Below are 72,089 nucleotides of genomic sequence, written 5' to 3'. Positions count from 1 at the left end.
TTTTACTAGCTTGATAATAATACTGACAACAGAAATAATAAATATTATTCAATACAGACTTTGCCAAAAATGTTAAAAATGTGTAATCTAAGGAAATGGCTAAAAAAGAATCATGATCAAGTGGCCAGATTTATTCATCAGGATTTATTCTCAGTACCACAAATACATACCTCAAAATATCCTTAAGAATTCAAAATGTTACTAAAACTAGAGCCTTCTCACAGATAAAACTATTGTTCATAAATCACCTGAATACAACACTGATAGACAAAATTTTAAGAATAAAATTTTTAATAGATATTGTCAAATCATACATGTGTAAGCTTCAAACTAAATGGTATAAAAAGTTGTTCTCATCTAAATCTGACAACCATCAGCCTTCTGGTAATAGAAGAATCAAATAAGGTAGTATCAGAACTAAACGAGGCAGGAGAAATTCAAAAGTCAAGGGGAAAAAAGAGTTATTTAACCATAGAAAGAAAAGAATATTCAAATTATTTAGTCACTTTAAATTTGTTTATGAAAAATAGCAATCTCCTGATGTTTAAATCTAGTCACTTTATCATGTCTTTTAAAATATTCATTTAAGTGCTAAATTTTTGTATCCCTTAGTGATAGGAATCCCATTAGATATATAATTTCTACCATTATGTGCAGTCTACATTGATTAAAATCTATCATTGCCTTTGCTGTCATTATTGTAATTGAGTTAGCAAAAGAAAGTTCATAGACATTAAGAGACCCTTAAAGAGATTCAAAGGAATGAAGCTCCCATTGAAATCTACAAACCACTCTCTCTTCTCAATTATCCCAGTTTGCCTGAGGTTCCTCCTGGCTGCTTTGTTCTTGAAGGTGAGGAGATGACAAGAGTCTTTAATCCCCTGAGCCAATCAAGTCTCTAAGTTTTACTCCTTACCTTTGAAGGAAAAACTAACCTAACTTGCTTGGAGAGAGGGGTTAGGATATTGTCCCTACCACAAAATCTTTTAAAATATAAAGCCATAGCAGGAGAAATTTAAAAACTGCTGGAATAGAACTATATATCACCCTTGTCATCTTGTTTGCTACCACAGTTGTTTGAAATATTTTTTCAAGACTACAAAAGATAATATAAGGCAACACCGTCATTCAATTACAAAAGCATCAATCATTTTATTCTCAAGCATTATTTAGTTTGCTGAATACTAAATATAAATTGTTCCTTCTCTTAGGATCATTTCTTTCTGAGCTTTATAGAATGGAAAAGATAGGAAAATGATAATAGTTTAAAATGCTTTAAATTTTACAAAGAAATTTACAGGTATTTACTCAATTGATCCTCATAACAAACCTGTGAAGTAGTTATTATTGTTCCCTTTTTACAGAGAAGGAGCTGAGGAACAGTGAAATTAAGTGACTTATTCAAGATCAAACAGTTAGTAATTGATAGAGACAAGATCTGAACCCAGTAAAAAAAACAAAACAAAATTCAAGCAACAAAAAAAGATTTGAACCCAGGTTTTGACTAAGCTTAATGGTACAATCAATAAAACTACTAAGTTCTTAATTTATAAGAGTACTATTTCTTTATAAGATTTGATTACCTGTAAAATATCATAGATTAATGGGGGAAAGTTTTTCATTTTCTTTTTATTCCTTTAAAAATATTACTCTTATTTTAATAATTCCTAAAGGACATTATTGGAAAATTCCATTTCTCCTTGCAATATCAAAGAGAAGCAAAAGTCTGGGTATTATATTCACTGAATTCTATGCCAAGTTTGACTACTGATTTGCTGAGCACCAATAGAGAAAAAAATCATTGACCTGCACTATTTAATCTCTCTAGACCTCCAGTTTGCCCATCTAAAATTCCATTCTCTTCCATCCTACAGGTATGTTATGAGGTTAATATGATAATACCTAGAATCAAATGTAAGGAAATTTGCCTCAGTAAAAATAATTCCATGTCTAGATGCAAGCATTTTCACTAGCTTATCTGTACCATATCAATGGAGGATATTCTAACCCTGAGAAAATTTCCTAGGTTCATTCTACAATGCATTCTACAATGCAAAGTGAGTTATTTCAATATAATTTTCCATCAGATGATTTAAATATTATCTGAAGGCATCTGTGCTCAGTTAACTTTTTTTCTATAGAAATTGCTATCATGCACCTGAAATGTTGGTAACATGTAAAACATATTCTGTGATGAGAATTAGAGAAGCAGTGAAAAGCCTTAACATGAGAGAAATCTATTTCATTATCTTAACACTTTTTAATTTCATCTCAATTAGTTGAAGTTCTAGTGATTATTTAAATTCGTTACTTTTTGGAAAGTAAAAGATTTTCTTAGATTTATCTGCATGAAGAATTTTTCCAAAAGAATCCTCCAAAATGCTAATAGGAAAAATCATAGCAAAGCTATCCTGAGATTTTGCCTCAGACTTCTAAGATTGGTAAAGATAACAAAAGACAAATATGCTAAATGTAGGCAGAGATATGAACTGATAGACATAGTAATATGCTGTTTGGGAAGCTGAACATTGGACCAACCATTTCAAGAAATAATTTGGAATTATACTAAAATTCATTCAGTTGTATATTCCCTTTAAGCCATCAATGTCGCTCCTGAGCATCTATTCCAAGGACATCAACAACAGAGGGAAAAATGCTTATTCCAAATTTTTTCCCTTCAATATTAAGGAGAAGTAGAGGCTGATCCCACTGAGGAGAGTCAAATTTCTCTGATTTGCTTATTTCCTTTATTTTTTTTTAATCCTTACCTTCAGCTAGAATCAATACTGTGTTTTGGTTCCAACCCAGAAGATTGGTAAGGGGGTTAAGTGACTTGCCCAGGGTCATATAGCTAGGAAATATCTGAGGCCAGATTTGAACCTAGGATCTCCTATCCCTAGGCTTGACTCTCTCAATCCACTAAGTGACCTAGCTGTCCCCTGCTCATTTCCATTAAAGGCTTCCTTCATTATACAGTTCTCTGTCTTTAGCATAGGTTTAAGGCAGAAACACATTACTAAAAATATACCCTCTCCATTTACCAATGATCTTTTTAGTAATGAAATCTAGCCATTTTTTTCTAGTTCTTATCTGCTTTGATCCCTCACATTCTAGATGTATTGTTTAGTTGTTTTTCAGTTGTGTCCAACTCTTTGTGACACCTTTTGGAGTTTTCTTAGCAAAAATACTGGAGTGGTTTGCCATTTCCCTCTCCAATTTATTTTACAGATGAAGAAACTGAGGCAAACAGGATTAAGTGAGTTGCCCAAGGACATACATCTAGTAAGTGTCTGAAGCTACATTTGAACTGACATTTATTTGGCTCTAGGCTTGGCATGCTATACACTGTGCCACCTAACTGACCATTTCCTACATTGTACTTAATAAATGTTTCTTGATTTAAATGGCCTTTTGTCAACATCAATCCTTTCCTTCTCCTAGATGTTATCTTTTCCTGTAACTGCTGTGACACTTTCTGACCTTTACTCAATCATCATCCCTCTTCCACCCATCAGCCTGGGTAATACTCAACTTTCAATACTACGCCATCTTTTCTTGAAAAGACTACACAAGTCATCCTACAGTGGAGGGAGAGATGGCAGTCAACTTTTTGTTCACAGATGATTGTGCATCTAAGGTTGTCTCTGACCCTGAGATTCAATAGAGTATGGATCAATTTTCTATCATGTGTGTTAATCTTGAACTGATAATTAATGCCAAGAAAACAAATGTTCTCCACTAGCCACCACCACACCATCCATATATGGAACCATCCGTTACATCAAATAGAGAAATTTTGAGTGCCATGGAGATAAGTTTACTTACCTTGGCAATATACTGGTCAGGAATATATACACAAATGATGAGATTGACACACAGACTGCCAGAGCTAGTTCAGCTTTTGGGAGACTCTAAAGAACCAACTAAAAGAACTATTAGGTTGCCTATCAAACTGCAGGTCTACAGAGCCATTGTGTTCACCTCATTGCATGCATATGAAATCTGGACAGTTTGCCAGTGCTGTACCACAAAACTGCATCATTTCTATTTGAATTGTCTTAGGACAATTCTGAAGATCATATGGCAAGATAAAAAGACAAGAAACTAAGATTCTTTCTTGAACTGAACTGCCAAGCACTTAAATAAATTGTACTGCGGAGAGAACACTCCCATTAACTGACCACATTCAAAAGCCAAATGTATATATGCCTAAAACACTCTTTTACAGAGAATTTCCACAAGGAAAGTGCTCACAAGGAAAGGGTTTCAGAAGAAGTAATTCAAGGATAATCTAAAGATTTCTCTAAAGAACTTTAGAGTAGTCCAAGACATAGGAAACATTAGCACAGGATCACCAAACTCAATATTTCCAAATCAAAGATGATGATGTGCTCTATGAGCAAAGTAGAATTAGAGCAGCTCAAAAGAAATTGAAATGTGCAAATTTAAAGACATATTCACAACTGGACACACTGTTCATTGTCCCAGAATAGTTGTGCCATTTTGGTCCTCTTCAAGTATGAAGAATAGCTACTAACCAACCAATCTTTATATCATATTTCCCAGTGAAGGTTAAAGGATAAATTGCTGGACCTCAAGTCACAAAAACTTATGTTCCAAATCCTGTCTCTAAAATTTGCTCTCTTTGTACCCTTAAGTTAGGTTAACCTCACTTGTTTTAGATCTACAAAATGGTAATAGTAATAATTGTAGTACTTACCATCTAAGGTTATTATGAGATACAAATGAGATTATGGGTGTAAAGTGCTTCAAAAAACCTTAAAATGCTATGCAAATGTCAGTTATTATCATTACTGATTTCCTCATTATCTGGGTTCATTTTTTATTTCTATGCAGATAATTTCTGAATAGAGTTCTTATCTCTCCCCAGAATACCCATGATGTGTGTCAACTGTCTGATAGACTTTTCAAACAGAATATCTTATCAGCATCTGAAATTCCTTACATTCACATTAAAAAACAAACAAACCTTTATTTGTCATACCCTCCTCCCCATTCTTCTGGTCTCCAAATTTTCTTATTCTATTGAGGGTACTACCAGTCTCCCTGCCACTCAAGTACAGAACCTCAGTCACATTTGACTCTCCTTTCTCTTATTTTCCTAACAAACAATTTTTAAGTCATATTGATACAACCACAGCATATCTTGAATCTTTCTTTATGTCTCTATACATACATATGTCCACCAATCCACTATAAGTCCTTAATATTCCTCAACTGAACTATTATAAATGGCCTCACTGTAGGTCTCCCAGGTCTCAGTTTCTTTAAAAATTTTGCTCCACATGGTAGTCAAAATAATCTTTCAAAAGCACAGGTATTTGCATGACAATTCCTTGCCCAAAACTCTATCGTGTTCTTGTTGATTTTAGAATAAAAAATGAATTCCTCAGTTTTATATTTTAAGGTTTTCTATAACCTAACAACAACAATTAGCATTTATAAATTACTTTACATTTTGAATATCATCTCATTTGACACTCACTACAACCCCAGAAGGTAGGTGCTTTTATCATCCTCATTTTAAAGTTCAGGAACCTGAGGCAGACAGAGGTTAAATACCATGCCCAGAGTCACAAAGCTAATAAGTGTCTGAAGCTGGATTTGAACTCAGGTCTTCCTGACTTTAGATCTAGTGATCTACAAGTTCCTTTTGTCACTTCATCATCTAGCTATCTCCAATCTGTCATTCCAGTCTTATTTCATATTATTCTCCTTCACATGTACTATATTCAGTCAAAAAGGCCTTGGCCCAGATATCTGTATAGCATTTCTTCTATGTGTTTGTGTGTATGTGTGTGTGTGTGTATATATATATATGTGTGTGTGTGTGTATGTATGTATATATTTACATTTGTATATATAAATACATAGAGAAAATATATATTCATTCAGAAAGCACTATATATATTATGTATGTATATATGTGTGTATGTGATATATATAAAACCCATATAACTAATTCACTAGAATATATTTCCTCTTCTACTCCACCTCTCTGAATTCTTGTCTTCCTTGAAAACTTATAGCAGAAGTCATTTCCCTCTTAAAGCCTTGTCTCATTCTTTGGACCATAAATTTAGAGCGATAAAGAACCTTAGAGGCCATCTTCTACAGTCCCCCATCATTTTACAGATGAGGAAACTGAGGTCTAGAAGGAAGAAGTAATATGTCAAAGATCTCAGGCAATTTAAGAGGGAAAATGAGAATTCTTACTCAGTTCCAGCGACTCCAACTTCAGTGTCTTTTTCCCTAAGCTGTGTTAATTTAATGATGCCTTCTTGCCAACTTTGCTGATACTGTCTTTATGTCTACTTGCCCCCTGTTTCTATCTCCTATAAATTCCCTTCAAAAATCCACATCAGCAAATTCTGTTTTGTCTATTCAAATAGTCTCTGCACATAAACATCTCTCCCCTCCTTCCCAAAGGAATCATTTCTGTTGTGGTTTGGTCGAAGATGCTGGAACAATGGGAGTCTTTCCTGAGAGCATACACAGCATTTTCTTTCTGTTGCCAGCCCGTGAGGAAAGGGCTGGGGAGATGATATTTGAGATAATGACATTTGAGATGATGACAAATGAGATGATATTTGTAGAAAGGAGAGATGGCATGTAGTGAAAGGTCTCTACTCCATGACTGAGAGCAGGTGCAGGTATTCCGATATTTCTGGTCCTCTTACTCTGTGAAGAAGATAAGTTGATTTCCCCCAAATAATTTTAAGTCATGAGATTCAATCTGTCCTCTGGATTCCTTTGCAATCTGCTTTCCCAAAATCCAGGTACTATTGATCTATTCCTGTCCATTATCTCAGTATGTCAAACTTTAGTTGAATCAAGAGAAGAATATTCTGACACAATTTGTCTTTTTCTTGCTTTATTGTTTAGGAAACACACTGAATTGAATTTACAATAAACTGTAATTTATTCTCAACTCTAACCCCTAACTATGTGAGAGACTTTGACCAAATCATTACTCTTTTCTGGACAGCAGTTATCTGTAAAATGAAGCAGCTGGGTGATGATTCCTGAAACTTCTTACATCTATAAATCTGAGTCCAAGTTCCTATTTTCCCGTGATATTGTGATCTTCAGTTGTTTTGCTTTGGGCAGTGAAGAGAATTCGGTGATTTCTCTAGAACCTTGCCATATATAATAACTATATCTATGAAAACTCAAAGAGCACAAACCTTAAGCAAGCAAATACAAACCAATGAAATCTCCAAAGTCAAGGACGCATTCCTGTTCCTACTTTCCTATTGCAATTCTGTACCACTCACATGTATCAAATCATACAACACATACTCACTAATGTTATCAGTCTTATAGGGAACACTGGTGGATGAGGTTACAAATTCACTCTAATGGTCATCTTTAGTATCTATGTAAACACACACACATTAAAAACAATTCTTAGATTTTGCGCTAATGAGCCCTAAAAGTGGTGCTCTCTCAGGAGAGGGGGTGTACAGAGAAGACTAATATCTCTGGTGAGAGGACTTGCTGAAACCTTTTCAGGGTTGCTCATTGACCTTTGGAGTCCAGTTGGCACCAGCTCTCACCAAAGAAGCTATATTACATGCAGTAATGGTACTTTGGAAATTATCTCAATACAAGCTAAACTAGGTTAAGGGTAACAAACAGGACTCAAACCCATTAGAGGGGTAGTAGAGGTGTCTACCCCAATCATGTGAAGACTTCTCTTGGCAAAAAGAACAATTGAGAACAACTTGCTCCAATGACTATGAAGGCAGAGGAAGGTGGTGCTGTGGAGTGCTTAGAGCTTGGTTAAACATCCAAGAAGCTAAGGTCATCCACTGCATCCTGAACCATCACCAGTCAACCTGCCTTTGGTTTTGCCACTGTACTTCAATGGCTCTGGAAGAGACAAAGGCCCATGATTTTGTGTAACTCAGATTCACTTCAATTCAATATATTCTGGAATCAAAAGAGATCACCGTGATATTATTTTGGTCTTCTTCAAGTAGAAAGGACAGCCACCATCAAGTGGGTTACGATTATTGTGCTTTGTCAAGTGGTTCCATTTTCTTTAATAATTGAAGAAAAAGATGACTCTCTAAGTTATAGGTAATTTTGGAATTTGGCAAAGATAAAGGGCAAATTTTACAATCATAGTAGGTTTAGGCTGCCACCTTTTCCATTGAACAGTTGACCACATCTTGTATTGTCTAGGTTTCTTAACTTAATGAATATGTAAACCAATCTATATTTTTTAATATAATATAGTTTATAAAAAATTATCATATAGGCCACTGTAGATCTTGAAAAAAGACATTTTTTGAAAGTGTGGTTCAATAACAGGTTAAAGAAGTACATGATTGTGTGAGATGATTGTTTTCAAACATCATATTCTGTGTGTGCATATGTAAATGTGTGCTTTTCATTAAAGTTAATAGTAAAGTTAATAGTAAAAACACCACAACCCCTCCCCCCAAAAAACCCCTTTAATCTTTCTTGATTTAGCAGTCCCCCAAACATAGGCTTAACCCACAGGATGATATGGTATCATGAAAAGAGTACTAAATTTAAGAGTCAGAGGACTTGAGTTTCATTTCTTTCTCAGATACTTATGGAGCTCACTCTGGGCTTCAACTTCCTTATATATGAGATGGTATATTGCAGGTTAGGGAGGAAACTAGAGAAATGTTTGGGCTAATTCTGTGATCCTGATATTCTGATTTATTTGGAGCCAAGTTGTGATCATTGTTTTTTAAACACTCGCTTATTTCCCTTTGAACAAATACTATACCAATACCAGTACTCCAGAGGATTCGGAAATTGAGAGGCATCATGGCACAGTAATAGGAGAGCAGACCATGGAGTAAAGAAGAACTGAGTTCAAGTCCAGTGTCTGATACCTCATATTTGCTTAATCTCACAGGACCTCAGTCAACTTTTTAATTTTTAAATTGAAGAAGAATTGCTCGAATGCTGTGGGAGAGGAAGTTTCCACAATGAAAGTTCCTTATGTCAATGAATTCCTGGTACTTTTTTTTTCTTTGGCTTCCCTCAAAATGAAGCAAAATAAAACTTAGGGCAGAATATTTTCCAATCAAGCTATATTTCAAAGAATGGAATAAGGTTTAATCTGGAGAACTATAGGATTTTAAGGGAAAGTGTACTCCAATGAAGAAGGAGGGAGAATTGAATTGTTAATTTATAAGCTGTTAATTTTTTTACCAATTCTCTGTGGTGTCAAATAAATGCTTCCCAGTATCTGCTGTATATTTGTCACCTAAGTGTTTCTTAGGGAACTGGAAACCTGATTACCCACTTTTGTAGGAAACTAAAAATGAGTTGTATTTAAAGATTCCACAGACTTCTGTCTGGATTGGGGTACATCTTTGAGGCCCTCTGTCAGAACTTAACCAGTTTCAAGTGAGATCAGAGCTTTGAGGGCCTTATATTATGAATTATATGTGTTAATTTTGGGTCTAGGTGGCACAGTGGATAGATATCAGGACCTAGTCAGGAAGCTCCATCTTCCTGAATTCAAATAAAGCTTCAGACACTTACTGACTGTGCATCTCTGTGCAACTCACTTTACCCTATTTGCCTCAGTTTCCTCATCTATAATATGATCTAAGGATGGAAATGGCAAACCCCTCCAGTGTCTTTGCCAACAAAATCACAAATGAAGAATAGGACACAACTGAAAAATGACTAAATAATGGGGATATTGACACCTGTCAAGGGTATATAATATCACAAAACATTCTAGTTATTCATGATCAACGAATTTCCTACATGAAAATAAGACCTCAATGCTTCATTTTTTAAAATATTAGTAACAACTCTTCAAAGTATATAGGGTCCTAATCCAGGGAAGAAAGCAGGAAAGATGTATCCTTCAGGCACTTTTCATACATGATATAGACCTTGCTCTTATGTGGATTTCACAAATGGATCTGAATTTCCATGACACCCAATTTACACAGGAACGAAATCCATCATGTCATCCTTCATAGGTTTTTCAACTTTAACCCATATAAATTCATGGATAGTTCATATTTAAAGGTAGTTTAGAAGTTATCTAGATTAATGCCTTCATTTTTACTGATGAGGCACCTGAGGATGAGGAAGGTAAATTGACTTGCCCCAAATCACACAACTATAAGAAGCAAAACAGGGATTCATATGCAGGTCTCATGATTACAAGATGTAAGTAAAGCAAAAATAAAGAAACAATTCAGTAAAATTCCATGTTTATTTCCATATAATTACTCCTATAATCAACAGATCAATTATCCTTTTTCTTAATATAATTTGGTAGTCATTTTCCACTGTGTTCTAGATGATAATTTTTAAAAGAAATTAAGTATTATTTTCATCAGAATAATTTTTACACCCTCTGCACTACTTCCATTATATTCTCTTGGCTTTCTCTACCCTCTTTGCAAGTTCTTGAGAAACTGAAGAATAATAAGTGGTAATGTGATCATGAATGCCTTCTATTTTTTCAATTGTTACCTTATCTCAAGGTTACAAAACTAATCAGTGTATATTTTATCAAATGGAAATATTCATATACCATTGATTTGCTTTAAATTTTAGAACTTAGCAGTCTTTTACTTTGAACATGAAAGCTTTAAAAATGTGGATTAATAATGGAATCAGTAGCAGTGTTTATACATAAAAGCAAATGGTAGTATAACTAAAGAGGAACTATAGAATGCAACAACATCATGGATTACTCATCAATAAATTATTTTCAACAAAGTTATATGAAGCATAGACTATTTTCAAGGCTTTGTGTTAAGAGCTTGGGATTTAAAATAAAAAATCAAGCACTTGCTGCCTTGAAACAGGTCACATTCTTCTGAAGAGAAGAAATATATAAAGGTAAATAGGTACAATTTATACATTAATACAAAGTAATTTTTTAAAAAGGAAAGAAACGCAATCAGGGAAATCAAGAAAGACCTCTTATGAGAAGTGGCATCTCAGTTGTTCTTTGATGGGAAGTAAAGATTTTTAAAGGAATTTTTTTAAATGAATATAGATAGCCTCAATTTATTCTCTTGAGAGTTGTCTGTTCATGTCCTCAGACCATTTATGATTGGAGAATTCTCTTTTTCTTCTAATATTGAATTAGTTCCTTTTGTGTCTCAGAAATAAGGCTGTGATCAGAGAATTTTGCTACACCTTTCTTCCACTTAATTATTTCCTTTTAATCTGAGTTTTTTTTTTTTACTGGTTTGTGCAAAATCTTTTTTTAAATTTTATGTAATCAAAATTATCTAATTTACCATCTGTGATTCTCTGTATTCCCTGCAAAGGTGAGGTAGGGAGTGCATATTAGACATAGGAGGTTGGCATGCACTTTTATAAGGACTCAGAGGTAGGAGATAGAATGTTAAGAAAGGTTTAAAATAAATATGCCAGTTTGACTTAAAAGAACTGTGCAAAGTGGAGCAATAGGAAATGAGTGAAAAGATAGGCAGAAGCCATCTTGTCTGTTAGAGGAAGGTTTTACTTTAAAGGTTAGAGTAAATGTTTTACATTCTACCCTATGGAAAATAGGGACTTCCTGACAGTTTTTGAGTAGGAGAGACCTTTAGGTTTTCGGACTATCAGTCAAGGCTGTATTTGATGCATGCCAATTTGATAGTAATTTGGAGGATGAATTGGAGGGGTGCAACAAAAGATGAAAAGACAAATTAAGAGGTTATTTCATGCTGGAGGTGATGAGTCTCAATTAGAGTAGAGGTCCTATGAGTTGACTGAAAGAGAAAGACGTAAGATATGTTAGAGGGACAGGATTGTCAGGGCTTGGAAAATGATTGTATAAGTCACACATTTCTTTAAGGTTCTTTTCAAAAGTACCAGTTAATGATGAAAAAGGTTTTTGCGTAAAGGGAGACATTGCTATTAATTGTCAAAGGATATGGGAAATTGTCAGTTTGGGAAGGAAAAGAATTTATACAGTAGATTTGAGGACTTGTATTTCTTTGTTAATAAGGTAGAGCATTGTATTACTTATGTAGGAAAATGTTTAAGGTTATAAAGAGGCAGGGAAAGACATTTTACTTATTATAAATTTGAGACATATGAGTGTAAATAAAGGCAGTATAAAGGGCACCAGACTCATGTATTAGAGATCTCTGAGGCACAGTCTCCCCTAATTTGCATATACATTTTTATGCAAGTGAAAATAAGAAGATGAGAAATCATATAAATATTTGCAGATTGAGGTATGATCTAAGAAGGACTATTGACTTGAAAGGAAAAAATTAGGGAGTTGTAACTTTCTAAGTGAAAGGTGAGCTACTGAGAATCAAGAAACTTTCATATAAGCCATTTCATTATAAGAAATTTAATAGCACAAGAGAAGAAAGCAACAGCAAGGGGAAGGAACCTGGTCTTAGAAGTGAAGAAACAGCAGAGGATCTGTAAAGATATTTTCTTGAGATTTGTGTCAGTTAGAGGGAGTCAGATGAAAGACTTCTTCATTTGAGTGATTCCTGATTGGTCATAGAGAATCGATGCCATTGGCCCAAACTTCCGCTATCAAGATGTGCTGCTCTCTACTGCTACTCTACTCTCTACTTCCTCTACTAGGAGGAAAAGCAAAGTGGATATTGCTATGGTACTTTGGTAAATCAACTTAACTGAAATTGTGCTATTTTGAGTTCTGGTCTAAATGGAAAGCACAGTATGCAGGTAAATAGTGCCTAGGTAGAGAGATAGTCCATTTTATGGCTTTACCATGCTGACTTAAACAGAACTTCTATTAACATTGAGAGGGAACACTTTCAAAACATCCTTTTATGGGTGTTAGTTACAGAGTTAATTACAACTATGCAGATAAAGCACCTCTCCAATTCCACCAAGTTGGGAGTCACCACTCTAGTATGATCATTGACAGTGTTGCAAAAGTGGTCACATGCCCACAAACTGTTTTTTGGTACCATTTATTTCAATGGCAAAATGGAAAAAAACTCAGACATAGTCCTTAAATATAATAATGATGAATTTAAAAAATTAAAATAATAATAATAAACCTAATGGTTTAGAGGGACTTATTCTAATATCTCAAAACACTTTTGTTTATTTTCTCTCTTTATTGTCACAAAAGCCTCTAGGGGCAATTATTAGCATATATTAAATTCCATAGTCTTACCATAAGGATACAGTGAATTCAGACCTAATACAACCAGGGTGGAGGGTATTAATAACTGGTATTAGTTGAATCTCTAGCACCTAGCACACATATGCAATATCCATATAATATGATATACCATATATGAATATATAAATATAGCATATTTATGAGGGCATATAATAATATATTTAAAATATCATGGTTACAATAAAGGTGAATAATATCTCCAATGGGACAGAAAAGTAGAAATTCAAAATTAGCTATCATTCTATTTTAAATGATTAAATTGATTAGTTTAAGTAAAAGACTCAATTTTGATTACCTGGATTAAAAATGAAGATTTCATTTTGTAACACATGTAAATTTCAAACACAATTCAGTCAAGTCAAATCTACTGACATTATTAATTATTGAATGGGATTAATGATTTTAAGGAATGAAAAAAGATAAATTAAAGTAGATAGTGATATATGCTAAAATTCAATAAGTCTCTAGTGTTAGATGCTGTCGCTACTATTAACATCTTAACACCTAATACTTTGTGAAAGCTTAAATGGAACAACAGGATAGCACTCCAGTCTTCTTTTTAATGTGCATTTGTACTGCTCTATCAGATAACTTGAAAAGTAGTATACAACACCAAACAATGGGTTTTGTTTTTCTTCATATCCCTAATAGCATTTTGAGATGCTCAGTAAATCACAGTGGCTCCCTATTACCTCCCAAATTAAAAAAAAAATCCTCCATTTGGTTTTTAAAGACCTTAGTAACTTGACTACTTGTTACTTTTCCAGTAGGACTTTTTTTTTCTTCTGAAAGAACATTTTGTCTCTCCTCACAAGGCATTTTCGCTGGCTGTCCTCTATACCTTTAATTCTTGCCCTCATCACATTCTCCTGGCTCCCTCAGGTCCTAGATAAAAGATTAAATTTCTTTCTTTGTAACTTCTGTATATTGTTTTTTGGTTCTTTTCTTCTACTTTCAAAAAAGAAGTGTAATTCTTCTTTCCCTAGAGCCTTTCAAGTACTTGAAAGTAGCCAATATAAGCCCTCTGATATTTTCTAGTTAAACATCTTGAGTTCCTTCAAGTTATCATCACATTAAATGGATTCAAAGTCATGCACAATTCTGGTTGCCCTCCTCTGATCATTCTCCAGATTTTAATAAAAATATTAATAATAATAATAATAGCTAGTCTATAGAGAATTTTAAGATTTGCAAAACACTTTACAAATATCATCTCATTTGATATTCACAATGACCCTGAGAGGCAGATGTTATTATTTACCTATTTATAAATGAAGAAACTGAGGCAGTCAGTTAAAACAAATTGTCCTAGTTCATGTAGTCAGTAAAAGCCTGAGGCTATATTTCAACTCAGTTCATTCAGACTCCAGGTCCAGTGCTCTATCCTTTGGACTGCCTAACTACCTAATTAATTTATTCTTATTTAACTTGGATGCCCAGAACTGGGTATATAATTCATGATGTAGTCAGAAGTAGTCCTCTCTTCAAGTGCTCCCCTTATCCTGCATCTAAAATAAACCCACAAAAGAATAATGGTGAAATATTTATAGAATGCAAAACTAATTGAACTTCCTATAACTCATATCAAATATCTAAGATCACAGAAGAGAGAAAGCTAGCAGATATTTTTTTAAATATATCTATTTTATACATCCTTGATCTTTTGCATTGATCAGCATGGAGTTGTGGATTAAATATTATATGAGTCAAGAAGGAGTATCAAACCCTTCCTCTTGTATTTACCACTCTAGTAGCCATAGCCAAGTCACTTAAACTCTATGGAATTTATTATTTTTTGTTTAAGGTGAAAATAATAATATCTGTGCTAAAATGACTTAATGCAAAATCTCATGGGATTGATAAATGTAAAGTACTATTATAAACACTATCTTAATAATGACAACAAAAATCAGTGAATAACTAAGGAAAAACACTTTTGATCTAGTGTTCTATAGCTTTAGATTTTTGTTGAAACTATTCTTTACCAACAAATTTATTTTCTTAAGGCCCTGGGATTAGAAAGTAGAACTACTATGGGTAACTTTTTACTTTGCTTAGGTTTCTGGTGATTTTTTTTTCAATACACTAGAGTTTCCAGTCTTTCATTCCTGTGACAGAGCATTTCCCCTTAAGGGGGCAAAGGATAAAACTCCAGTTAATTAGGGTCAAAACAGCTCAGAAGAATCTTCTCGATAAGCTCTGATATGTAAATGAAGTAGTCCTTAAAAATGGAAAGAGGAGAAAGAGCCAATATGCCAAGTTTGAAGGAAACAGTGTCATGACCTGTTGGGCCAAAGAAAGCAAGACATTTTGAACCATCATGAATAAAATGCTGCTTTGGTCAGCTAGAGTGGGGATGCAAAGTTAATATCATGTTATTCAAGTTAGAATTCCTATGAGAATAGAAAGTTGATTTTTAAAATTGAAAATTTCATGCCATTTAAAAGTCTCAGTTAATGAAGATTCTTGAAGAAAAACTCAAATATGAAGAAGACACTAGGGTCTTTGACCCAAAGAATTATTTCCTGATGAGAATGGTTTCTCTTTACCCCATCTTGTCCTGGCATTTCAGCCTCACTGAAATAACTATAATTAAAATACTAGGTAGAACAAGTAATCATAACTAATTAACTATTTTTTAAGCTAAGGGAGTCAAGGGAAGGGGATTTGGAAAATCTAATCTTAACCCACAAAGTCAGTGTACTAAACCCCACTAATAATTTTCTATATTAATCTAATTACTTCCTTAATAACTATTCAAGATTAAGGGAGGGCTTGTATGAACAGGACCAAGACCAAAGTAAGTCTCACAAAACTGAAGTCCTCTTTGGGTCTGGCAAAAGTTCCAGAAAGTAAGAGCAGCACTGTAGGGATCAGAAGGGGAATGATGATTTAACACACACTGTCTACCAGGGTAATGTAATCACTCTACCACTTCCTTAAGATGAATTGATTGAAGTAAAGGTCAGCTTCCAATCTCCTCCAAAGAGAGCCAAATTGTCAGTGAACTGACTCTCAGCTCCTGAGAGTTTCAGAATGTTGACCCTGCAAGACCCCCTGCTTTGGCCTTGTAGGACCTGCTTTGTAGGATTTCCTTGCTCCTGGTTTGTAGCAAAGAGATAATCCTTACAACAGGAGCAGATAAAATAGCTTCTTTAAGCTTACTTAAGACTTGCAGATATTCAGGCTTTAGTTTCAGAGGTTCTGGTTCTGTAATCCTGGTTACATCTGTTAGACATTTTAATTCACTATATCCAGATATTCATTGTCTACAGAATCCAATTGTTCTAAGAACAGTTTTGAGTTTCATTTTGGTCTTAGGAGCACTCAGTTTCTGGATATCTGTTATTCTTTTCTGTATGATACTTCTTGAACTCTCTGATAACACAAAACCTAGATATTGATTGCACTCTCGGCAAAACCCATTGTAATTTTGCCTTGGAGATTCTATGCCCACACTTATATAATTATAGAATCTTGCTACCTCTCAGACACACCTTTTAATTTGGGGGTGCAAGAAAAATATTATCCACAAATCACACCAATTTACTTTCTTTGAATGTTATAGTTTTTAGATTTCTATTCAGAATTTGTGAAAATTGACTTGGAGAATGGGCAAAATCCTGGGGCAAATGAGTCCAGGTTCACTGAGTTTTTTCCTAGGTAAAAACAAAGATCTTTTGAGAATCCTCACAAATTGGAATTGAGAAAAAAGCTGAGCATAAATCTACTATGGTGAAATATCTTGCCTGACTTGGAATGGAAGAAATTATAGCAGCTGGACTTGGTACAGCATAATGAGTCTCAATCACATAATCATTGACTGCTTTTAAATCCTGTATAAAATTATATACAACTTTGCCATTCTGATTTAACTTTGGCTTTCTGATTGGAAGAATAGGAGTATTAAATCCTGAGAAGCAAGGTATTATGATTCTGTGTTGGATTAGGGATTCTATGATTGGTCTTATACCCTCAATTGCTTCTTTAGTCAAGGGATATTGAGGTACACAAGGAACTGGTCCTTCTTTAGTCCTCACCCTGATGGGAGTAGCTGATTTCAATAGACCTACATCTGTGGAAGACTTTGACCAAAGATCTTTAGGGATATCCTCAGGTATTGGATAGATTGAATCTAAGTCATCCTCTGTACTGACTGAATCTAAGAATAGCAATGGAAAAGCTTTCAGAGATTCTTCTGGCATATGTAATGAGATATAGCATACATTGGATCCTTGCCCTTAGTTTACATAATAAATCTTTACCTAAAAGTTTCATTGGGCAGTGTGGCATACAAAGAAATGTATGCTCTGCAGATAATGGACCTAAATTAATCATTTTTGGTTGTAATTTTGCTAGTCTCTGTGGTTTACCAGTAGTACCTATTATTTCCATTGCACCAACAGCTCTACAGTTCTTTGCAAAACTGATTTACTGGCTCTAATATCAACCAGAAGGTTATAAATCTGGTCTCCAATAGTTACAGACACATATGGTTCTGTACTATTTGGTGGTTGAAATGTTTCCAACACCAGTGCTAACACAGAAACATTAGTACAAAGCTCAGTCATTTCCTGTCCATCCAAATTTACATCTGCTTGAATTACATGATATTCCCAGGATTTCACAGCTTTAACACCATGATCAGCTTTTAAACTATTCTCATTGTTCTTTATAATCTCTAACTTGGTATCATTGTTCTCATTTACAATCACATTATCTTTATCTAATTTACATTCTTCATTATTTTCCATTATTTCACAATCATTAGAATTTTCAACTAAATTTACATTATAATTTCCTTTTCCCCCACAATTATTAACACTAATTAAATTATCCTTTGTTTCAATCACATTATTTATAAATTCATTAACCTTATCTCCCTTACATTCAATTCCCTTTATTTCTAATTCATTTTCCCCTGATTCCTCAAATACTTGAAAACTCTGGGTACACCTTTATAATAAACATACCCCTTTGTTCTGATCACCCTTATGTCCACTAACCACTTTGCTGTACTTAGGTCTCACTCCTGATTTTACTCACTCTTGCATTGGTTCAAATCAGGTACTTGAGCTCCCTGACAGCAAACATTTTGACAATTATTACTATTATTTCTTCTCTGATAATTATTATTGTTATTTGATCCATTATTATATTACCTATCATATCCATTATTCTGATTAATTTGCCTAGATAATTGCCCTCTGAATTTACATTCCCTCACAAAATTCCCTACATGATTGCATAAGAAACTCCTTGGAACTCTTGATCTGTATTGATTATTTGGTTGCACAGATCTAAGTGCTGGCACTGATTTTATCTCTTTTATCTCACTATCTCTCACTTTACTTTCAGCATCCCTTATTTTCTTTCTCAACTCTTTAATTATTGTATCTTTGTCTTCATATGATCTATCCTCATTATCCAAACATAAATAAATTGCTTTTCTCTTTAACTCTTCCAAAACCATCTCTTCCCAGTCAGGGCAATTGTTCTTAAAAAAAAAAAAAGTTTTATCTTGGGACAGGCATTTTTAACACATGGTCTTTTGATGTGGGCAATTGTGTCTTCAGCCAACACATCCAGTCCTAAGATTAATTCAGTCATGTCTGTAATTCTGCCTAAGAAACTAGTTGGAGTCTCATCCTGTTTCTGCCTTATACTTTCAAATTATGACCATGAATTTGATCATTTGGAATGCCTTTTCATGGCTTCTATGATTGATCTCCTGGCCTGTTTCATCCTTTTATAATCAGTCACTCAATTCATATCTATGCCCTCAAAATCTTAAGGCCATGGGGTCAAAGGTGGATTATTTCTGGTCTCTTCAATAAATTGGTTCCTCTCTCTCAGTAAGTAATTCCTCCATCAGTAAGAAAAAAAATCAATGTAGTCTGGGTCAAAGATCTCAATTGCCTTCTCAAATTCCTTTATTACTTTAATAAAGGGGTCCCTAAATTTTTTTACACAGGGGACCAGTTCACTGTCCCTCAGACCCTTGGAGGGCCGGACTATTAAAAAAACTATGAACAAATCTGTATACCTGTCTGGGATAGTGGAGGCTACAGCGCTGGCTGTGATGGGCTTGTCACAACTTGCACAGTCCCATAACTGCCACCACTATACTAGGTAGCAATATACACAATGCAGAATCCCCTCCCTCAGATCACCACTCACCATGCTGATGTCTTCCATTGTGCAGCCCCATAATCCTTTGAGTAGCACCTCGGTCTGTTCAGTTACTCTCAGAACAAGGCACCACGCAAAGGATTATGTCACCGGAAGTAGTACTGTACGTGAGCGACACTGTGCTTTGTGGCACTGCCACATACAGGGTTCCTCTCATTGACCAACAGTGAAAGAGGTGCGCCTTCCAGAAGGGTGATGGGGGCTGGATAAATGGCCTCAGGGGGCCACATGTGACCTGCAGGCCATAGTTTGGGGACCCCTGCTTTATTAGGTTCATTGGAAAAATGAGGGGTTCTACACTTAATAGTTTCTAAATCCTCAGGAGTGAATAACTTATGTGTCTTAAATTTAAACACTTCATCCTGGGCAACAATCAGGATATCTCTGAAAGGGAATAGAGAAACCTGGGTCTTATTAAATTCAACATTCTACCTTTCCAATCTGGACATTTTCTTAACATTTCCTTCATTAATTTCCTTATCAATAACATTATCCTGTATATCATGCAAAACGCCATTATTTAGAATCATTCCCTGCTTCATACATTGTTCCATTGCTTCAATTTCATTCATTCTTTAACATTAGCATTTTTTCATTTCTGAATCCTTCATTATCCATTGTACAATTAGCCTTAATTTGTAACCAATTCCAAAAAACAAGTATCTGCATTTGTTTAACACAAACATAAGCATAGTAACAGTACATAGGCCAAAATAGTTCTTAAAGTTAATAACATAACCGATTCCATCTATTCATAACCCAGTACCAGGTTATAGCAATGAGGGTATAGGGTGAAAATCCCTTAAGGGATATACATGAAACAGTCCTATAAAAAGAAGAAAATAGAGTTTATGTCTACTGACTTGATGCCCAATGTATACAGAAAGTTGTTATACAGAACAAGATGCATGTTGTTAGTATCTACCTTGATTACCAATAACAATAACCAAAAAACAGAAACAACAACAAAAAACATCTCACCAATATCTAATTTGGCCATTTTTCTCTAGTAAAGACCAAGAGATGGCAAATCAACACAGATTTAGTGAGCTTTCTTGAGAAGACAGAACATGACAGCTTTCCACAGTCACTGCTCATAGACTGCATTTTAATTAATAAAGTATCTGAACAGATGAGCACAAGGCTCATTGGGACTTTAGAGACATACAAAGAGTCCTAGATATGAAGTAGGACAATTGTCAGTAGTTCAAAATATTTATGACTTGATAAAATAATTATATTACTAGAAGAGCAGAATTTACTAGTGTTACAGAAATACTAATTTTCCATACTGATATTATGGTATTTTAAAAACCTATTGTTATTTTAAAATAAATTTTTAATAGCCATTAACATGGTTGCCTTTTTTCTTTTAACCAATATAAAATTAGAAGGGGAAAAAAGATAGGGAAACTTGTTTGGTATACTAAACTATGCATTTCTTTTAAATGAGTTGAGTTTGGGGGGGGATTATTCAATTCCATTTCAAGAATCTAACACATTGATATCCAAAAAGAAAACTCCCTCATTTTGATTTTAAGAGAGAGGAGGAGACATCTCTCTCCATGATCCATGCCTGATCTTTTTGAGTTTTTGAGTTTTGAGATATCTTGGGATATTGTACTCATTCAAATAACTATATGTTCTTTCATTAACTCAACATAAACAACCTAGGAATGTTTGTGAAAAATCAGTGCATAAATACTATTATCTTTTCATGCAAATTACCTTTTAACTGAATGTTTGATTTTATTCATGTAACTGGGTTTCATGCTTAGGTATATAATTTGGTTTATATTTATGTGTGTGTGTATATATGGATTTTAACTACTTTTGAGGCTGTTGGAACAAATTGTTTTTGTCTGCCCATTCCACTAGGAGAAATGTTCACATCTCCTTAGATCAGTAACAGGTTTAAATCTCGTCAGCTACCTTCAGCTTTGTTTAGCACATTTGTCAGTAAGATCTTCCTGGGGGATGACAACTGCACATGTTATAACTTCTGGGAACCACAGCTGAGAGTTGGGTAAAAGGCAGACAACAAAGGGAGGAGAGCAACCCTGTAAAAGACTTAGAAGCCCATTCACCAGAGGTGCTAGTCCCCCTGAATACCCCAGATTACTGATATAACTGGCACTTGTGATCTGCAGTGAGCATATTAGCAATGTAGTTAAAAGCAATATTTCAGGGGCACATGAATATTTCCTTAAATGACTATAAAAAATGATATCACTCGGTGGCCCTAATTTGGTGAGCAACAGTTTCTGTGTATTGGAAATTTACTAGATACATAATTGCTACCTTTATGACCTAAGAAGGAGTCTCACAATCTTCCATATCTCAGTTACTTTATTGCTAAAATGAGCATGGAATCAGGTGATATCTAAAGTCCCTTCCAGCTTTAAATCATCTTGATTCTATAATCCTCTGACATTAGCAAACATTTGTTGCAAGACAATAGGCCACAAAGAATTTCAAACTATGGAACCAACTCTAGAAATGAAGAAGGAACAATCAAGTACAAAGAGGGATACTATGTTCCAGTGGTATGTATATGATATCAGGAACTCTAGCAAATTAGGGAGATAACCTATAGTGAAATTATATGAGAACGTAGAAGTCACAGATGATGAGAAGGCATTGATAGTTTATGATCTATAAGGAGCACTCAGTTTGCTGAAAATGAAAAATCTATTTAGACAAAACATTTCAGGGAGGATGTTGATAAGATTCAGACAGAATGAGAAATCTGCTAGTTTGTTATTTGTAACATTGAAAGAAATACCACCTTATTTTCCAGTCTTATAATTTAAGCTTCTTCATATACTTCACATATGTAATCCAGTGGCATTGGTCTTTTTGCTCTTGGTCACATACTTCTCCATCTCTTGACTCTCTCTTGACTGTCCATTTTCAATAGTTTACTCTTCTTTCTGTGCCTGTAATTCTCTCCCTCCTCATTTCTGCCTTCTGGCTTTTTTGGCTTCTTTCAGATCTCAGCTAAAATCCTATCTCCTGTAAAAAGCTTTTCTTGGTATTCAACTTAGTGTCTTCCTTCTGAGAATATAGTTAATTTATTATCTATCAATCATCTCTCTCTCTCTCTTCTTCTTCTTCTTCTTCTTCTTCTTCTTCTTCTTCTTCTTCTTCTTCTTCTTCTTCTTCTTCTTCTTCTTCTTCTTCTTCTTCTTCTTCTTCCTCCTCCTCCTCCTCCTCCTCCTCCTCCTCCTCCTCCTCCCCCCCTCATGTTGTCTCCTAAACAGGATGTGTGTCCTTGAGACCAAGGTACCTTTTTTCTTACTTTTTTTTTGTCCCAGTAACTTAGCATAGTGGTTGAATTATAGTTGGTTGATTGGCTGTAGTCCTCCCTACTTGATGAGGAACAAAATGACATCACTATGTCAGGGTCAATGTATAGTGTATCCAGTGATATCCAATTGATAAGAGCTTGGAAGGCCCTACCAAATGTTGGGCACAAATAACCAGTATAAATATTTGTAATGTAGATGTCTCTAAATTTGCACATTGTGTGTTTCTTTTAATCTATTGCAATTCTGCTTTGCTAATAGAGCATATCACCTTCTTTGATGCAGGCATGCCATGATGGATGGTCCTTTGCCAGTGTCTCCCATGTGTCATAATCAAAACAAAGTTCTTCAGAAAGGCCTTTAGAGTGTCCTCATTTCACTTCTTATGATCTACAGGTGAACACTCACCTAGGGTTAGGGTTAGGATGAGTTCTTCATAATAATCTTTTAGGCAAATATCCATTTGGAATTTAAACAATATAGCCAGTCCATCAGAGTTGAGCTGTCTGAAGTAGAGACTGAATGCTTTGTAGTTCAGCTTGAGAAAGGATCTCATGTCTGGTACTTCATATTGACAGATGATTTTCAGAATCTTCTTAAGAAAATTCAAATAAAAATGATTCAATTTTATGATATGGCAATAGTCCCTGCTTCACAGGCATACAACAATGAGGTCAACACAATAGCTCAGTAGACCTTCTGTTTGGTAGGCTGACTAATATCTCTTCTCTCCCATAGTTCCTTTGGAACATCCCAAACACCAAGCTAGCTCTGGCATTTTTTTGTGTCAACTCCATCATTTGTATGTTCATTACTGAAAACTATACTACTATACTATTATACTAATATGCTATTTATTCACAGCATTCAGAATTTCTCCATTTGCCATAACTGATGGTTCCATGTTGGAATGGTATGGTGCTGACTAGTGGAAAAATTCTGTTTTCTGGGTATTAATTGTCAGGCCAGAATGAGCACAAGTGACAGAGAATTGTTCTGTATTCCTTTGTGTCTCAGCCTTAGAGACACACTGAGTACACAATAATCTATGAGTCTGGCACATAGTAAGTACTTTAAAATGCTTACTGATTTGCTTGTGGATAGAACCCATATTTATCTGAATGGTAACATCACAAACATAACATCACAAACAAAAATAATAATTGTTTTAAAAAATAATACTTTAAGACTTTTAAGGCAGTTTTCATACGTTTCTAATGAGGTTCACAACATTCTGTGAGTTATTGCTCTTTTATAGATGAAGAAATAGAAACATGGAGAGGATGGGTTTCTTTTTTTAAAGTTACACAGCTAATATCTGAAGTGGAATTCTTTTTTTAAAACCTTTACTTTGCATTTTAGAATCAATGCTGTGCATTGGTCCCAAGACAGAAGAATGGTAAGAGGTAGGCAATGGGGATTAAATAATTTGCCAGGATCATACAGCTAGGAAGTATCTGAGACCATATTTGAACCCAGGCCCTCTATGCTTAGCTCTCAATTTGAATTATAATGAAGGTCATCTCAATTCCTAGTCCAATACTCTGTATATTATATACATTGTGTTCAATGACCAAATGAGTATTCTGATGTTTACAGGGATAAATATTTTTAAGCTTTCAAAAGTTACAGGTTCAAGGAGAATTTCATAATTTGCATGAGATTGTACTTAGGGTAAAATTTTCAATTAATAAAATAGTTAAAAACCTGAGGCATAATGTGGTTTAGTGGTAGGAGAGCTGACTTTGGCATCAAGAAGACTGGATACTTCCATCCTATATTTGACTCATACTGTCTTACCTTCTGAAGATGATCTTATACTTAAACTCTTAATGCCCTAAGCAACTCTTTAAGAATTGTTGGCATCCCTTACTGGAAATTGTTTCTACAAATGAAATTCATTGTGCTAATGAAATCACAAGTTGATAACCTATTCTATTCCCTCCTTTTATATTCCCACCTCCAAAATAAAACCCTATCTCATGTGATATTCTAATTAGAAAGGTAGCTCTGGGTATCAAAATGCTTCAATAAATACAATTTTGGTACTTAAAATATTTGTGGAATGAGACATAATAGTTTTTTTTTTAATTTCATTGAATTATAAATAATTCATATTATTTCAACTATTCTCTCTCTTATAATTTTTTCCAATCTCTCCTTCCTAAAACCCAGCTCCCACTTTGAAATCTGAAGAAAAAAATTAAACAAAAGCTAATTTGAAAGACAATTTATCAGGTAGGTAGATTACTGGCATAAATGAAAGGTACTTCAAGTTCCAATACACATATTTAAAATCTAAAAATATTCTGACCAAAAACAGAGTTGTTAGAAAATAAGATTCTAAAATAAAACCTTTATATAGTACAATAAGTCATTTGCTATTTACCTGAGATGTTTTCTAGCTTATAAAAATGATTATAAAATCTTTACAGGAAAGTGATTTTATGCAAGTAAATACTAAAATATTGTTCTATAAATTTCCAGAATGGGGGAATATTATCATTGTAAATTGAATTTGAGTGTTGGATTGTTTGGGTCAATTCCAATAAGCTTTGGCATCAGTCCTGGTTACTAGACTGAATTCAAAGGGTTAATAGGATTGAGAGCTATATGAGACCTTAGTGATTATATAATGTGGTCCAACCCATTTATTTTAGATGAAATAGGACCGAATAATTTAAACAAATTCATCAAAGTTTCATGAGTACTAACTGATAAAATTGGAATTCAGACCCAGGACCTTTGAAAGAGCCTAAGGTCATGTTGGCAAAGTCATTGCACAGGTGCTGAGGTGGCATGGGAAGGGCTGCTCCATTCCCCCTCTCCACAGTGCCCAAAGACATTTTTTGCATGACCCACACCTCTGTCCAACCACCCAAAGCAATCACTTTCTCCTTCCACTGTCTGGAGTAATGTGGTGAGCTCACAGGCAATTTGAAGTTGTACTTTGGGCAGGAAATCTTGAAAATATTGGCCTATACTATACTTTATTGTTTCAGATTATATGTAGAGACAATTTTAACAATAATTTTCCAACATTTTGCTATTCACATTCTTTTTCTCCCTCTTTTCCTACCCCTGTCCCTGAGACAGCTGGTAATATACTTTAGGTTGCACTTGTGCTATCATGTGTAGTGTTTAAATAAATGTGCAATACTTGAAGTATTATATTTTATCAAGTTCATTATCTAACAAAACAGACCTACATGACTAATTTTTTCTACCTGCTCAAAAAGCCCGCTCACCCAAAGCCAAGACAGAAAGGAAAAAGAGGGTTAGACATGGAACTCTACCCTATTTATATCCTGCCTACATCAACACTTACTGACAGAGAGTGAGTAGGGTGCTGGAAATTGTAGTTTTGCTGGGGATCAGAATGTTTAGGGTAACAGATTTAATTAAATTACACCCATGGCATACAAATTTCCATGTTTGTCACGTGAAAGAAAATACGTATTGCTTACAATAGAGTAAAACTTGTGGGAAAAAATAAAGTGAAAAACAGCATACTTCAAACTTCATTCAGATTCCTTCAGTTCCTTCTTTAAATGACAGTGAATAACCTTTTTTCAACATGAGTCCCTTGAAGTTTCTTAGATACTGACATTACTGATAATAATTATCATTCACATTTGATAATCATATATTATTTCTGTTATGTGTACAACATTCTGGTTTGGGACTTTACAGGCTTTTGTGTGATAATCTTGCTTGTCATTTCTTATGGCAAAACAGCATTCAATTGCAATCATATTCCATAACTTGGTTAGCCTTTCCCCTAACTGATGGACATCCCTTCAGTTTTCAGTTTTTTTTTTTTGGGGGGGGGGTTGCCACGACAAAAGAACTGCTATAAATATTTTTGTCCAAGTAGGTCCTTTCCCCCTATCTTTGATATCTTAGCAAGACAGACTGAACCTAAGGATTCTTTCTAGTCTTTCATTTTACCCTGTATTAAGGGTGGAGAATTTCAGAATTGGGCTTCCAGAAGGTTTCTGATTCTGATAGGATGTCATCATATAAGTGAAGTTTCATGAATATAACTTGTATTGTGATATGATATCCATGCTATTTGATTTGATAAAATTCTGTTCAAATAAGTTATTTTTATAACTAATAAGTAATTTAAGAAATTCACATGTCAATATTTTTATTCCTATGTTTTAAAGTCTATGATTATTATCAAAACCAGAATTTATGCAATCTGCAACTGAAGACTTATTCAAAAGTCTCAACCTAGTTAACAGTTGAAATTAGCTTATCATACTTTATGCTAGTAGGACACAAAATCTACCAAGTCCTAGAAGTTCAAGTAGAAGCCAACTAAAGCTTTCTTGTAAATATAGAGAATATCACAACACAAAAGTAGTGATTTGTTTGGCCACAGCAACCTTTGCATATTATATATTTTACTAAAACTATATAATAAGTCATGGGATACCAGCTGAGGAAGTACGCTTACCAATAAACTCACAGGTCATTTAAATATCAAATATAACTAAAATACTTAAATATATCTATAATCTCATCACCATGAAGGTTCCTTACAGTGTTGCAGATTACCACCCATATGTGCTTGCCCTACCTTTGTTCGGTAGGACCTCCCATAATTTTACCTCAATAAATTCATTCAATATCATGAGATATTTCTACACTTTCCACTATTAACATAAGAATATAATAATAATACATGGACTACTCATTGATTATTTGTTGTTCTTGCCATATGATCAAATCATTTTCCATTTCTACCCGACATTTCTTGGATGACATCATTTACTTCAGTTTTTCTTAATTTGTTGGGTATTGAAGCTTGCGCATATCCATAACAAGCTTTCCTGTTGCCTTCTGAGTGATCATCATTTTTTTATCCTTTGAATACCATGGCATAGCATGATTCAATACCATGCAACAACAAATGTAAAACATTAAAATAAAAAATATGGATCTTTTTCTCATAGAGAAGTTCAAAGTCATGGAATTAACTTTGGAGTATCCTAAAAGTAATTCAGTTTTTCTCCTCCTCCTATAGGTTCCTCCAGAGCCTACTTTGCTGTCCATTTACACATTGCCTCCACTAGATAAAAGTTCATGGAAGAAATAAAGAAAAGAATAATACATTCAAATTTATATTCAGACTCTCATCTGTTCTTCTATGTTAGCAACATACATACATATATATGCATATTTTACATATATATATGTATATATATATATATATTATGAGTCTCAGAGTTGCTTGGATCCTTGTAATGTTGATAATAGTTAAGGCATTCAAAATTGATCATCACACATTATTATTACTATATACAATGTTCTTTTTCTGCTCACTTCACTTTGTAATAAATAGATAATCTGGGAGATATTTCTAGTTGTAATAAAGGAGATACTGGGGTTGCCTAAAGTAATAAAGGATATACTTGGAGATAGAGAGATACTAGAAAGATACTGGGGTTGCCTATGGATCACTACTATTTGGCTAAAAAAAATCAAGATATTTCCTACCCTCTATCCTTCACCTCTCCATTTCCACCCTCTCACTCCTGCCTCCCTTCTCCTCCCCCCTGTTAGTCAGCCACCTTTCTATGTAACTCAAGGTGAGCTGTGAGGTTTAGAGAAGATACTTTTTCTCTCTATCTCAAGTAAGGAGGTTTATTGGAGAAGATAGGATAGGATGGAGGATTAGGTGAGAGGGATGAGGTTTTCCCTAATCTATACATGGAGTTAGGAGGGTATTGGTATAAATGGCAGTTCTGTCACAACTGTGAATCAGGGACAGTCTGTCAGGGAGATGGGAGGACAAGTATTTTTCTTCTTTCTTCTTTTAACCAGTCAGATAATCTCAGCTTGATTAATTCAAGTCCAGAGCTCTTGAGGTTCAGCCACCACCCTCAGACACATGAAACTTCTTCCCCCCCCCCACCCCTTCTCCACAGCCAAGAGAGTTAGTTCAAAGCTAGAAATCCCAGTTTCTTCTCCACCACTGTCAGAAACCACACAGGTCTCTCTCTGCCTAGGTCAGAAGCTAAGAGGGGTCCAGTCACAAGCCTCTCCTCCTAGCCCCCAAAGAAAGTCTCCTTTCCTCCTCTCTCATAAGCCAAAAGAGCTAGTTCAGTTCCACTGTGGAGTTAACTTCCAACTGCCTCTTCCTGGGAACATTCCAAATGGAATGTCCCTTTTTTGATTGCCAGATGAAGTCCTTTGCTTTGTATTGCATGCTTGGCTTGCCCTGTAGATTCTCTCTTTTACAACTTTCTATCACTTCAGATAATTCTTTTCAGACTTTTTATGCTCATTTTGTTTGTCATATTTTATTGTAGAGTAATATTCTTTTGTAGGCATATACCACATCTTGCTCAGCCATTCCTCATTTGATAGATATCCCTCCAATTTCCAGCTTTTGCTACCACAAAAAGAGCTGCCACAAATATTTTCATACAGGTGTATTCTTTTCCCAAATTTTTAATCTATTTAGGATATAGACCCACTAGTGGTATTGATGGGTAAAAGGAGATGCACAGTTTGTTGGCATGGCTGCAAAATGATTGTATCATTTCACAGTCGAACCAGTAGGGTATTAGTGTCCCAATATTTCCACATCCTCTCCAAAATTCATCATTTTCCTTTTTTATCATATTAGCCAGTCAGATAGGTACTAGGTAGGATCTCAGAGTTATTTTAATTAGCATTTCTCTAATCAATCATGAGTTGAAGTATTCATCATATGACTAAATATAGCTTTAAAATCTTGATTTGAAAATTACCTGCTTATATTCTGTGACCATTTTTAGATTGGGAAATGCTTTGTATTCTTATAGATTTGACTCAGTTCATATATTTGAAAAATAAAGCCTTTATTAGAGAGATGTAAAGATTTTTTCTTTCATTTATTATGAGAGATTTTAATACTTAGTTGAATTTGGAAGTTATTCCCATTCCATGCCAATTACAAGAATGTCAGGGTTTGAGTATTCCCTGCTACCTCCTCCCCACATCTCTTTTCACTGTGTTGATTATCACATGCTTCCATGTGTGAGAAAATTTACCACAGACTTTCTCTACTTTTCTTTTTTCCTAGTGTATTACTCTTTCTTATCCCTTGATTTTTAAAAATATCATCCTATCAGCTTCAATTTACTTCTTGCTCTGCTTATATGTGTTCCTATTCATTGCCCTAATACTGATAAAGTTCTTAAGTATTTTGAGTACCTTAAGTACTTTAGATATCTCAGGTACTTCAAGTATCATAGATATGTTAAACAGGTCTTAATAATCACTTTCTTACTAGTAATGTAATTAGCTTAATCATATTGTTTCCCTTGATTACCTTAAAATCTTTTAAATATCTTAACTATCTCTGATACCTTAAGTATTCTAATTATCTCTTTTCCATGCAAGGAATGGAATCAGTTTACCCCCATTGTTTTCTTTAATTCCTTTAAGTATCTTAGGTACTTTAGATATCTCTTTTACAATAGAAATCTTAAATATACTAGTTACATATTTCCTATACAAGGATGAGATTAGTTTAACTCCACTGATTCTCAGGAGTTTTTTTTTTCCTATTTACTTTTTTCTGTTTCTTTTGAATGCTACTTTAGATTACTGAATTTTCTTTTTAGCATTGATTGTTTTTTTTTTTCAGCAATGCCTGAAATCCCTCTATTTCATTAAATGTCCATTTCTTTGAATGAAGCATTATGTTGAGTTTTGGTTTCACTAAACAAATGATTTTGAGTTGTAGATCTAGATCCTTTCCTTATAGCATATCATATTCCTTGCCTTCTGATCCTTTAGTGGAGAAGCTGCTCAGTTCTATGTAATCTTGATTATGACTCCACAATATTTCATTTCTCTCTAACTATTTATAATATTTTCTTCTTGACATGGAAGTTCTAGAATTTAACTATACAAGTACTGGGATTTTTCAATGTGAAATTTCTTTTAAGTGATTGGTAGATTCTTTCCATTTCTATTTTCTCCTCTTTTTCAAAAACATCAGGCCAGTTTTCTCAGATAATTTCTTGCAATATGGTGTATAGCTTTGATTTTTTATCATGGTTTTCAGGAAATTTAATGATTCTGAGATTATCTCTCCTAGTTGTTTTCCAAACAAGTAGCTTTTACAGTGAGAAACTTTATATTTTCTTCTATTATTTCATTCTTTTGGAATTCTTTTATTATTTTCTGCTGTCTCATGAAGTCATTAGCTTCCATTTGTCCAATTCTAATTTTTAGGAAGTCATTTTCTTCTTTGAAACTTTGTACTTCCTTTTCCTCTTTGAGGTATTTTATTTCCTTTTAGGAAATTGTTTTCTTCAGCAAGTTTTTGTTCTAAGATGTTGATTTTTTTCTTTTATTTTCTCTTTTAAATGGTCTTTTAAATTTCTTATTTGTTTTTTTATATCCTTTATTCAAGCTCTTCCAAGGATATATTTTAGGCCTGACATCTTTTCACATTTTCCTTTGAGGCTTCATATATTTTCATTTTTGTATTCTTCTGAACTTCTATTTTGGTCATTTTTCTTCCTAAAATATTTTTCTAGTGTCACACTTTTTTCTCTGTCTCTTGTTCATTTGAGTTTTTTCCCCCTTAATTTTATCTATATACTGAAGCTTGCCTCCATTCCAAGAATGGAGTGAACACTTTTCCATGCTTGTATTGTGATTGGGCTCAGCTCAGTTTTCTCAGTCTCAGATTGAGCAGAAGCAGACTGTTGGCTTGCTGTGTGGAGTTTTGTAGCTGTTTAATTCAGTTGTTTTGAATTGGGTTCTGCCTAACCCTGCTGAAGCTGGACTTTGTTGAGCTGTGCTGGGTCACACCAGGCCTCTATTTTGGTTGTATTAACCAGGGCCACTTTCTTCCCACTGCTTCTTTTTCTCTATTGTGCTGGCTTTACTCTTACCCTGCTTAGGCTAGACTGATTTGGCTGTGCTCTTTCTCCTGCTGCTTGTACTATATTGTGTTTAAATTCTTCTAAAGCTTATTCTTCACATTATTCCAGGTCATAGCACTGCTTCATCCCCTTCTTCTTTTTGTTCTGCTTCCCTAGTATTCATTTTGAGACATTTTTATGTCTCTGTGGTTGTTTGGAAAGTGTTTAGAGGGCTTTGAGTGTTTCTTACTTCACCATCTTGACCTGATTTCTTCAATATTCCACAATTCAATCACCAGAATCCTGCCACCAATAGGACAACTCTAGATTATTATTTAGCAAGAAACTTGCTATGGGTGAATAAGTTTATATTCTTAGGTGTTACTGCCCTTATTTGCCATTTTTTGGTACTTGGCAAGTAAGACAAGTATTGATGACTCTTTTAGTCTATTATAACAATTCATGGATATCAGGTCAAGTACTATATTGCATTTAATTTGTTTGGCTGTTTTCATATGTATCTATGGCTAAAGTATCAATTACTAAATGGATATTATACTTGAGATAAGTCTTTGCACATTTAGCTAGACTCGTCCTCACAAATTGACTTGTCTCTTTCCAATATTGTACTTGAAGCCTTTCTAATATGATAGAAATTTCACTCAGCTATCACTGTCTTCAATATCCCTTCCCTGTGCCATAACAAGGCTCAAATTAAGAGTTTGTAGAAAACTTATTTAATTCATCTTAAAATCCATTCAATTAAATAAATGTTAAAGAAAGGAAAACCTAGGAAATGATAAAGCAAATGTGGATCTTTATTCCATAACCGAAATAGCATCTCCTTTCTTTCTGCTGTCTATTTGTCTGATTTCTAACACTTTTTAATTCTAATAGGATCTTTTCTTTCTCAGTCTCAACAACATCATTTTCTAGCTTCTCACTAAAATCAAGCTTCAATTCTCAAGAGACTTTTTTTTTGTCCAAAGATTTTGATGGATGGAGTAGATTAAGTGTGTATGTATGTGTATGTGCTTTTAATACATGTCAATCACCAAGCATCTAGCACAAATAGGGTTGTATTGCACTGTCATAACACCTCATGCAACTGAAATAGTACATCTTTTCCCCAAAATGAAGATCTGGTCATTACACACTGCTGACAGATATAAACCCTGGAAAGCAACCACAGCATGAGATCAGAAATAATCTCAGCTGAAGACATACCTATCTACTAGAGCAATTTCAAGGAGGGCCAAAGTAAAGAAATGATCCAGGGGAGACTTAAATTGCCCTCACAGACAAATAGATGTTTCTATAAACTGGGAGGTTAAAAAAAAGTTTAGTGAAAATGAATGAAACTCTCATAAGGTCTTTCAGTGTCTCGGGAGGCAAAAAGCAAATAAATTAGAGTATCTGATTGTTAGCTACATCTTTAGAAGTTTCTAGGAAATTGAAAGTCTACAAATATATTAAGCAGCTTCTTAATTCTCTTATTAGGGCATTCACAGTAGCTTTGAACTAAAACAAAAAATCAAATTTTCATAATGTCACATAAAATATATAAATGATTAAAGGCCAGAAACATTCTTCTCTAAACAAATAAAAAACTCTACCTCCAGAGGGAAAAAATAAAAAATTCTTAAACTGTATAGATTCCATAATCATAAGATGTGCTACAGTTGTATTTAGTATAAATAATTTGAGGTGCATTGTGACAGTCCAGTCGTCAGTGTCTTGAAGAGTATAATGCAAGATCTCTGTCAATACTAATATCTCTTTTGAGTCTTCTTAAAGGAAACAAGAACAAACAAACCTCATTTGAAGTTGCTATGTCGTGTCAAGATATAGGGGTTGTGGAAAACAGGTGAAACACATGGCACAAGCTCCCACTTGGAATTTTCCAGACTTTTCATACATGTCAAGGCAAAGATAAGATTATCCCTTCTCCTTTGCTTAAAAAAGCATCTGTTTGGACTGATATATATATATATATATATATGTATGTATATATATATATATTTTTTTTTTTTACCACATAATCATGATAAAGTGGTTATAGCACTAAGGATCTGGATGTTAAAATAGCTCATACGTCCAGGAACCTGCAAACCATGTCCTAGAAGATATTTAGAGAACTCTGAACAAAAATACTACAATCCTGAGACTCCCTTGAAATATCCTAAATTTTCAAATCATATCTATACTTTATTTGGTGATAGACATTACAGAAGTCCAAGAGATCTACTTAGGGTCAGAATAATTCTAAAGCACTGATGTCAAAATCCAAGAGCAACAAAGCTACTAAACTGATCAGGAAGGATATTGACTTCGAGAACTACATAACACCATTATCTATACTCATATTTTTATATATTTTATTCAATATTTCCTGATTACATTTTAGTTCAGTTTGGCAGCAGTCAGGTTGTTGAACACTTCTTCCCTATATCAGGTTTAGATAGATTTCAAAACTTGTAGGAGGCAATCTTTCCTAAATATCAGAGACTGAATAAGGACTCAAAACCATTTCACTTAATCTCTGTAATGAGGCTCAACCCCAATGAAATACTAGAACTATTGGCAGCCAGGTGGTGCAATGGATAGAGGCTGGACTTGGAGTCAGGGAAAACTGAGTTTAAATCCTGCCTCTGACATTTATTAAATTGTGATCCTGTTGATGAACCATTTGACCTCTATCTACCTCAATTTCCTAAACTATAAAATGAGAAGAATAATAGTTCTTTCCTCCCATGTTACTATAAAGTTTAAAGGAGATGATATTCATAAAATGCTTAATACAGTTCTTGGCACAGCGATCGGCATTTAATAAATGCTTCTTCTACCCCCACCCCTTCCTAAACTATTCTTCATGGTGTAAACAGAATAAATCTTTCTTATATAGAGATTATTTGGATCATTCCTGGGCTAAAAAATCTCTCATGAATCCCAATTGGATCCTCAGTGAAATTCAAATTTTAATTAAGCAAAATTTATTTTGTTAGGAATCTAGACAATCTTCCCTTATTTTTCTTCATATACTTTTTAGCTAAACTGAGCTATGCTCTACCCCCAAAATGTTCCGTGCCTATTTACTTATGCTACTTTCTGTGATTAGAATTTCTTTCCTTCTCTTCACCTATTGATTCCTACAATCATATAAAGTCTAGTTTTAAAATTGCTGCTTCTACGAAAATTTCTCTAATATCCTGGGGTAAAATGACATTTTTATAAATTTTAGATCTCATACATCATTTGGTTTTGTGCTTTAGTAATGCACTAATCATACAATATCATTATTATCTACTTTATGGCTAGCTATGTTTGGTGGGAGATTAGTAAATATCTGTTCACTATTTAACCACCCATAGTTTTCAGATTGGGAGTCATGATAGGATTAGAGTTTATTCCTTTGGTGATAATTCTAAACTGTCTGAATATATTTTGACTATCTTGGAACGTGCGCCACAGGAACCAGAATTTTCATTGCTGGAAAGTGTTCTTGAAGTGTGTCATTTTGATTCACCACCAACACTTGGAACTCTTTGAAGACTTCTCAGCTCTGTCCCAAACTTTGATGTCTCTACTTTAAACAAGTTTCTAATCATTATATCCAAAAATACAAATATTTCTATTTCTAAGAAGAGTTCTGTATGAACACCACCTGCATACCACAACACCAGTGCTCATGATATTTAGATGAATTAATTCTCTCAGGAGACAGAGAGACACAGGAAAGATGTATGACTTGTTAAATGTCATAGCACATCAGTGACAGACCTGGGATTAGAATTCTGGGATGTAGACTCCCAGTCTATTTATTAGATAGCATTATCTAATGCAACAGGATTGATGTTCATAAAGAACAATATGAAGAGCAAAGTGATATACAATTTTATTTTCAAATTCTTTTCTTGATATCCTTCCCCTATATTTATTATACAGATATTTTATATTGGTTTGAACATACTATTTATATCCTAGAAGAATGTAAATTTCATGAAGTCAAGGAAAGTTTTGTTTTTCTTTGTAATCCCAGCACTTGCCATATAATATGGGCATAGTAAATACTGATGAAAGTGAGTTGAAAATGAAATTGATTAAATATTAAGATCATGTCAATGTTCTTTATAAGCTTTGGTTAAATCACATTTGATGGATTGTATTCCATTCTATATATAACAAAAGCACTGATAATTTAGACAGCATCCAGAAGAAGGCAACAAGGATGGCAAAAGGCTTTGAATTCATGTAATGAGCAGAGCAAATTAAAGAATTGAGGATATTGTGCTTGGAGAAAGGAAGACCAAAAGGAGAAAGAATAACAGTCTTCAAGCATTTGAAGGGCTTCCCTGTAGAGGACTGATTACATTTGTTTCCTTTGGTGTCAGAGAGGGAATTAAAAGTGCTAGGTAGAAATTTCAAAAAAGACAAACCTAACCCTAACACTCACTGGTTCTTTAAGCAAAGAATGGATGACTATCTTCAAGAAGTGATACCTTTTTAAAATATATTGAACTAGAAGACCATTAACATGCTTTCTAACTCTAAATTATGAAATTCTATATAAGTTATTTATTACTTTAAGTTTGATGAATGCTTGTGTTAAACAGCTCTCTATTTTCCTTGATTTGGAGCAAATAGATAAGTAACTGTAAAAGTTGATGTATTCTTTTTAATATTAATGAACCCAAAGTATCAAGGCTGAGAGAGACTTTAGAGATTGTCTAGTCCCCACCTCCTTATTTTACAGTGAGGAAACTTAGGCCAACACGCCAAAATAATTTAACCATGTTCATAATCTAGTCAAATAAATAGTAGAACTGAGATTATACAACATATTTCCCCCATTTCCAGGCCATTATTCTTTTTTCTATACCATACAAAGGAAGGAAGGAAGGAAGGAAGGAAGGAAGGAAGGAAGGAAGGAAGGAAGGAAGGAAGAAGGAAGGAAGGAAGGAAGGAAGGAAGGAAGGAAGGAAGGAGAGAGGGAGGGAGGGAGGGAGGGAGAGAGGGAAGAAAGGAAGGAAGGAAGGAAGGAAGGAAGGAAGGAAGGAAGGAAGGAAGGAAGGAAGGAAGAAAGGAAGGAAGGAAGGAAGGAAGGAAGGAAGGAAGGAAGGAAGGAAGGAAGGAAGGAAGGAAGGAAGGAAGGAAGGAAGGAAGGGAAGTAAAAAGTATTTACTCTTTGGCAGGCATTGTGGCAAGAGCTTCAAAACATGCTATTGCATTTGATCCTCACTACCACCAAGAAATAGGTGCTATTATTATATTCATTCATTTATTTAGAAATTGAGGCAGAAAATCAAAATGACTCTGAGATACCACCTTATATCTCACAGATTGGCTAATATGTCAGTAAAGGAAAATAATAAATGTTGGAGATGTGTCAAAATTAGGACTCTCATACATTGTTGGTGGAGTTGTGAAGTGATACAGCCATTCTGGAAGGCAATTTTGAATTACGCCCAAAGGGCTTTAAAAGAATGCATACCCTTTGATCCAGCAATACCACAAATAGATTTGTAATCCAAAGAGATTTTTAAAAATGGGATAGAATCTGTTTGTACAAAAATATTTATAGTTGCACTTTTGTGGTGACAAAAAAATGGAAAAATGAGGGAATATCTCTCAATTGGGGAATAGCTGAATAAATTGTGGTATATGATTCTGATAGCTTACTATTTTGCTATAAGGAATGGTGAATCACTTGATATCTATAAGAACTGGAAGGATCTACACAAACGGAAGCAGAGGAAAATGAGCAGAACCAGGAGAACATTATATCCAGGAACTGAAACACTTTGGAACAATCAACTATAATAGACTTTGCTATTAATAGCAATGCAATGATCCAGAACAATCCCAAGAGACTAATGAGAAAGAATGCTAATCACAACTAGAAAAATAACTGTAGGAGTAGAAATGCTGAAAAAAAAAACACATGATTTATCACTTGTTTATATGAGTATATGATTTGGGGTTTTGGTTTTAAAAGATAACTTTTTTCAAAAATGAATAATACAGAAATGGGTTTTGAGTGATAATACATGTATAAACCTTTGGAATTGCTTGTCAGCTCTGGGTTGGGTGAGAGAAAAAGGGAAGGAGAGAACATGAATCATGTAACCATGGAAAAATACTTTAAAAATGAAATCATATTAAAAAAGAAATTGAGGCAGACAGTTTAAGTCACTTGTTAACAAAGTTATACCACTAATAAATCTCTGAGGCCAATTTAGAACTCAGATCTTCCTGACTTTGGGACCAAAACAATATATCATTGTCTTGATTCTTTTTACTCTTGGTTCCAGAATATAAGCAACATTAGTTTAGCCCTAAACCCTGAATGTAGCTCTGGAGGTCTTAGGATGTTGACTCCTTTGATACCAAATCTGTACTTGGAATTGATCTCAGATTTTCTGAACCTATGAATCTTAAATACATCTTGGCACTTTCCCCTTCAGTATCTGAAAATGGTACTCAATTCTATTCAAATATTAAAAATTGTCTACTGTGCTGAGCACAAGGATACAAAGAAAAAACTGAAGTTCTTTCTTTGCTCTAGGAATTTTATACATTAGTAGGTGCATTAATCAGTCTCACAAATAAGTAAATACCAGCTGGAGACAAAGTAAATACATTGAAAATTCAGTGAGGAGACAGCCTGGAAAGATGAGGAAATATCTTCTTTAAGATGTGGCATCCTAAATGAGAATCAAAAAGACCTAGCAATTCCAAAAGGTAGAGATGAGAAGAGATGAGGGGGAAAATATTTTAAAAATGGAAAACAAGAGATGGAATATTATGTCTGAGGAACCATAAGTTGGTGAAATTGGCAAAAAGGTAGAGTATAATATTGGAGGCAAGAGAAAAAGTCTATGAAAGAAGCCTCATGTAATATGTATGTGCATGGAAAAAATATTGTGGAATATAATATAGTGGTGTCTCTATCTATCTATCTATCTATCTATCTATCTATCTATCTATCTATCTATCTATCTACACAAAAAATATCAACCAGCAGTTGATGGATGCTTTCCACTCAACATTTAGAGAAACTCAGTGAAATCATAACTGGGGACTTTGTACATTAACATAAATGTATTTTCTTTTTGAGAATATTGACTCATAAAATTATTAATGTTTTCTTTGTCTACATTTAGTTCTTTTTAATTTATTTCTAGCATAAATTGATATATGTTCCTGAGCTCTAGTATCATTGAAAGAAAAGACTTTTCCAATAATTTTCCTTCAAAATGAGCTTTTTATAATGTATTTATTAATCAAACCAAGATAAGTAGTTATTTTTTATTCTCCTTCCCCCCTAAAATTATAAAAATTTAATTTGATTTCAAAATAATATAAAATCTGTAACTTTGGGATCTCTAGCTTATCTGGTGGGAATTATTTACAAAAAAGATTTTCCTTGATTTTAGAGTAGCATTCACAACTGTTCCTACTCTTTATTATTTTTTACTCCACTTATTACCCTCTAAGTTTCCTCAGAGTGAGAGTAGAAAAGCAGCCTCCCCCTTGACAACAGTAAGTGAGAAGAAATAAGTTGGGAGTAAGGATGACTTTGATAAGGAAACAAAATTTTTAAGCACACACTCTCAGGAAAATTCCCAAGCCATCCTACCTAACTGCATTCTACCTAATCTAAGAATAACAGGAAAATGATCAGCTGTGGCTTGGGGACCACTTATTCCTTAGGTTTAGTTTTCTTTTCGGTTTCATTTTACTGTCTCTCCATCCACAGGGCCTCAAGAGTAAGTGTTAGGATACCAAAACTAGTTTCAGGCAGCAGCTGTCCTTCTTGTCAGGTACACTTAAGAAAAAAAAATCATTAGACAAGTATAAATAATGTGATAAAAAAAAATCCTATTCTCCTAAAATGAACCTTAACTTGTCTAGACTTGTAAAGCTCTCCCTATTATTTCTTTACATTAACAATGCTGTATAGCCCACACTACAGTGAAGTTTATTATCGATGTATATAATAAAAGCATAGATTTTGATGTCAACATACTTTTTTTAATCCTTGAAATTAACATTAGATGTTCCATAAATCTAGCTAATTCTGAGGTTTGCATGCTTGTGCATTATGATGTTTAAAGATTGAGAGTAATAAACACCCTTGAAGAGAAAATGTCAATCTAAACAGGAGAGAACAATATTTCCTATTTCATTTCTTCCACTCTATCTCTGCTGAAAATATAGACCAGTAGGAATCACACACCAATTTCCTTCCTTTCACCAATAGGTGACACCAATAATCACTACAATGACCATAGTATCAATGTCTAAGCATTGTCTCTGGTTGTCAAGGGGTCACACTGGCTCATAGTGTTCACAGTAGTGCCTTTGAGTCACACTTAATTGGGAAGGGAAAAGGCACACTGTCTTTTGACATCTTCACTCTGTGTTGACATCAGGTCATGTAAAAAGGTCAATTGTATGCAGTTTAGTAATGACCTCTATGTGCTTGTTAGCCAGAAGGATTTCAACTTTCTCTTTAATCTAATTTGTAAGCAAGATGCATAGAAAAGTACTATGTGTGGTGTAGCCCAAAGAGCCTTGTAATTAAAAAAAATCTGGATTTGAATCTTTACTCTGTTACTTTCTCAACTTATTCTGTAACTCCTTATCATCTTACTTCCATCACCTCCACTCAGTTGCTTTCTCAGGGATCACCAGAGATACCTTATTCAATAAATTTAATCACTTTCTCTCAATATTCTTCTTACTTAACTTCTAGAGAGTAATGGATCTATGTTTATACCTGACCTCAGCCAACTACATGATCTCCTTACTTGTCTCAGTCTCAGTTCTCTCATCTGTATAATGAAGATGATAATACCTGTAGCACTTACTTCATTGTGTTGTAATGAGGATAGAGATAATAAAGGAAATTTTGATCACAAATATTGAAATGTTACATACATTTCAATTATTATTTGACATAATTGGTCATCTCCTTTTCATCTCTTGGCTTCCATGATGCTATACTACCATGATACAGATACAGAGAGGTATGGGGTATTCTATGAAGACTAGCACCTCTCATATGAGGGCTTACTGAGCCCCTTTTAGGACTGCTATTGATATTTGATTCCTATCTGGCACTTGATTTTCACCTGTGGCTCCAAGAAGCTATGGCATGCACAGGGGCCACCTTCTGGTAAAATGGTCTTAGCATATAGGTTAAACTCAGGTTGAGGGTAAATGATGGGCCACAAACCCACTGGTAAGTTAGGGGGATGTCTAGTCCAAGCATATGAAGACTTCCCCAGTGGGACAGGTGGATGAGAACAATTTATTCCAGTAGCCATGAAGAAAGTAGGAACAGGGGCTATGGAATGCTCAGAGCTTAGTCAGATGTCCAAGATGCCCATGTCATCTATTACATCCTGGGCCATCACCAACCTCCTCAATTTTTGTCCTTCCTCTAGATTTTAATAACCCTGAAATAATGAATGAGGTTACTTAGTATGCCTCTTCCTCACTCAAATCCCATTCATAAACAAGTCAAGACATCACCCTTGATGCCACTGGTCCTCTGAAAATGAAGGACAAACAAGAGTACTCCCTTGATTTTACCACTACTGAATTGTTTCTACTATTTCCCCCCTCTTCCTTCCCCCTAATTTTAATTATTTTTATTCTCAAGTCTTAGCATACTTCTCTTTACATAGGTCCTTGGGCTTCTTTAATGACTTCATCAACTCCTGAGCTGGAGGCCCATAATTTCAGCTGCCCTTGGATTCCCTTCAAGATGCTTCAGTCATTCAGGAAACATGTACCATTGAGTTCAGGTTGAAGCTTCATCTAGAGTTTGCAGTCATATAGGGTCATCTGAGGCCCTGAGAGAATAAGTGACTCCTTCAGTCTTACACTGACCACATGTGTCAGAAACTGGATCTGAAACCAGATCATCATTTCTGACTTTCTAGCATGGTTTGTATTTTCAACTACCTTCTTATTCATATATATCTTCATTCTCTGCTGATTTACCTCCTATAATAGGATCATAGTCTACCTGGGTTCCCCTTTCTCTCTCCCCGTTACCCACCATAAGTTTAGCCGTATTTTTCCTGGAAAGGTGGCAAAAATGTCCCCAGGATTTGACTGATTCAAGCTGTATTACCCTTGACAGCATCTTCTGGCCATATCAACCGAACTTTCTATTCATCTAAGGATATAATAATGGGAAGGCGGAGTCAAGATGTTGGCCTAGAAGGAGCAGAAGTTCAGACCTCTGAATACCCTTCCTAACTGATCACAAACTGAGCTCCCAAGGGACCAAAAATCAAACTTAACAACAAGACAGAGTCAAGAAACCCTCCTGTTGGATTCAATTCAAAAGGTACACCCCCTGAAAAGTCGGAATCTGAGAACACTCAGGTTTAAGGGGAAGACAGAAGGAAGGTCCCAGGACCCATCCCCCTTCCCACCCAGAGCGCTGAGACTCCAGAGGCAGCAGGAACTTCTGGGTGGGCAAAGGTGCTGGTCTGGAGTGCATACCTTGAGAGTAGGGCAGTGCCAATTTCAGAGTGTCCAACACAGATGGCGGGGAAGGAGCTAGAGAGGGAGCATAGACCTGGCAGCCTGGCCAGAGCTGTGGAGATCCTCCATATTTGTTCCAGCCTTCCAGGAAATTTTGGACTCAGAGCACACCCAGCCCAACTAAGCTGAACGTAATCCCATCAAAAGTCTCCAGAACTCAGGGAAGCCCAGGCTCCACACCCATCCTCATTGACTGATGGACTTTAATCCAATCAAAAGCCTCCAGAGGACAGGGAAGCTCAAACCCCAACAATCCCACACCAGAGACTACACCGAGAGACTCCTGTTAAAGCTCCAAGAGGGGAGACTGACAGAAGCCCCCAAAACCAAAAAAATGAGAGGAGAAAGAACACAGACAAATACGGGGAATAAAGAAGGGGTGAATTTGAGCAAACAGCAGAAAAAGAAGAAAGAAACTACAGTAGACAGCTTCTACTCAGCAAACGGAACAGAGGGGGAGAGATCAGCAAACGATAAATCAGAAATCCCAGTGAATTGGATACAGGCTGTGGAAGAACTCAAAACACAATTAAGAGAAGCTGAAGACAATTGGGAAAAGAACTTAAAAATTAAGATAAGTCATCTGGAAACAGAGGCACTTGAACTAAAATGAGAAAATAGTGTCTTGAAAGCCAAAATCAACCAGGTGGAAAATGAGGCAAAGGAGATGAAAGACCAGGTAAAGAGGATGAAAGATGACCTTCAAAGAAAATCAGATCAGAAGGAAAAGAATGACCAAAAAGCCAGGGATGAAATCTAGTCTTTAAGAACCAGAATACAACAACTAGAATTAAGTAACCTCACAAGGCAGCAGGACACTATAAAACAAAATGAAAAGAATGAAAAAATTGAGGAAAATATGAAGCATCTCATTCACAAAACAGACAATTCAGAAAATCATTCGAGAAGAGATAATTTAAGAATCATTGGTCTACCAGAAGACTATGACAAAAGAAAAAGCCTGTACATAATACTACAGGAAATTATTCAGGAAAACTGTCTCGATATCCTAGAACAGGAGGGGAAAGTGGAGATTGAAAGAATCCACAGATCACCTCCTGTATTTAATCCCCAACTGACAACACCCAGGAATGTTATAGCCAAATTCAAAAACTATCAGACCAAAGAAAAGATATTACAAGCTGCCAAGAAGAAGCCATTCAGATACCACGGAAACACAGTGAGGATAATGCAGGATCTGGCTGCATCCACACTGAAGGACCAAAAGGCATGGAATATGATATTCCAGAAAGCAAGGGAACTAGGTCTACAATCAAGATTCAAATACCCATCAAAATTTAGAGGGGAAAGTATGGTCATTCAACACAATAGAAGAATTCCAAGCATTCATAAAGAAAAGACCAGACCTGAACAGAAAATTTGATGTCCAAGCACAGAATTCAAGGGAATCATCAAAAGGTAATTTAAAAAGAGGGGAAAAAGAAAAACAAAACAAAACAAAAACAAAAAAATTTTTAAGAGACTCAATAAGTTAAAATGCTACGTATCCCTATAAGAAAAGAGGTCATTGGTAACTCTTAAAAACTGTTACTATCACCTGGGCAGCTAGAAGGATTACACTTAGAGGGAACAGTGACAAACTGTATAGGATGAAAGACAAGACATAAATAGGTATATAGATATATGCATGCATAAATACATATACATGTGTGTGTATATAACCAGAGCTAAAAAAAAAGAGGTTAATACTAAAAGAAATGGGAAAAGAAACAAATGGGGGGTAAATTTATATGTCATAAAGAAGCTCATGGCGGGAGGGAGGAGAACATTGATACACTGGAAAGGTAAAGAGTTTGGAGATAGGAAATACTCAACTCTTACATGCTTTGAAACTGACCCAAAGAGGGAAGAACAATCCAATCCATTGGGGCAGAGAATATATTTGCCCCCTATAGGGGAGTAGAAGGGTAAAAAATGGACTGGTGGGGAGGGAAGCAGTACAAGGGAGGGAGATGGTAGGGGGGCAATTTTTAAAAGACTACAGGGGAAAATAAGGTGGGGAATAAGAAGGGAGGGGGGTATAAAGGAAGTAAATAAGGGTGGGGACTAGGGGGACTGATAATAAACAAACATTGGTGTAGAAGGAAATAGTGAAAGAAGAAAAGGTAGAACCAAGAGTAGAAATCAAAATGCTGGGAAATACACAGCTACTAATCATAACTCTGAATGTGAATGGAATGGACTCACCCATAAAACTCACGCGAATAACAGAGTAGATTAGAATCCAAAATCCTACCATATGTTGTCTGCAAGAAACACACATGAGGAAGGTAGATACACATAGGGTGAAAGTAAGAGGATGGAGCCAAATCTATTGGATATCAACTGATAAAAAGAAGGTAGGAGTCACAATCATGATATCTGACAAAGCCAAAGCAAAAATAAATCTAGTTAAAAGAGATGGGGAAGGTAATTGCATCCTGATAAAAGGCAGTACAGACAACGAGGAAATATATGTACTCAATATGTATGCACCAAATGGCATAGCATCCAAATTTCTTTTTTTTTTTTTCAATTTGAACATTATTTTATTTGGTCATTTTCAAACATTATTCCTTAAAAACAAAGATCATTTTCTTTTCCTCTCCTCCTCCCACCACCCCTCTCATAGATGATGCGCGATTCCACTGGGTATCACATCTGTCCTTGATTGGAACCCATTTCCATGTTGTTGGTATTTGTATTAGGGTGTTCTTTTAGAGTCTCTCCTCAATCATGTCCCTTCAACCCCTCTAGTCAAACAGTTGCTTTTCTTCAGTGTTTTTACTCCCACAATTTGTCCTTTGCTTGTGGATAGTGTTTTTTCTCCTAGATCCCTGCAGAATGTTCAGGGACATTGAATTGCCACTAATGGAGAAGTCCATTATGTTTGATTATACCACAGTGTTTCAATCTCTGTATACAATCTTTTCCTGGTTCTGCTCCTTTCGCTCTGCATCACTTCCTGGAGGTTGTTCCAGGCTCCATGGAATTCCTCCACTTTATTATTCCTCTAAGCACAATAGTATTCCATCACCAACATATACCACAATTTGTTCAGCCATTCCCCAAATGAAGGGCATCCCTTCATTTTCCAATTTTTTGCCACCACAAAGAGCGCAGCTATGAATATTTTTGTACATGTCTTTTTCCTTATTATCTCTTTGGGGTACAAGCCCAGCAGTGCTATGACTGGATCAAAGGGCAGACAGTCTTTTAGCACTATGTAAATACTAGATGTTGTTGTTATTAATTTTGTTTTCATTTTTTAATGTTAAAAGCAGAGGTAAAGAAGGAGTACATATCAGGCCTGCAGTCATTTGTGCTTATAAGAAGAGCTCAGAGATGGAATTTTTCAAGTTAAGAATAGTAATAAGCTAGAGAACACTGGAATAAATAGAAGATTCTTCAAAATTATAAATAGAACATATCTAAAATGATCAGTAAACATTATCTGCAATGGGATAAACTAGAAGCCTTCCCAATAAAATCAGGAATAATCCATAAATGTCCATTATTACCATGAATATTCAGTATTACAGTAGAAATGCTAGCTATAGCAACAAGGGCTGGAGAAGAAATTGAAGGAATAAGAATATGCAATAGGGATATAAAGCTATTATTCTTTGCAGATGATACCATGTTACATATATTTCAGAAGTCCTAGAGAATCAAATAAAATCCTAATCAAAATATCTAACAAGTTTAGCAATGTTATAGAATATAAAATAAACCCACATAAATCATCAGCATTTACCAATAAAATCTAACAGGAAGACATAGAAACAGAAATCCCATTTAAAATAATTGTAGATATTATTTAATACCTAGGAGTCTACCTGCTAAAACAAAGCAAGAAACTGTATGATTACATCCACAAAAGACTTTTCAGACAAATAAAATCAGATCTAATCAATTGAAAAAAAACCCAAAAATTATCATGGATAGGCTGAGCCAATATAATAAAAATGACATTCATCCTAAATTAATTTACCTACTTAGTTCCATAACAATCAAATTACCCAAATTAATTTAAAAAGCTAGAAAAATATTAAAATTAATCTGGAAGAACAAAAGTCCAAGAATATCATGGAATTAGTGGAAAAAAATGATAGAAGGGGGTTTGACTGTATTATATTATAAACTGGCAATCATCAAAACAATCTGGTACTAAGAAATAGATTAATGGATAAATGGAATAGATTAGGCACCCAATACACAATGATAAATGACTGTTAACCTAATGTTTGACAAACCCTAAGATGCAAACTTTGGGAATAAGATTTCACTATTAAATAAAAACTGCTAGGAAAACTGAAAAACAGTATGAAAAAATTAGACACAGACCAATACCTCATGGCATATAAGAAAGTAAAGGCAAAATGGTTGCATGATTTGGAAATAAAGGGTAAAACCATAAAAATAAATTAGAGAAACATAGAATAATTTACCTGTCAGACTTATGGATAAGGGAATAATTTAAGTCCAAAGAAAATAAGAACATTATGAGATATAAAATAGATAATTTTGTTTACATTAAATTTAAAAAAGATTTTGCACAAAACAACAAACTGGGAAAATTTATATCAAGGGTCTCTGACAAAGGCCTTATTTCTCAAAAATAAAGCTTACTGTAATCGATAATATTGAGGGGATATATTTGATAGGTAGATGCTAACTAATAAATCAGGTAGTTATCTTCTTTTGCCTACCCTCCTCCCTCTATACCTCTCTTCTTGTTTCCTCACTTTCTCCCAGCCTCCCTCTTCAGCCTGTTCAGCTTCCCTCCCCTTTGTCTTCTACTTACTAAATCACTCAGGGTGAGTGTATGCTATCTCAAATGAAAATACTTTCTATCTTCTTTTAACTTAAGAAAGGATGTATTTGGGGAAGTCAGGAAAAGATGGAGATAGAAGTAAGAGGGTTGGGGTTTTCCCTAATTCTATGATTAGCTTTAGATTAGAGGATATTGAGAGTAATGGTTGATAGGTCTAGTATTTCAGTCACTATCACCAACAGAGCAAGTCAGAGAGATATATGGATTGTCCTTCTTCTGCCTTCAGTCACCAGGCCACCTCCAGCTTGATTATCCCAAGTCCCAGAGATAAACCCAGCTTCTTCCTTCCCTAATTCAAAGGCAATCAGGAAATCAGTCAGGACCTTGATTCAAAGGAAACCACAGCAGCCAAGGCCAGAATTCAGCCACCAGGATCAGCCAAGCCACCAGAATCCAGCCAGCAGTTTGTTTGGCTCCAAACTGTCTTTTCTGGTAACATTCCAAATTGGAATTAATCTTCATTTGATTGACAGTCACCTCTCAGGCACTGCTTCTGTCCTTTTGCATGCCTCTCTTTTCCACATTACTCAGTGAAATTTGAAGAATCATTCCCCAATTGACAAGTGATCAAAGGATACATTTCTCAGATGAAACTTAAACTATCTTTAGTCATATGAAAAAAATACTCCAAATCACTTTTGACTAGAGAAATACAAATTAAAACAAATCAAAAATACTGCCTCACACCTTTCAAACTTGCTAACATGGCAAAAAAAGGAAAATGACAAAAGTCGGAGGGCAGGTGGAAAAACTGAGACACTAATACACTATTGGTACAGCTGTGAACTGATTCTACCATTTTGGAGATCAATTTGGAACCATGCCCAAAGGACTTCCATACTATGTATACCCATTGACCCAAGAAAACCAGTACTAGGACTATATCCCAAAGAGATTCAAGATAAGGTAAAATGACCTATTTGTATAAAAAATAGGTACAGCAGCTCTTTTCATGAAATCAGAAAACTAGAAACCGAAGAGATGTCCATTAGTTGGGGAATGGATGAACAAGTTGTGGTATATATGCTTGTATGCTTGTATGTATTATATGCTTGTAATGGAATACTATTATTCCATAAGAAATGACCAACAGGATGATCACCCTAAAACCTGGAAATATTCATATGGAGTAATACAAAGTGAATTGAGGAGAGCCAAAAGAACATTGTACACAGTTAACAGAAAAAGTGTATAATGATCAGCTGCGAATGCCTTTATTATTATCAATAATGTAAGAACCTAGGACAATTTCAAGTGGTTCACAGTGAAAAAGCTTATTGTTATAGAAGAAACTGATAGAATCCAAATGCAGATTGAAGCATACCATTCTTCTTTTTATCTCTTCCATTAATTTTGTCAAGTGTAAGTAATATGTGTTTTCTTTTACAATATAGCAAACATGAAAATATATATTGTATAAAAACATATACACATTCAACATTTATTATGTTACCTGCTATGTGGAAGAAAGGGGAAGGTTAGAAGGGAGGGAGAGAACATGGACTGCAAAATGTCAAAAAATGATTGTTGAACTGGAACAACCTCCAGGAAGTGATGCAGAGCGAGAGGAGCAGAACCAGGAGAACATTGTACACAGAGACTAATACACTGTGGTATAATCGAACGTAATGGACTTCTCCATTAGTGGCGGTGTAATGTCCCTGAACAACTTACAGGGATCCAGGAGAAAAAAACACCATTCATAAGCAAAGGATAAACTATGGGAGTGGAAACACCGAGAAAAAGCAACTGCCTGAATACAGAGGTTGAGGGGACATGACAGAGGATAGACTCTAAATGAACACTCTAATGCAAATACTATCAACAAAGCAATGGGTTCAAATCAAGAAAACATCTAATGCCCAGTGGACTTACGCGTCGGCTATGGGGGGTGGGGGGGAGGAAAAGAAAATGATCTATGTCTTTAACGAATAATGCTTGGAAATGATCAAATAAAATATATTTTTAAAAAAATGATTGTTGAAAATTAGATTGACATATGATCTAGAAAATAAATTTTTTTTAAAAATGAAGACTCATCAACTGGGGAAAAAAGAATAACAATAAGGCCAGTTGATCTAGTATTCAACTTCATTTTGTGTGGGTGTGGCTGAAATGATATTTCTAAAATATTTCTCTTTTTTGAAGTGAATGTTTATGGAAGAAAAATGGTGAAAAGAGAAAAAGATACAAAGGAGAATCTGGTCAACTCCAGATGAAATGATATCTGGGGAGCCTTTACCTGGTCCTAGGCCAATAATGGGCAACCTTTTGTGCTTGGTGTGTCAAAATTCACCAAAACAAAAAAGCATAACTCAAGTGGTGTGTCACTTCAAGAAAAAAAAAACCCTATAATTTCACAATATTTATAGTTCAAATAGCAGAAATGTATAGTTATAATATATAACTGTATTTTATAAACCAAAAACTAATTATTTAACTTACCTGCTTAGTGACTTCTTTGTTCATCTGTCAGTCAGTTTCTTTAGTTAGTCTTGATAGTATTTAACTATGAACTAAGATAAATGAGGGGGAGGGGGAATTCTTTAACTAACTTTCCTATTTGTGACTTTTTTGTTGCTGAATTTCATTGGCTAAATCTTCAATTGAAGGTTGATATTTTGTATATTTCAAGCCCAAGCAAGTGCCACTAACTTCATCTGTCAATCTGTTTCTTTTGTTGGTTTTGATATTATTCAATGCTGAGAATAAGGTCTCACAAAAGAACATAGAGGAAAAAATCATGAGTAAAGCCATTGCTATATTTTTCAGGGTGTTAAAAGTGTCTGTCTGGTAATCAGTTCCAGGCATTCCTCCATTGCACATGGGCCGGAGTCCCACCAAGTCTTCTGCCCGGCATGGCCTTGCCCTACCCCTCCCTAGCTGGCTGGCCCAGGAGTTCTTTGAGAGTTGTGGCTGCCACCCACCAGCCCGCCTTCCCACATACTCTTTCCACACTCTCACTCTCATCCTCCCCACCCCGGTGGGAGCCCCACATGCCCCAGATGCCTGGTAATCACCTCCTACTGCTTGCCCCATGCCACTGTGGTCAGTAAGTGGAGCAGCCCTCCCTCCCACCCCCAGCTGGGCCAGGGCATGGCCATGGCCAGGGATGCAGGCAAGTGGCTCCCTGGGCAGCTTCCCGGCACCCAGGCACGCTGAGCCTGCATGTGGCCATGTGTCATGGAAAATGGCTACATGTGTCAGTGCTGACACATGTCATAGGTTTGCCATCACTGTCCTAAGCATTGATTTCTGACCTGTGCATCAGTAGAGACTCACCACAGCTTTATTCAAATCTCCTTTCTCCCTGCTACTTTCTTTACTCCTAATTACATTGTCTAAGTAGCTGAGAAACTCTATGGTCTGGGTCTTAATTCCCCAGATATTTTCTCCATTTTACATTATTGATCAGTCAATCAACAAGTTAACATTTATTAAGCATCATACCATGTGCCGGGCATTGTACTATAATTCTAAGGAAATCTGCCCTAAAACTTCTTTTTTCCTATTGTTTCAACAGAGGTTTTTCATTGCCTTACCTTAAAATAACTTCTTTATACCACCATTGCTTTTAACCCCCAAAGGTTATCCTTATCCCAAAATACTGCTGTTTTATAAATCCTGCCTTGTGGGACTGAATGTTTCTCCAATATTTGTTTATTATAGATGTGTCACCATGTTTCTTAGACTCTCTTATTATTTTCTCATTTTTTGTTTTTGGGGATTTTTTTCACTATGTTGGTAAAGCTTTCACTGGGAGCTGCCAAGCCACATCTCAGAGACAAACAAACAAACAAACAAAAAATAAGACAGGGCATAAGTCTCCTGAGATACCTAGAGAAAATAAAAGACTGCCCCAAGGAATCCAGGTTATCTAACTTTGTAACTCATATGAATGTGGCAGGGGGGAGGGGAGATTGTTCTGGGTGAGTGAGAGGACATGAAAGATTACAAAAGCTTAGGGAATGGGAAATCAGGAATAGGAAGAATATGAAGGAAGAGAAGGCAGGGAGAATCATCCTCAGTCATCAATTGGGGCTAAATGCTTTAATTACTCAGGAAGTTTCCTGGCCAATTAAAGAAAGCAGCTGCATGGTATAGATAAATTCTGCTATCCTCAGTCTGTCATTGCTTTATTTTTGTCCCCTAAAAGGGATACAAAATTGACTTTGGCTTGAAAAGAGTCCCCAAAAATCACATCCTAGGTTCCCTACTGTGCTTATTACCAGGTGTAATCTCCATAGTGTTAGAGGATTTAGAAGATAGGCTCTAGATGGCTCTTGAATTTCAACCCAGTGGTTCATGAATCATAGATAGGGGCATAGATTTAGAATTAGAAGAGATATTAGAGATCATCTACTCATATCCTCTCATTTTACAAATGAAGAAACCAAAGTCTAGAGAAGAGACAGGATTTTCTCAAGGTAATGCGGTTTGTGCATAGTTGAACAATTAGAACCCAAACCCCCTGGATCTTAGCCTGACTTCAGGAAGAAACTTCCTGTACTTACAAAGGCTTTAGTTTTGAGAGTTCTAATCTTCTTCCAGGAAAAGAGCTGTGCTTATAACCAGTTTTGAGGGGAGTGTTTCTCATTTTGCACTTTACAGGTTGATCTGAGAGCAATACTCTCTATTAAATTCCCCTCCCTTGATAACATCCATAACATTATGAAGCTGGATGAGAAACTGACCTCTGATGATTATATTGCATTATTAAATCCTGCCCTCAAGTGTATATGTAAGTCTCCTATTGCCTTCAGTGACAGCTGCCTATGCACCTTGGAAATAAAAGTTTTTCCTAAAGTAATTATCTTTAAAATTACTTTGAAATTTTATAAAATTAAATGCTATTTATTCATTAACATTTGAAAAAAAACCCAGAAATATCTTCCCATCTGCTTTTGATGAAATCAACTCTTTATTCAGGCTCATTTTACCAGAAATGAATCTGCCTGCTTAGGCAGCTTCTTCAAGTCTTCTGCTTTCTTTAACTCTTAAAAGAAATGGGTACTATAGCCTGATGATAATGCTATCTACTGATGAAACAATCTAAGTCAGACGGTACAATAAGGGAATTTTAACATATTGAAAAGAATGAGTTATAATACATATATATGAATGCCTATCTGAACATTTCTGCTTAAATTATATTTAGTTGGTGATAGCCACCATGATAGAAATCCTAGGAAAATAATACAACTTAGTACCTTTTTATGATTACTATTGTACTCTGTTATAAATCATATATTTTTCATTTAGATATGCTAAATAGATTTTTTTCTTTCTTTAATAATAGGGGAAAATATCTTTTTTGTACAATGCTCAGAATGAAAATTAATATGAATATTGTTCAGCTTTGTGTTACTGAAATGAATTTAAATGACTTCAGCTAGAAAGTTAATTTTATCTCTGGAAGAAAAGAAAGTTGAAAGCAAATGTACAAGATTTGGGTATAACTTCGAAAGTGCCAGTCAACTAATGGTATACAATAGAATAGAGATCTGGGTAGTTAGGATTTTCTTCTTTTAGGACCATTTGAAGATATAAAATATTTTATTTTGGGAATCCTAAATTTCCAAGCTCAAGTATATTTATGTTTTATTCAGTTAACTCCTTTTTGATAGAAACTAGAATTGCTCCTGTATCACTGGAGTTTATCCTTTTACAATCATAGAGTGATTTGAGTTGGAAAGACCTCTAGTGAGCCAGCTACTCCATTTCCTGCATGTGACAGGCTTGATTTCATTTTCCATAAATCATCTCTAATAGAAGAGTGTCAAGATAACTATAGCTAGTGATGTGCCTTCTATTACTGGTTTCCTTCTCTCTGTCTATATATTGTACTATAGTGTGATAGGGCTTAGGTCACCATTAAATCTTATAAGACAATACTTTTCTCTTTCTCACCAATTCCAGAATTTAGATTGAGACTAGACCCTATTTTTCTCTGAACTAGAGTTATCCAACATCCAGATAATGCAGTAGTAGACTGAAGACACAAGACTTTAAAAAAAAAAAAAAACCTTTTTCTCTTGCCCTGCTCCTTAGTGCCATATATTTGAGTTACAAAGGACTGCAGAAGACATTTAGTTCAATTTTCCATAGAATAGATGGAGAAACATCACACAAATAATAATCATGAGAGGTAGGATTTTAATCCTGTCTTCTTGCTTTAGAGGCAGTATTGTTTACATTGCATCATGGTGCATCTGAGGCAGTATGGTATGCTTTAAAAGTTCTGAACTTGGAAAGAGAAGTAATATGGGTTTAGAGCCTGACCTCCAAATTGCCTGCATGACCATGGTCAAGTCAATTATTGTCTCTAAGTTACCATTTCTACAACTGTCAAATGTATACCACAGTAAAAATATACATTGCAAATGATGTTGGGTTAAAAATAAAAGAATTTGAATTCAAATCACGACTTTTTTCTTCACCTCTAGAAGTGTTCTCTCTCTTTCTTGTCCTATCCTTTCTTCTTGACTAATTCAATTAATGTGTATTTTTAATTTCTGTTTCTTTCAAGTATTTATATTCATATAATTTAATAATTATTTTCTAACATTTTGCGATTCATGTTTTCTTCATTCCTCCTACCCTCTTGCATTTCCAAGATTGCAGGTAATATGGTATAAGCTATAAATGTGTTATCATAAAAATATTTGTATGTTCATCATGTTGTGAAAGAAGACATATAGCACATATACTAGAGACAGATTCATGGAGGAAAGAAAATGAAGAATTGTATGCTTCAATTTATATTGAGATTGTGTCCATTTCTTCTATGGCAGGAGATAGCCTTTTCCATCATGTGTCCCTTGGAGTTATCTTGGATCTTTGCATTGCTGATAATAATTATCTAGTTGACTTTAAGTAAAATTTATGTGCTAAGCTAAGAATAAGGAAAAATTGAGTTTAAATAGTACCTCCATTACTTATTAACTATATGACATTTGGACAAATCATTTGTTTTCATTTCCAAAATGAAGGGATTTGATTAGAAAGCTTTCTGACTTCCATGCCTACTTTAATTTTATGATACTATGAATGTTCCTCCTAAGAAAATAAAATAATAGACATATAGTGTGTCACTACTTAAAAGGGAACTGTATAGAAACAAATCATTCTATATTTCACATTGCCATTCTTTTGTGTTTTTAATATATTTACTAATAAATACAACATAGAAATATATACTATACATGGGAGAGATAATAATAAAATAAGGGAAAGGGAGGTAGATCTTTAAATATTTTTTAAAGAATGAATATGAACCATATGACCCTGGGAAAGTCACTTAATCCCAATTGTTTAGTCCTCTTCACTCTTTTGTCTTTTTAACAGATATTTAGGATCAATTCTAAGACAGAGGATAAGAGTTTTTAAAATAAAAGACTAAATAGAGGTCTTGGTCTGATTACCCTTAATTCTCTTTCCATCCCAAATAACTCCCTCTTACCATTCTGTCCTTTTTGTTGTTGTTGGATTGTTTTAATTGTGTCTGACTCTTTGTGATTCCATTTTGAGATAGTAGAGTGGTTTGTCATTAACCCTCTCCAATTCATTTTACATATGAGGAAACCAAGGCAAAAAGGGTTGAATGACTTGTCAGTGTCACTCAGCCAGTAAGTCTCTTAAACCAGATTTGAACTCAGGTCTTCCTGACTCAAGACCTGGCACTATATTCACAACGCTCTCTAGCTACCCAGTTTTATCCTTTAAAGAGTCCTATTCTTCCTAGCAAGCTGGTTTTAGTTGGTAATAATGTTCAAATCTTAGCCTTTGGAAATCCAAGATTATCAGCCTTCAAATCTGGATGTGTTTAATGAGAAGCTTTGGTTAGGTAACTCTTTCCCTTGCAGCTCCTGCAGTGAAAATTCTGGGCTTCAAGGCTTTGCCTGAATTCCCTTGGAGATGTTCCTCTTTTGTTCCCTTTGTTAACACATTGCCTGTAAATATGCAGAGACTTGATAAGTGTTTATTGACTAGCATATGGACCTATTTACCCTCCAATATGAGATAGACTATTTCATGTTTAGTTTTCTAAGCTCTTTCATGCTTTGGACATAAAGAGATTCTCATCGATAACATCAAAGAATGGGAATAAAGCAGTAAAAATAAGTTCTAGAAAGCATATATGTTATTGAGTCATGGTAGTAAAGTAATGATCTGGAAGCATGAGAAAGCAAGGACAGCAAAGAATTTGTAAAACCTTTCTGACTCTTTGAATTAAGGGTAATGGGAGTAAAGTCCACTAAAGGAGAAGGCTACATAGAACATGGTATCCTTAGGGAAAATCAAGTTTCCCTTAAAGGAAGTTGGTGAAAAGAAAGTTGGCTAAAAGTTTTTGAGGACGAAAGGAAATTTGCTGACAATTGAATGGTGGCTCCAAATGGCTCTATGGACTGGATAGAATGATGAGGATCTTGAATGTAATGTCCCTAGTAGAAAGAGAGATAATTAGGTTAGGGGTGAGGATTTTTAAGATGTTATATCAAGTCAATAAGCCCTTATTAAGTGCTTACTATCTACCAACTGCGGTGATAAGTTCTAAATAAAAAAAAAAACACAAAAAATAAAAAAGCACAAGAAAAAAAGATAGTCCTTGTCCTCAAGGAACTTGTATTATAATGGAAGATGCTAAAACATAAAAGGGTAGAGATGAAAGTATACTAGTCAAAACAACATAGGTAAGAAACTTTTAGACATTCATTAGTACAGTTTAGAGAGGGATAAAGACATAGCTGACCTAGGTCTCCACCTTCAAATAAAGAATCTTAGTAGCATGAGTCAATCAGAGGGAGAGGTCACAGAGATGGAAGATGTTTCTAATATGAGAAGTGCCCCAGGACTGGAATGAATTTTCAGGGAGAAAAGGTTTATATGGTGTGGTAGATGGAGTCCTCTGGAAAGTCAAGAGTGTAGACTGGAGAAGAAAGAAGATATGCTAGAATGTTGCTTCCTCCTAGGACTTTGAAGAGGAATTATCTGAGTCAAGAAAGAATATTAAAAGAATCAGTTTGTGAGAAGTGCCTTCAAATAGACTATGCTTGAAATAATCTATATTTCCACAAGTTCTGGGCCTTCTAAGAGACCTTTGAGCTTTGATTTGAGAGTTGAGCTTTTGGACTGGGGGGAACTGAGAAGAGATACTTCCACGAAAGTACTTTTCTAATTTTCCCTTAGTCCTTAAGAAACATTTATACAGCACTCACAATGTGTCAAACACTGTGTTAAGTGCTTTATAATGATTAGGAATCAAAGGGAAAAGGTGAAATGATTTTCCCAGGTAACATCTCCAGTAAGTGTCTAAAGCTAGATATGAAATTAGGTCTTCTTGATTCAAGAATCTACGCTATATCCACTGTATCATCTAGCTCCCCTGCCTTTGATAGATGGAGCCAGACTTCATTCTAAGGAGAAATGAAAAAGGTTTCTTCCTTGAAGTTGCTTCCCAACCTCATGGAACCGAGGGTTTTAGAGCATTAAGAAATATGACTCACCATTCCTCCTCAGTTCTATTTCCTTCTCCCCTCCTTCCTTTCTTCACACTCTTCTCCCCATATTACTAACCCTTCAAACTAATCTTGAAAATGAAAAATACATCTTAGACTATACACATTAACGGAACAATAAAACAACCTCATTCCCAACATCCAACTTGCACACACATATACACAAATCCATCTCATATAGTCAGCATGCCTTTTAGAAGATTTAACATTTTAACAAACTGGAAACTATTTCCCCAGTTAAAATTTAAGCCTTCAAAGCAATGATCATACTTTCCTATCTTAACAAAAGGTCAGTGCCTAAGAAAAATGTAGGATCAGCAGGTAATATGTATTTCACTCTGCTCACGACTGATCTTTTGTAATTATAAATGTCAGCCTTGAACTGAATACCGATTCTTCATTCTATTTGCCTTGAAATATTTTGTTTTTAACTTACCCACTAGACTCTGACCCTAAATGCATTAATAAAATCTAGATAGTGATGCCTTAAAATTTTCATGAAATCTTTCGACCTCTAACATACCCAATCAGAAAGCTGTTTAAAAATCTGCTGTGAGCTAGGTACTATTGTAGATGTTACAAGAATCTACAAGATCAAATCTGGCCTCAGTCACTTCCTAGCTGTGTGACCCTGGGCAAGTCACTTAACCCCCATTGCCTAGCCCTTATCACTCTTCTGCCTTGCAGCCAATACACAGTATTGACTCCAAGACGGAAGGTAAGGGTTAAAAAAAAAAAAAAGAATCTACAAGCCAAAAGTGAAACTCAATTCCTACCCTTGAGGATTTAATGATCTATCCAGGAGAGGCAGTATGTAGAAATATAGCATAAACAAAATAGGTCTGCTTTCAGGAGAAGCACTAACAGCTCAGAGAGAATCGGTAAAGGATCTATTTAGAAAAAAATTTTTTTAATTGTGCCTTGACTGAGGCTAGTGATTCTGAGGATCCCAGAAGATGAGTGACATCCCAAGGATGGGTGACATTCATGACAGAGACATGGTGATGGATGATGGAATGTCATGTCTGAGGAACTTAGACTAGTTTGGCTGCAGAGTAGAATAGATAAAGCCTTGCAATATATAATAAAGCTATAAAGGTTGGATGTGTCAAGTTGTGAAGGGCTTTAATTATCAAAGGACTCTGTTTTTTAACCTAAAGGGAAGGGGAAACAATTAGAGTTGATTGAGCAATATTTGTATTTTAGCAGTAATGAACAGAATGAATTGAGAAGAGAATCAAGGTGGGGAGACTCAAGAAGACACTTGAAATACTCCAGGTGAGAGATGATGATAGCCCAAATCAAGGTGGAGTCATGTGAATGAATGGAAATGATCTTGGGGAAGTAGAAATGGTTTTAAAAAAAATAGTATTGTCATAATGTAAAGGACAGCTAGGTGGAGCAGTGGTTACAATCCTGGGTCTGGAATCAGGAAGACTCATCTTCCTGAGTTCAAATCTAGTCACTGTTAACCCATTTGACCCTGAGCAAGTCACTTAACGTTTTTCATTTGAGATTCTTATTCTGTAAAATGAGCTAAAGAAGGAAATACAAACCATTCTAGTATTTCTGAAAAGAAAACCTCAAAGAGGATCACAAAGAATTGGACATGACTGAACAACAAAGGAAAGCTCATGTTTTAGAATCAAGGAAACCTAGAGCATTCCTAAGTAGTTTTTTATATTGGGTCAGATTGCTATTCCTCAAAATCTTAGATTATCTTCTAAAATAGTATCAGTTTGAATCAAAATATAACTTTAAGATATTCAAAATTCTTTACTTAACATTATTCCTTTTGATCCTCAGAATAACTTTCTGAAGTCATATGGCCAACTGCAGTGTGCTAGGAGTGAGTTGATAAGATTACATAAGATACGGTTCTTTCTCAGAAAGAATTTATAGTCTAGAAAGGAAAGATACAGATAAATATGGTATCCATAAGAATATTTTCAAGAAGGAATCCTGAGTTCTATAAGGTCAAATGAGAGGAAATTAGTTCCATCTTCAGAAAATAAATTAGAAGTGAACTTTTTATGTATGTTTTTAAAAGTGTTATGAAGGTACTTGTAGACTCATAACATTTCTTAATGAAACCTCCAGGTATGCTTGGAAGTTAATTCCATATAATAGGAACACAGTTGACAAGATTCTTCTAGTAAGACGTCTAAAGACCTGTTACCTCTGAATTTCTTCCCCATCCACCATAGGCTTTCTGCCTGAAGTTCTACTACTAAAAATCCATTCATTTGTTTTATCAGAATCTGCTTATATAATAAATATTATTTTTTTCCAAGATTACTTGTCCATATAATTTTTAATGTTCAGTTTCTGACATTTTGCAATCCACATTCTCTTTCTTCCTCCTATCCTTCCCTCCTCCTCAAGAAAGCAGGTAATATGATGTAGGTTATACACATATTATCATATGTATTTCCATGTTAGTCATATTATGAAAAAAGACATACATTGCTTACACTACAGAAAAAATAAGAGACAATAAAGTAAAAAGTGGTATGTTTTAATCTTCATTCAGAAGACATCCTCCACTAAATAACAATTTTTTCCATTAATGATTCTTCTCCTTAGCACTTCAAGGTTAATACAATTCTATCCTAACAATAACACTCTAAAGGATTGGGTAGGTAGATAAGTTGTTCATTCATATCCTACTCTTCATTACTCCATTTCAGGTTTTCTTAACAAAGATGTTGAAGTACTTTACCTTTTGCTACTCTAGCACATTTGACAGATGAGGAAACTGAGGCAAAAGGGGTTAAGTGGCTTGCCCAGGATCACACAGCCAAGTAAATATCTAAGGCCAGATTTTAATTCAGAAAGATGTATCTTCCTGACTCCAGACCTGTTATTCGCCTCTGTGCCACCTAAATGCCCCAAAGCTGAAATGAGAGAGATCTTTGACTACTGCAATGCACACAGATGATTTCTATTATTGTCTCTGAGTGACTGTGTGTGTATATGTATATATATATATACATATACACACATATATATAGGTAATATCTGCCTGTTTCATTTAATTGATCAGAATGCTGGGAACTCCCAGATGAGGAAATTCTTTCTACCATTGCAGGTTGGTACCATCTCTGCAACTCACAATCTTAGAAATTCTCCTACATCATCAGAATGTTAGTTGAATTGCTCTGACTCATACAATCAGTTCTAGTTTGTATCATAGGACTTAGGTTCAGATATTTCTGGCTTTCAGGAGTCTACTGTCTAGTTATATGGAACACATATATGAATGTGTATGGATATACATCATACGTATAGATACACATACCCCACATATATTTAGGTTCTTCCAATGAGAAAATTCCCTATAGTAACACAGATATTCAACTTTTCTGTACAGTCTAGTCTTAGAAAATTGCCTGAGGAAATGAGAGATTTAGTGACTTTTCCTGAGTCACTGTCCATAAATGTCATAGCTATGTCTTGTATCCTTGAGTTCCTAAGTCTCAGACTAGTTCTCTATCCACTATGTCATTATAAATATATCTGTCTCTCTGTTTCTCTTTGGTCCAAGTTGGAAGAGATATAGTTCTTTTCACTTCACTTTATATCGCTTAAATTTTTTTGCAGGTTTTGTGTATGTGTGTGTAATGTGTGTTAGAGAAAGAGAGAGCACTCCTTTGCCAGAAAGACTTGTTATAAAAAATTTCTTTTTTTTCCTTTTTTAATCTTGCTTGCATTGGTTTTGTTTGTGCATAAACTTTTTACTTTAGATTATTTTACATCTCATTATGTTCTCCACATCTTTTTTGGACCTAAATTCTTCCCTTATCATTAGGTTGGACAGGAAAATTATATTATGCTCTCCTAATTTGCTATATATGGTATAACCAAGTATTTATTTCTAAATCATGTATCCACTCTGACTATCCTTTTGTATATGACATGAAGTGTGGGTCTATGCCTAATTTCTGCCAAGCTTTTCCACTTTTCCCAACAGTTTTTTTCATATATGGAGTTCTTCCAAAAGAGTGGATCTTTGTGTTTGTCAAATACTAGGTTACCATGGTCATTTACCATTCTTTGTTGAGTAAATAATCTATTACATTGGTCTTCCACTCTATTTCTTAGCTGATACCAGATTGTTCTGCTGGTTTCTGCTTTATAGGATACTATTATATTATGAGATACATACAGTACAACTGATCCATCTTCCTTTATATTTTTAAAAATTAATTTCCTTGAATTTCTACATATTTTTATTTTCCAGATGAATTGTTTTATTATTTTTCTAGACCTCTGCAAAAATTTTTGGGTTATTTGGTATGACACTGAAAAGATAAGCTAATTTGGAAAGAATTATCATTTTTCTTATATTGTCACTGATTACCCAGGAGCAATCAATATTTTGACAATTGTTTAAATCTGAGTTTGTATGAAAAATGTTGTATAGTTGGGATCTTATAGGTTTGTCATAGCAGATAGATTTCCCGCTATTTAATATTGCCTATATTTATGTTAAATGAGATTTCTCTTTCTATCTCTTGCTGTTGTGCTTTATTGTTAGTATATAAAAAAAAAGAATGATGATTTAAAAAGCTTTAATTTATATCCTACAACTTTCTATATTGGTTAATGGTTTCAATTAATTTTTGGTTGATTCTCTAGTATTTTCTAGGTATAGTATCATATTATCTGCAATAATTGACAACTTTATTTGCTTAATGTTTATTCTAATTATCTCAATTTATTTTCCTTCTTCTATTGCTATAGCTAACACTTCTAGTACAATATTGAATAATAGTGGTGATAACCAACATCCTTGTCTTATTCCTGATCTTACTGAGAAGGCATCTAGCTTATCCCCATTGTAATTTATATTTTCTGATAGTTTTACATATTTTCTATTTATCATTTTGAGGAATGTTTCATTTATTTCAAAATTTTCTAATATTTAATAGAAATGGGTATTTAATTTTGCCTATCTGCATCTATTGAAATAATCATATGGTTTTGTTATTGATATGGTCAATTATGTTGATTTTTTCTAATATTGAACCATCCCTACATTCTTGGTATAAAACTTACCTAGTCATAATATATGATCCTCATGATATAAGTCTGTAATCTTTCTGCTAGTACTTTGTTTAAAAATTTTACATGGATATTGATTAAGGATATTGGTCTATAATTTACTTTCCCTGTTTTTCTTCTACCTGGTTTAGGTTTCAACACCATATTTATCATAAAAGGAATTTGGTAGACTTACTCAGATAATTTTCCTCAGCATTAGAATTCATTGTTCTTTAAATGTTTGGTAGAATTGAGTTGTGAATCCATTTAGCCTTGGGGCCTTTCTTTTAGGGAATCTCTTGATGACTTTTTAATTTCTTTTTCTGAGATGGAATTATTTAAATATTCTATTTCCTTTTCTATTATTCTGGGCAATTTATATTTCTTTTACTATTCATCTATTTCATTTAGATTATAAGCATTATTTGGTATATAATTGGGTAAAATAACTCCTAATAATTTTTTTAATTTTCTCTTTATTACTTGTAATCTCTCCCATTTCTTTTTTAATATTGGTATTTTGGTTTTCTTCTTTCATTTTTTGATCAAATTAATCAATGTTTTTTTTTCTATTACATTCATTTTTTCATAAATTCAACTCTGATTTATTGGTTTAATGGTTTTCTTACTTTCAAATTTATTAATCTCTCCTTTGATTTTTTCAGGATTCCTAATTTAGTGTTTAATTGGGGTTTTTAATTCTTTTTGTAGTATTTTTAGTTGCATACACAATTCATTAATGTAAACTTTGGAGATATAAATTTATCCTACAGACTGCTGTAGGTGCATCTCAAAATTTTAGATATGTTATTTTCCTGCTATCATTCCCTTTAATGAAATTGTTGATTATTTCTATGGTTAGTTCTTTGACCTACTAATTTTTAATATAAGGTTCTTTAGTTTTCAATTCATTTTAAATCTTTTTTTCCTCTAATCCTTTGTTCAGTGTTTGTTGTCATTTTTGTTGTTGTAATTTTGTTGTAAATTTGTTGTATTTTTTATGGCATCTATTGATCTAAAAAGAATACCTTTTATATTTCTGCTTTTCTGCATTTTGTTGTGAAACTCTTATGTCCTATTATATGATCAACTTTTGTGAATGTATATGTTGTTGAAGAAAAGAAGTATTCCTTTCTATTCCTATTCTATTTTCTCCAGAGGTTTATCATATCTAACTTTTCTAAAATTCTATTCACCATTTTAATTTCTTTTTTGGCTATTTTTTTGTTTTGATTTATCTAATTCTGAGAAGGGAAAGTTAGAGTGTCCCCTACTAATATGGTTTTATTGTCTTTTTCCTCTTGTAACTCATGAAGTTTCTTCTTTCAGAATTTAGATGCTATACCATTTGATGTATATGTTTAATGTTGATATTATTTCATCGTCTATGGTCTCTTTTATCAAAATGTAATCTCCTTTCTTGCCTCTTTTAATTAGGTCAATTTTCAATTTTGCTTTGTCTGAAATCATAATTGTTCCCCTTGCTTTTTTTAACTTTAGCTGAAACATAGTGATCCATCCTTTTAACTTTCTTCTGTTTGTATTTCTGTTTTAAATTATTTCCTTATATATAGTATAATGTGGGATTCTGGCTTTTAATTCATTCTGTTATCATCTTTTTATGAGAAGCTTCATCCCATTCATATAAAGAATTATGATTACTAAATATCTATTTCCCTCCACCTTATTCCCCCCCCATTCTCTTTCTCTCCTTTTAATGTTTCATTCTATTCATAAATGTTTTTGCTTCTTTTTGCCCCCCTCTCTGAGTTCCTCTTCTCTTTCATCTGTCCCTCTTTTTTCGCCAAAACTCCTCTTCTAATTTCCCTATTGAATAAGATGTATTTCTATACTTAGTGTGGATGTTATTCTCACTTTGTGCCAATTATGAGAGTAATATTTCAGCTTTTCCTTCACCTTTCCATCTGCCCTTCTACTATATTGATTCTTAAATGCCTTCTCTTCTGAGAAAATTCACTCCCAACTTTCTCTCCTTTTCTCTTTTTCCATTGTATTACTCTTTCTCATCCCTTGATTTTTTAAAATATAATTTCATCATATTGAACATATTCCCTATTCTTTCCATATATCCTCCTATGCATTGTCCAATAGATATAAAGTTTTTAATTATCTTCAGTACCTTAAATATCTGAAATACTTTTAAGTATCTTAGGTACTTCAAGTATCATAGACATCTCAGTTATCACCTACTTAGCAATAATGTAACCAGTTTAACCTCATTGTTGCCCTTGATTACTTTAATCATATTAAGTAATACAGGTATCTCTTATACTATAAAAATCTTAAAATTCTAGTTACTTTATCATTCAGGGATATGATTAGTTTAACCCAATGATTCCCTTGTTTTTTTCTTTTATTTACCATTTTATGCTTCTTTTGATTGTTAAAATTACTTATCAAATTTTCTTTTTAGCTCTAATTTTGTTTTCAGGAATTCCTGGAATCCCATTATTTAATTAAATGTCCATTTTTTTCTCTTGGAGCATTAAACTGATTCTCTAGATAGCTGATTTTTGTTTGTAGGCCTAGATCCTTCATGCAAATAATTTATAGTAAATATAAATTTGCATTTATTTACTAAACCCCCTACCTTACTTATTTGAGGAATATCACATTCCATGCCTTCCAATCTTTTAATGTAGAATCCACTAAGTCCTATATAACCCTGATTTTCATTCCATAATATCTGAATTTTTTGTCTGGTTAATTGTAGCATTTTTTATTTTGGCTTTAGAGTTTTGGAATTTGGCTATACTAGTCCTAGGATTTTAATATTGGAGATTTTTTTCTTGAGATGATCAGTGTATTCTTTCCATTTCTGTTTCCCCCTCTTATTAAAAATATTATGGCCATTTTTCCCTGCTAATTTCTTTCAATATGGTGTGTTTGTTTTGTGTAGTGTTTTTTTTTTTTGATCATGGTTTCAGACAATACAATAATTCTGATATTCTTTCTCTGGGGTCTATTTTCTAGGTCATTTTTTTTCAGTGAGAGATTCTAAATTCCATTGTATTTTTTTTCATCCTTTTGAAATTGCTTTATTGTTTCTACTGTCTTACAAATCCATTACTACCATTTGTCCAATTTTAAGTTAAAAGGATTCTTTTTCTTCTTTGAGAGTTTATTTTTCCTTTCTTATTAAGTTATTTTCCTAGTTGAGGTATCATAATTAAAAATGTAACTTGCATAATCTCATTTTGAAAGGCAATACAAATTGTATATTAGTATTGTTTTACTTAGTGAACTCTCAATGTGATAGCAGATTAAGTATTTATTACCTCATTGTATCCCCACAGTATTTATAATCAGTGATTAATAGAAACTCAATAAGTATATATGGAATGACTCTGAAAAAAGGTGAGGAAAAAAAGATGATAAGACTTCTGGGACATTGAGCAAACCACGATCCATGAATCAACATTGACTGAGCTTTTATTACAATTATGGCATCCCCATCCTAGGCACTGAGTTTTTCTTAGTTGGATTTGTAGTCTTATCTAAAAACTTTCAAATATGAAAACTGATAATTCTGCAATACAAATATGAAATTTGGTATTATTCTTGCCATATTTAATATGCTTTTAGAGACTTAGATGAAATTCACTTACATTTATGTTAGATGATCCTCATTAGGGTCTTGATGTCTAGTTAGAGCTGAACTCTTTCTTCATTTATAATGAAACAGGTTGAATGGGTTGGGATTAAGATGGAAGGAGTCACTAAATATTATGTAAGAACCCTACAGGCTATAGGTTTATTTAGAAAACCACATGTAAATACTATCTTTATTTTATTGTACTTTTATTTATTTTGTTAAATATTTCCCAATTATATTTTATCCTGGTTTAGACTGTGTTAGTGAGCAACATACTTGACAGCACTGTATTAGAAGATCTAATAATTAAGATACTTTTTACATATGATGAATTGATACTTCTGTTTTCAAGAATGTGAAAAAAATCGAGTGTGTAGTATTGCTCTACATACAGGACAGCTAAGCTTGTTGTGGAGAAGCTTTGAAAATTGCCTCATGGCTTAGCTCACTCCATTTATGATGACATTATTTTAGTTGGGGTTTTCTGCTCTTAATCCTAGTCCCCACTTCCACTCCACAAACTAAAGATTATCAACCTTGTTTACAGATTGTTGTTGTCATAAATCTTTGATCTGTTGAGAATTGAGGAAATTATTTCAGAACAATCACCATTCCTAATGTCTGATCCTCTTGTAGGTGAACTCCATAATTTTGATGAGAAAGTCACTTTTAAAAATGTAAAACTTCTTTGAATCTGTAAGTATCACTCCTCTCAAATGTATCAGAAAGGGGAAAAAATTCCATTTCTGCAATGTCTTCTAGTTGAAACACTAAGTAATTTAAAAAATATATATTCTCTTTATAAATGTCCTCCATTTACCATAGTTGCCGTTTCCTGTAGAGGCTCTTTTTTGACTGCTCCTATTTTTCTCTCTGATACTGTGAGAGGTAAATATGCTTATAACAGGACTCTTGCTGAATCAGATCTTTCATTTCCGATGTCTTATTCTCTTCATTTGCAGAAAAGGAATTAAAGCAATATGCTTGTTTGATTATTTAGGAAAAATAAACATTTGCTACTTTATTTTTTTCTTTTAATAATGATGAGGATAAGAACAAAATGATGAAGAAATAATATTTTAAAATAGACCTTCCTTTCCTCAAAGACCTTCTTTGTAAAAGAGTACAGATTAAATATTCAGCTGAAAAAGCCATGGCCTCTCAATGTGCCCAGCTCAGGAAGAATGGACCACAATGACATTCACCAGGTGTGTCCATGTGTTCATTATATACTATAGCTTTGTTGATGAGAACAGACACTTTAAAGTGTGATTTATTTGTATTTTCATCACGGCAGTCAGAGTAGTAATAAAAAGAAGACAGACTTTTCTGAACCTCATAGTGAAGTGAAGCTCTGTCATAAATAAAGATGGTCAAGTTCATTAATGATGTATCTGGGAAAACAGAGAATGTTTAGTGGGAAAATAAGTAAATTGTATTCTAGGATTTATGCCTTATTATTTATTTAAAAATCACTCACTCATTATGTTCTAGTGAAAAATGGTCCCTAAACTCTACATGCTTTCCTCTACTTGATCCTAAGTGAAACTAGGGGAAGTGGTAGATAGAGTGATGTATTTGGAGTCAGAAAGACTTGAATTCTAATCTGGCCTCAGACACTTCCTACCTGTCTAATTTCAGGTTCCTCATCTGTAAAATGAGAATAATGATGATAGTACCTACATTCCAGTATTGTTGTGAAAACAAAATGAAAACTATTTTTAAAGTGTTTGACCCATTTTAAGGTGATACTTGAAGGATAGCTATTATAATATCTTTTCAAGCCTGAGCTTACAATAAATTTTCAACATAAACTATCAATAAAATATCCCCTGATTCCACCAACAGTTGATGTTCTCTGTCTTGTGATATTTTTATTTCGTATATAGGTATTTATTACATCCCTTCCTATCTCTTTCACAATGCCCTGCTCTTCTTCATCACATTAGAATTTAGATTCCTTGAGGACAGAAAGGTTAAAGTTTTGTCTCTCACAATGAAATTAAAATTATATGTGTGTGTGTGTGTATGTGTTTAATAAATGTTTGTTAAATATGGGGTGGGGTGAAGGGCAGAAGAGATTGTACTAGCATAGGCCTTTCTCAATTTGGAAAATTCCTCTGCTAATATCAATGGTGATCTTACCTTCAATTTAAAAGTCTTAGAAAGTTGCCTGGGACACAAAGTGATTAAGTGTCTTTCCTAGGATAACACTGGCATTGAGTCAGACATAGATTGAGTTATTTGTTGTTTTTATTATTATTGAAATTTTACTTCCAGGTTAAGATAGCCCCTCTTCCTCTCCTCTCCACAGACCAATATAAAGTGCCTCAAAAGGACAAAAAATAAAATCAGATGAATGAGAGGTTCCAAAGTAGGGTGCAGCATTTGAACATGGGCAGAGTTTGGGCATTTCCATACTAAAAGGGAACAAAAATACTCCCACCAAAGCTAGAGCTCATCACCCCTCCCCCACTCCACCTACAGTACCAGAGTTGGAGTGAGTGCAGGGCCACCTCTAGGTTCTGGGGGGGGGGGTTTGGGGGCACTGGCTGAGGACACCACCTAGCAGCCAGACTTGGGACCCCAAGAAGTTAAGGAAATGTGGAGAGTGGGCACAGAGATTAGGCAGGGAGGAGCTTCACACAGAAGACACTGTAGAGACAAAAAATAGCCTCAGGGCAAAAACTTCTCTGGAGCTCAATACAAAGATTCCTCACTCAGACTTCTGGCTGGGAAAGAACAGAGCAATGGCCACCAACACCCAAGAACTACAATCCACAACTACCAAAAAAAAATAAAAATAAAAAATAAAAACCTTAACCCTAGATAATGTTTATGCAGAAAAATTCCAGACAACAGGGAAGACAGCAAAAGACAACAAACAAATAAACACATCCAAACTTTCCCCCCAAAAAATGGAAATTGGTCACAAGCTCTTAAAGAGCTGAGATTTGAGATTGTGAACCAAATTAGAAAGATAGAAGAAATTTGGTTTAAAAAAAAGTATGAAATAGTTCAAAAAGAAAATAACAGTTTAAAAGACAGAAACTCCCACTTGGAAAAAGAAGCCCAGAAATCAATGATAAGAAATGATAATCAAATTGGAGACCAGAATTGAGCAACTAGAAGCCATGGAAAGGAAAATAGACCAAACCAAAAAGGAAAATCAAAAGATCAGAGCTGAAAACGAGTCTTTAAAGACCATGGGCAAGTAGAAGCTAATGATCTCACAATACAGCAAGAATTAATAAAGCAAAATCAAAAGAATGATAAAATAGAAGACAGCATGAAATATCTCATTGAGAAGATGACTGACCTAGAAAATCAGTCTAGAAGAGACAATCTGAGAATAATTTTATCATTTTCACGTTTAATGGATTTCAAATAGAAATAGTCTAGGACAAGTCACTATTTATCTATTGTTAGTTTAAATATAATATTCTCCTGACTATCATAGAGGTGGGAAAAAATTTTTTTAAGTTGAATAAAAGCATTATAAACAGATCTTTGATACAACTTAAGTAGCAAGTTGGTGAAAGGAATGCTTACTTCATTCTCTTCCCATATTTATTTTCCTTCTTTTTTTTCCTTCTTTTTTTATTCCTTCTTTTTCTTAGGAATGTTCATATGTTTTTTACTGTGACAGTCTTTTTCCTTCATGCAGTTTGGAGGTAGAGCATTTTGTATGATCATAGCAATTATACTATTATTCTTAAATTTTTATGGATTAGTGTTTTTTCCAACTGATTATAGGCAACATTATGATGTTTAGGTTGTAGTAGAGTTTTGTTTATTAAGGTTTCAAGGATATTTTCAAGTCTATATTTGTAGCATGAGGATTTGTTATCTGTTAGTGCATATAGGGAAGTTCTGACACAACTTCCTAAATTATATCTTGCCAGGTATTCTGCAGGTGCTATATTTTTAAAGGCTTCAGGGATCTGGTGCTATGTTTTTTTTTCCCCATTTCTTGATATAATATGCTTTGACCACTAAATCCTGACTCCTCAAAGCTAACCCTTCTTTAACTTCTGATGTTAATGCCTTGGTCATGAATTATCTTAATAAAAACCTTGGTTTCCACAAACGAAACCATTTTCTAAAAAAATCTTCTTTGTCAACATATTATTGAATAATATATTATCATTATTGTTACTGCAAGGTCAGAAAACACCCCTTTCTCTTTTGAAGCCTCTATTACCTAACACAATACCTTGAATGTATTATATTCTTCATAAATACTTGTGAGATGAATAAACCAGCTAAAGAATAAATATGTGCAATTTCAAGAACATTTTTCCCATTAAAGCAAAAACAACAACAAAAAAGAAACCAAGATTACTTAGATTACAAGAAGAACATGAGTCAACTATTTTCTTGCTAGCTTTTTTAAAAAGAGAAAATAGTATTGGAATATATTAAAAGGACAGCATGAGTTTCTAAAATATTTTATTCTTTCATATAGCTGAAACTGACTAAAATATACATAATAATAATAATAGTTGACAGCTAGTTAGCACATCTATTATGCTTTAAGGTTCACATAGCACCTTAATTATATTATCTCATTTGATCTTTATGACAAACCTTAAAAGCTATTATATAATAGCTTATATGCTATTAACATCCCTGTTTTGCAGGTGAACAAACAAGCTGAATTATCTAATATATTATAGAATTTTGCCTATTTTTGAAGGAGACTAGTTTCTTGAAAATTATCTGTGGAATAAAATTATCAAAAATATTAGAAATGGAAAAGCTTAAAAAACTAATATAATTTAGTTTGGATTAGAGTTAAAAGAATGGATATCTCATATAAGAGATTATTATAGAAAGAATTATTAAATAGTTGTAATTCTAACTATCAATGTTATATTCAATGGAAAGAGCCCTGGATATGGAATTAAAGAACCTAGCTTCAAATCCTACTTCTGATAGATACTATCTGTTTGACCTTAATCATGTTACTTACCTGTTACATCTGACATCAGTTTTGAAATAGAGTTTGGAATAGATGATTGATAGAGTCCCTTCTTGCTCTATACTTGGACCTGATGATCCATTTCTAGAAAAAGAAAAATTCTGGGGACTAGGGTAGTTGGCTGAGGAGGAAAACCTTGAGTTTCATTGACTTTCTTTTCAAAATTAAACTATAAAGAACATTATTTATGGAACTTCTTAATAAAGTATCTATTATAAGCATGAATATGAAGTTGTAATAGCAGTATCCAAAAAATTTGGCATTATTTATGTCAGTATTCTACTAAAATCACACACACACACACCCACACACACACCCGCCACACACATACTCATAGAACTATAGCTTGTACATGTATGTAGGTATTTCAATTCTGGAAATCACAAACTCTGGAGCATAATCTGCATTGACTAAAATAATTTAAAAATATGAACTGTTTAAAAACTCTGAATTATTCATACCTTTGATCCAAAGATCCTACTTTTGAGAACACACTCCAAGTTAGGAAAGAAGGTTTCATATTTTAAAAAAATATTCATTGTTGAACATTTTTGTGACAGTCAAAAAAAATAAAGGAAATATACCAGGTTCACAGAAATAGAGAATGGTTCATTCAAATGTGCTATATGAGTATGATATATTATTGTGCTAAAAGAAATAGGAAACAATGAATAGGAGATATCCAGAGTGTAAGAATTTAAAATTTAGCTTTAATGCTAATATGAAAATTCTATAGTAATGTGGTCACCAATTGAAAGACATTTTTATAAGTCAAAAGGAATTTTAGTAGCTTTATTTACAAAGAGGTAGAAAGAGTAAAAGTGGGAAAATAAAAGAAGATGGAGAATATCTAGCCTATCATCCTAAGTATTGCTCTGGTGTGGCAGCTCAGCCCTGGAAGGGCTTCACTGTGTCCCTTGTCCCCATGTGAATTTTCCAGTCATCTTCAGTTAGAAATCTAGTGGTGTCTTCAGCAAGGGTTCTATCAATGCAACCTTCTGCAGGAAAGGAAGGCATCTCCTGAACCAATCTCTCCAGAAGCTTGGAAAGGAAGGCCAGCTAACTCATCCAGCTTACCAACACAGGACTCAGGGGGAAATTCAAAAAGTAAAGTCTCGGGAGCAGTCCCAAGGAGAAGATCCAAGTCCAAGATCCAACTCAAAGCTTCAAGCCGAAAGATCCAAGCCTAAAGTCCCCTGGATAGGAAGTTCAGGACTTTTTATAGTCCTTCTTCCACATCACTTAGTGACTGGTAAGGGTACTTTATATTCTTGATTGATTAATTTAAAAGTTGCTGATTGATAGACAAAGAAAGTGATTCACTCTTCATGAGAGAAATATAAGAAAATTTGTAGAACTCATTCAGAGTAAATTAAGAGAAACCCATTATAAAAATGCGCCATGAGTTAAATCAGAGTTTATGAAGTACTTACTATGTTCCAGGCACTAAGGATTCAAATACAAAGAATTAATTCTTATTTTCAAAGAATATATAATGAAACAAATAATCAAACAAAACTAAAAAAACCACACTGAAATATAGCTAGTATTTTATTTTAATAGGGAATAATAGGCCCAAATAAGAGGAAAAGATATTATATGTAGCAGCATTCCTTTGTAGAAGAGAGGAGACTAAAGGTGGGGAGGTAAAATATTTCCTATACCTGTGTTGATGAAAGTGTGGCACCATGCATTGGCATGCTGGAGTGGACTATTCCATTCTGCCTCTCCAGTGTGAGGACATTTTTCACATATCCTACCCGTCTGCCCAGCAACCCAATGCAAGCACTTCATTCCTCTTCTGTCTGGGGTAATGCCAGGGGCTCCTAGGCAATAGAAGATAAGGTTTTAGCATGCAGTCTCTAAAAGGTTTGCCAACACTGTCCAACACTATTTAATAACAGTAATCTGTCAGTTGTTAGACTTCGCTCTTTTACTTTTTACAAGGAAAGGCTCACTGGGTAGGTAGGGA

This window comes from Monodelphis domestica, chromosome 8 (assembly GCF_027887165.1).
Source record: "Monodelphis domestica isolate mMonDom1 chromosome 8, mMonDom1.pri, whole genome shotgun sequence".
NCBI classification, from domain to species: domain Eukaryota; kingdom Metazoa; phylum Chordata; class Mammalia; order Didelphimorphia; family Didelphidae; genus Monodelphis; species Monodelphis domestica.
The sequence above is the reverse complement of the archived record's forward strand: the minus strand, read 5'-3'. Positions refer to the sequence as shown.